The 72,089-nt window shown below is 40.4% G+C and overlaps 2 protein-coding genes across 5 annotated transcripts; both read right to left on the bottom strand.

The window, feature by feature from the left end:
* Nucleotides 1-12,663: 12,663 nt before the first annotated feature.
* Nucleotides 12,664-30,487, bottom strand: LOC147637598 (ETO1-like protein 1). 4 transcript variants are annotated; one of them, XM_086799418.1, is made up of 6 exons: nt 29,862-30,487; nt 28,863-29,117; nt 27,027-28,745; nt 26,638-26,929; nt 26,245-26,554; nt 12,664-13,183 (listed from the first exon to the last, which is right to left on the bottom strand). In XM_086799418.1, exons 2-6 carry the CDS (start codon nt 29,006-29,008, stop codon nt 12,963-12,965), a joined length of 2,688 nt encoding a protein of 895 aa, XP_086655544.1. In that variant the 5' UTR covers nt 29,009-29,117; nt 29,862-30,487; the 3' UTR covers nt 12,664-12,962. The 4 variants fall into 4 exon arrangements, with proteins under 4 accessions (XP_086655544.1, XP_086655545.1, XP_086655546.1 ...); XM_086799419.1 differs by having other exon boundaries at nt 28,863-29,111; nt 29,862-30,481; XM_086799420.1 differs by lacking the exon at nt 26,245-26,554.
* Nucleotides 30,488-62,129: 31,642 nt separating this feature from the next.
* LOC147637597 (caffeoylshikimate esterase-like) lies at nt 62,130-65,101 on the bottom strand. The gene is made up of 8 exons (XM_086798913.1): nt 64,845-65,101; nt 64,474-64,567; nt 64,236-64,268; nt 63,954-64,100; nt 63,618-63,748; nt 63,391-63,528; nt 63,211-63,309; nt 62,130-62,886 (listed from the first exon to the last, which is right to left on the bottom strand). The coding sequence occupies exons 1-8, from the start codon at nt 64,872-64,874 to the stop codon at nt 62,647-62,649; spliced, it is 912 nt and encodes a 303-aa protein (XP_086655039.1). The 5' UTR covers nt 64,875-65,101; the 3' UTR covers nt 62,130-62,646.
* Between the last annotated feature and the right edge of the window lie 6,988 nt (nt 65,102-72,089).

The following is a 72,089-nucleotide window of genomic DNA, read 5'->3' as shown; positions in this document are numbered from 1 at the left end:
CGGGGCCTCACCCCCACGGATATCCAGACAAGAGACTAATCCATCGGTTCTTCCAAAACCAAACTCGGAAAAACTTCCCTTGCCCGGAAAGCACGGGCGATTCCTCTAGGATAACTTTTCTCTAACATAGTCAAAAGCCTGAACTAACTGAACTGATCTGACCGAATGCGAAAGTCCCATAGTCAGATCAGGGAAAAGATTGTACTTGGATCATAGAGACCAACACTTTTTTCCTCATTGAGAGGCACAGCCGTTGATTCTTTTCCATAGAACAATTTTTATCCAGGATTTACCTCATCTATCGTACTATACAGAAATTGAGTCTCGATTCACGGATCCATCAGTCCAGCCTAACCCCATCCAGTCCCATGGGTTAGCCAACCGCCCAACCACTATAGTGATGGGATCCAATTAGGAATTTGGTTAGGTTTTGTCCCGGGTACCAAGGAAAAGAGTTCCCAGGCCCCCTAGCCGGATATTCATGCAAACATAAAACTAGTCACACCACTTACACAACCACCAATATGAACTTGCCTTTTTCACAGATTCAACAATCTTTAAAATAATCATTTAATGAAACCATAGTGTTACTGATCATAATCCTCTAATTATCCAGTTGAATCCTAATTTCCAATTCATTCCTTCATCGGTGTACCTATGGCATCATTGGCAACCAGAAGCTCACCACCTGTTCACTCAGGGGCCTTTTCAATAGTTCCTAGCTCATAGTACCCGACAATATAATCACATAAAAATATCCAGATGGAATCTCCGTTGAAGATCAGCGAGATCAACCAACAGATCCATATAAAAAGAGCCATGGACTCATCCGTTGAGGACCAGCAAGGTCAATCAACCAGATCCATGCCCGAATTCAGAAAACAACTCTTACTCCTTGTTCCAATATCTTCCCCGACGTACTTGTGGGTATCTTCGGTGACCCAGAGCTCAAGCACCGTATGGTTAGCAACCTCTAGGATCCTTCGCAGGTCACCTAGTGCTTCACTCATAGGCCGCTTCCTTGGTCCCTCATCCACTGTATCGAAAGTGAAGGTAAAACATCTTTGTTCGGGTCAAGAGTGTGTCATTGGTCCTTGCCTTTGATCCACAAGTGCAAACTTCCCCATGCGGGTGTGCTAGCTCATCCATCATGTCTTCATACTCTGTAGTCACACAAAATGCTCCTTGTCACTGAATTGGGGTGAAGGGAGAACTCTCTTTGCCTAGCTGGAGGCAAATAGAGATGGTCCATCGTGATGGTTCTCTCTCACAAAATGTGGGGGAAGAAGAAGCTAATGGAACAAGAAAACCTATAAGCAAACCTATTCAAGTAAGCATCTATTTAGCATACATGAATCAAATAGCATATAAGCAAACCTATTCAAGTAAGCATCTATCTAGCATACATGAATCAAATAGCATATAAGCAAGAAAGATTAGAGAAGAGAAGAGCTCACAAACATTCTTGCAAGAGAATAGCTCACAAGTACTCTTGCAAGGGAACGGAATGATTATGTATTACTTATTCCTTCACTGGTGCTTAGCCCAAAGATAAAGCGATTTAGTACCCTTTTCATGAATTTTATGGTGTTTTTAACAAAGCCAATTAGTGAATCTAGAGCTCAAACAACCACGACTCTATTAGCCTGGTTAGCCTGGAAGTCCCTGCTATACACATGGGCACTTTTTACCCTGTGCTAGGTGTGGTAGGGGTTTTTTCTCCATGTGAATACACTCTTATGTGTTAGCCACATCAGCCCTAGGACTAGGTCTTCTATTAGTACTCTTGTATTCAACTCATTTTTTATCATCATTATCATCGAGTACTTTTCAGCATTGAGCTTCGTCTCTCGCTCTCAGAGCTTGTCTCTCACTGTGTGTGTGTGTGTGTGTGTGTGCGTGCCTGCGTGTGTGCGTGAGTGTGCAGAGCATCTTATCCCTCATCCAACATTGGTATCAGAGCTAAGGTTTACAACGTGGGTTTCAATGTGTTAGTTTTGGAGCTTGCGTGCATTTGACTCTCGGCACCTGCCATCAACATTCACGCCTCCTCCCGCCTCAACTTCCTACCATTGGCCTTGACTCTCTCCTCGTTGGCATGGCCACTTGTTGGCTTTTTAGAGCTAGTTTCAGAGCTTGGTTGTAGAGCCATTAGCTCCTCACCATTAGTCTCTGAAACGATGAAGCTTTGTGTACATTGCTGGTGTTTTACATATACGTCATTGTACATCCATTCATCTTCGCCGCCCCCACAAGCCTGGGTAAGCTCTTGCACCACTCACTTTCAACAAATCTAGGGTTTCTACCTCCTCTATACATTTGCCAACTTTTCTTTATGCTATCGTACATTTTGGCCAACCCCACACACTAGCACTACACTCATCTCAAGCTTTTGGCATTGGATTTCTGTATCTGTCGAGTTTTGTTGTTTCTGTTGTTGTTACTGCTGTCTAAATACTAGCATTCAACTTTTGGCAGCATTGGACTTCTAAGTCCATCGATTCTGTAGAAGTCCATCAATTCTGCCTAGTCAACCATTTGGCACTCCTTTAGGCATTGGACTTCTATGTTCGTCGATTCTACCTAGTCAACCATTAAGGTGTGTGCACCAAGTTGGCGTGGTCAGTAGATCAACCTTTGGCTTTTCTCTGTCAGCACTTAAACATTCAGCATTCAGCTTTTCAGTTTCAGTTGTATTTGATCATTGATTAGCCATTCAACTACTTCCATCAATTTTTTTTTGTCAGCAATTAAACCTTTGACTTTCAGCTCATAGAATCCAACTTCCACGTCAATCAGCTGTATTAGTCGGGTCTGCCCGGTTAGCCATTCAACATTTGGCTTTCCTCATTCAGCCATTCTACTTCATGCATTCTACATTAAAGCATTCGAGTTTAGCATTCTACATTAAAGCATTCGAGTTTAGCATTCACCTATTCAACTATTTTGGCTTCAACTTTGAGCATTCAACGCTTGGCTTATGGCATTCAGCATTCGGCTCTTCGGTCTCCACAATCAGCCATTCGGCTGCTTTAGCCTTCAACATTCGACGCTCAATTTTTTGCTTTCAACGTTTGGGTAGGCTTTCCACAGTCAGCTTTTAGTGCTTGGCTTCTACATTCAGCTTTCAACCATGAGCGTTCGGCATTTGATTGCAGCATCCATGTGTCAGTAGCTTAGCAATCAGCTTTCAATGCTTGGCGTTCAGCATTCAACTTTCATCCATCAACGTTCAACATTTGATTGCAGCTTCCACATCAGCACAACTTTCAATCCTTCAACTATCAACATTCACAGTGGTTGGCCAGGTTTACTCCATTGGCTGGGTTTACTTTCTTGGCCAGTCTACCCATCAACAGTCACCTTTCTGCTTCGACACTACTTTCGGCATCCAAATTTCAGACTTCTACCTTTGGCATTCGGCATTTGACTTTCAGCTTCCGTCTCACTAATTCAATTAGACGATTCATCAACATTTGACTTTCAACTTTTGTCAACTGGTTTAGTCAACCGATCTAGATTCTATCAGTTAGCTGCTTCAGTGTCTGTCCATCAGCTCGTTCTACATCCATCACTCAACTGATTCTGACCTGACAACTCCGCTTTTAGCTTTGGACTTGCTGATTCCAAGTCAACTTCTGATCTCTTGACCTGCTGCTGCTGATGACTGCTGCCACATCAACTTTCGACCTGCTGACCTACTAATGCAATGTGTCAACTTTCGACCTTCTGGTCAACCTGTTGATGCCATGTTAGCTTCCAACCTACTGACCTGTGATTCCATGTCACTTTTCGACCTTTTGACGCCATGTCAACTACTGACCTGCTGACTCCATGTCAGCAGATTCTGACCTAAAGATTCTGTGACTTCCAATTCCACCTGCAACTTCTGACTTGCAGATTGTTGATTTGGTTATGCATCGCTCATTTTGGTCACCCTAAATTCACCTCTCTTATAAAGTTGCAGCGTCAGTTTATGGTTCAGGAGCTGCCACCTATGCAACTTGTTGAAATATACAAGTGAATAGGGTGTGTGCAGGAACAAGCCCTTGGTTAGAGGCTGTAAAAGAGAATGTGTAAATGTGAGAGAACCTGTGAAAAGGTGAGAAGATTGTTGATTTGGTTATGCATCGCTCATTTTGGTCACCCTAAATTCACCTCTCTTATAAAGTTGCAGCGTCAGTTTATGGTTCAGGAGCTGCCACCTATGCAACTTGTTGAAATATACAAGTGAATAGGGTGTGCGGGAACAAGCCCTTGGTTAGAGGCTGTAAAAGAGAATGTGTAAATGTGAGAGAACCTGTGAAAAGGTGAGAAGAATCTACTGGGAGAGAATAAAGGGTAGCATGAGAAGATTTAGGAAGTGTGGAGATATTCTGGGAGAGGTGGAGAGAATCAAGCAAAAGAGGTGGAGTGAATCAAGGAGAAATCAGTGGGATTTGATGCTTGGATGTAAACTCTATAAATTGAGGCATTGGCCTAATGAGAATTTGCTGGTTTTTTATTATCCATGCCTACATTAAGCTATTTGTTAATTACTCACTAATCACATCTTAATTATTTGTTAATTACTCACTAATCACATCTTAATTATTTGCTAATCACTTTGTTAATGATGTTGATTCTAGCATTTGATCCACCATAGCTCATCACATTGCTGTAATTTTAACATGGTATCAGAGCCAAGCCTAGAATCCATCAAGTTTATGAGCCCATTATCTAGTTAATTAAGATTAGTAGATAATTAGAAAATAATCAATTTGTTAGTTATTTTCAAGAAGCTTTCTGTACCCCCATCCAGTGGAGGAGCTCCCTCTCCTTGTAGGCTCAATCATTGCCCAAACCCTTCTAGCCCAACATAGCCAACTCATTTGTGCTCCAGCCAGTCCAATCAAGAGTGCAAACCGCCAACGCAAGGTGAAGAAAATCGCGAATGAAGAGGCGCCATTTTTCTGAGGTGAATTTGACATTGCTGCTGCTCCAGATCAAATGGGTCTAATTCCTCTTAGCCTCGGGGGTTTTCAAGCATGCTCTACAAGCTGGTGAAGTCAGAATTTGATTTGATCAAGTCTACAGTGAGATCTAAGCTCTTCATCAAATCTGCAGGTGACTTTGGTAAAACAGAGATTAAGCAATCAATGTTTGGTCAAATCTTATGTTTCTTGGCTTAATCCTCTACTAGACTAATTGCTATTGATGGCCTTGAAAGGATTTGAGCTCATTTGAACTCTAAGGCCTCAGATCTGGGCTCCCCGCATACTCTGTTTTTTGCACACAAAACAGAAAGATTAATTTGCTAATCAGTGCTAATCACTATATTTTGGTGCAATTGAGGGTTCAAATTAATTTCAATTCGGAGTTGGTTTGATACTCCAACCATTCCGTACAAATTGGTTACCCTTGATTTAATGTAATTTCTGGTGATTTTATGCTGATAAATTTGTTGTAATCATCTCTTAAACACCAGATTGAGTTGTAAAAGGGTAGACACTGCCCTTGAATCTTGAAATTGGATCAAGAGGTAAGACCCCCTTCACATCATCATGAGTACATCACAAGAGATAGCCAAATTTAATGGGGAGCAGTTTTACACATGGCAGACAAAAACCATGTATCTGCTCATGAGGAAAAATCTGTGGGGGCTAGTTGAGGGAAGAGATGAATGTCTAGAGGTGAGAGGGGAAAATGAGTGGAAGAGCAGGAATGAAAAAGCATTGGGACTTATTGCACTCAGTTTAAATGATGAAATCATTCATCACATCACAGGGATACAATGGGCAAAAGATGCATGGGATGAACTCAATAAATTATTTGGCACACAAGCTAAAAATTCAAAGATAAATCTGTTAATGCAATTCTTCAAATTGGATATGAAGGAAAGTGAACCTTTAATCACACACTTGAACAGATATAAAAGCATTAAGCAACTGGCAGCTATTGGCAAAAAGGTAGAAGATGATGAGGCACTAGCAGTGCTTCTGAAGAGTGTGGACAAAGGTGAATATGAAAACATTGTAGCAACACTAAAGAATGTACCTGAATTGAAGCTACACGAGATAGAAGGAGCTCTACTACAGCAAGAGCGCAGAGGCAAAGAGAAGAAATGGCTCGACTCAATAGCAGGAGAAGAAAAAGCATTCTTCACCCGAGGAGGATTCTCTCGAGGATGAGGACGAGGAAGAAGCAGAGTAGGAGGAAGGACCTTCACTTGCCACAACTGTGGAAAGCCAGGACACATGGCAAGAGACTGCTACAGCAAACCCAGTGGAGAAGGAATGACATCGGCAAACTTCATGGAGGCTCCAAAGGAAGTGGAGTCGGATCATCTTTTCTGAGAGAGAGAGAGAGAGAGAGAGAGAAACCCCACAACCCAATGTAACCTGCCCCAACAAAGTAAAACCACCTCTGAGCCACAGATGATGTAGGCCACGTGGTAGATGTATGTGTGAGCACTTTAGTCAAGGTCGCGGGCACTTGTAGTAGCCTTGGACACATAGAGAGAGAGAGTGTGTCAAGGACTATGAGTTTAGGGACTTGAGGCACTGGTCGCGGACTATCTCGCGGACTATCAAGTAAGAGAGAAACTTGGTATAGGGTCCAGGTGTGCTAAGTTCACTTGAGGGGAGGTGTGCTAGGCACTAGTCGTCGCGGACTATCAAGTAAGAGGAAAACTTGGTATAGGGTCCAGGTGTGCTAGGAGTATTCACTTGAGGGGAGGTGTTGAAATATACAAGTGAATAGGGTGTGTGCGGGAACAAGCCCTTGGTTAGAGGCTGTAAAAGAGAATGTGTAAATGTGAGAGAACCTGTGAAAAGGTGAGAAGAATCTACTGGGAGAGAATAAAGGGTAGCATGAGAAGATTTAGGAAGTGTGGAGATATTCTGGGAGAGGTGGAGAGAATCAAGCAAAAGAGGTGGAGTGAATCAAGGAGAAATCAGTGGGATTTGATGCTTGTAAACTCTATAAATTGAGGCATTGGCCTAATGAGAATTTGCTAGTTTTTGATTTTCCATGCCTACATTAAGCTATTTGTTAATTACTCACTAATCACATCTTAATTATTTGCTAATCACTTTGTTAATGATGTTGATTCTAGCATTTGATCCACCATAGCTCATCACATTGCTGTAATTTTAACACAACTTCCACACAAGCACATGATATTGCGGGCCAATCGAAGGGGAGAATACTTGTCACATGCAGGATTGTCAATTGTTGGTTCATCTGATACACAGAATTACATGATGCTACTATGCTTGATATTGATCCTGGAGATGATTCGGGATTGTCAATTGGTGCTATGCCTGACATTGATCCATGTGATGATCTGTCCTCAATTGTGATTATGCTTTATAGCATTTGTCAGTAGAATTGTGTCTATGGCTTTTGCATTTAAGGGGGGACACATGATGTGTATTGTTGATGGCTATGTATGTGGGGTCACTTATGCATTTTCCCCTCAGTTGTGCTATATCTTGGAGGCATAGCTGTATGTTGTAATATTTTACTTTGCTAAGACATATTACTTATGTTGAACCAGCTCCTTGTTTAAGTTGCCTCACCTTTGCAGCTCATTGACATGGATGCTAATGGAGTCAGATTGTTACATTGTCTTTAGCTTGGTTTCCTTGTCACTATGTATAATTCAGGGCTTCTTTACATCAATCTATGTGGGATTACATATTCGTTTTTTTACATGGCCATGTTGAGAGGTTGCCTTATACTCTCATGGTTTGGTTGGATGTATGCCTTGCTACCCCCATTTGTTATGTCAGATTTTTCATAAATATTAGCATTCAATGGACCTACACAATTTATCTCTTGCTATTGTTCACAATGCTCACATTATCTATTTCTTGATGACTCAACTCAGCTTGTTTTAGCTCTGAATCAGTCCTTTGTCATGATGCTGCCATTTAGTCAGATTCAATAGCCCAACTTTCTCAAATTTCTCTAATGCCATGGGTGATGCATTCATTAAAGAGGATGCAACCATTGTGATATCCTACCATCGACAGCACGCCTTTGGTCATGCATCTTCTTTTACTAATTCTGCCCTTGTTGCTTCCGCATTACATGAGGAGTCATCTTCTCTTCTTGATGCATCAAAAGCTTATCATTGGGTTACAATCATGCATTAAGCCCGCCTAACATTCAATAGATTCAGCAAAAATTGGTCATAATAATTTTCTCGTGACATTACAGCATGCATTTGATATTATAGACATTGGGCCTTTGCATAATTTAAGTATCCAATTCACAACAATCGAGGGGGGCGTCTTGCTACCTCCAATCAAGCTTTTTATGCTACCCCTTATTAGCAAACTGTCAGATGCCTTATTAACTATGGACTACCCATCTTGTGTTCAATATGGAGTGTCATAGTTCAGCAGATTTCAGCATTGCCCCAGCTTCAGCATTGGCAAGTAGTGAAGTAGAAATGCATTTTCTTTATGCTTGTCACCTACACTGATAGCTATTGGGAATGATGTTCTAACACAAGTGTTCAAAAGAAGTAATTGTTTCCAACAGTAGCCACTTTAGATTGTGAAGATGAGTATAGCACAGCATTCACAACTATTGTGGAATATGTATGGCTCCGCCGTCTCGACAGATCTTGGTATTGGACACATGTCTTCTACCACCATTTGTTCATGATAGTCAAAGCACACATGCAATCGCGCGGACACAGCACATTCAGTTGCATTATCATTATGTCAAGAAAGGCTCCATGCAGGAGAGATTGCCTTGACCAATGTGCCTACATAGGCCAATGTAGCAGATGGGCTTACCAAAACTCTTTCAAGGGTAGTCTGCTACACCCTATACATGTTCACACCATTCATTTCAAGGGGGTTTGTTAGCCTGGAAGTCCCTGGTGTGAACAACACTACACACGCGCACTTTTTACCCTGTGCTGGCATGGTTTTTTTCAATTATTAGACCTATGATAGGGTGGTGCAATTATTAGATAATTGAACTTTAATGTTCTAATAATTACAAAGGATAAGATTTTCCTTGAAAACTATAGATGGTACAGATTGTACGACAAGAAAATCCTTAAAGGATATGAGTAGGTATGTCCTTTTACAAGTCCTTTAGCAATAATGAATAGTTGGTATAATATTAGGTATACTTACCTCTAGACTCCCGTCTAGTTGACTCGTATATCTGTTGCCTCATATCTCAAGACTCGGCTCATGTCTTCAACTCACGGCTCACGTCTCTAGGCTCACAGCTCACGTGTTTTTTCGTGGAACTGTGAGTTCAAGTCTCCCAACCAAAGACCTCATTTAGCTTGGTTTTAGAGTTTTTTGAGGTTTTTAAGACTTAATAAAGAGTTATTAAGAATCCTAATCCTAGCTAATAGTTGTTAAATAAGAAATTAAGTATTTTTATTATTTTTTTGGATTTTCATGCTTTTAAGCCACCAATTCAAACAGTGCATGAAAAAATATAAGATGCATGAACAAAAATCAACTCTCTCGCTCTAATCCACACCTAATAGAGCTTAATGCTTATGTTGTCAAAGTGGATTTCACTCTTAATCACAATTTAAGCTATTCCTTGGCTCAATGCAACAATATCAAAGCCTTTTGGCTCCAAAATCATGCAAATTCACTAAGAAACCAAAGTTTTTCCTTCAAAGATATGAAAATAGAGTGAAAAAAAACTTCAAAATAAAATCAAAAGAAATAAAACTAACACAACCAAGGCTCTAAAACTATAATGAACCGATTTAAGCCCTAGGCTAGTCCCGCACCAAATATATATGTTCAAGTCAAGAGCTTACCTTACCCTTGTCAAAGCATGTGTTGTTAGGCCTTGCCTTCAAGCCACAAATGCAACTTCCCAATGTGGGTGTACTAGTTCATCCATCGGTCCTCTCACTCTGTTGTCATACCCGAATGCTCCTCGCCGCCGATGGAGTGAAGGATGAGCTCTCTTCACCTAGATAGAGACAAATAGAGATGGTTCTTCGCGATGGTTCTCTCTCACAAAAGGTGGGGTAAAGACGAAGCTAATGGAAGAGAGAAACCTACAAGAAAACATATTCAAGCAAGTATCCATCTACCATGCATGAATCTAATAGCATACAAGCAAAGCTAATGGAAGAGGGAAACCTACATGCAAACATATTCAAGCAAGTATCCATCTAGCATGCATGAATCCAATAGCATACAAGCAAAGCAAGAGTAGAGAAGAGAAGAGCTCACAAGTATTCTATTGCAAGGAAATGATTGTGTATTGCTTATTGTTAAAAATTACTTATGTACATATGGACTAGTTTTCATGCTAGGCCGGCCAAGCTTAAGAATATTATGGTCTCTTTTACTAGTCTTAAGCAAATATATATATGAAGTCCTTAGACTTTTCCTATTTGACATTAAGCACAAGGTAAGGCCACTTTATATATTCCAACGTCCTCTTGCAAAAGATAAGTGCTTGTTTAAGTGGGTAAGATGGCAAGGCACCTTACGACGATAGGTCAAGCTAGTGAAAGCTTGTTAACCTACGAAATAGTTAACAAGCTTAAAAATTACTTATGTACATATGGACTAGTTTTCATGCTAGGCCTCATGCTAGGCCGGCCAAGCTTAAAAATATTATAGTCTCTTTTACTAGTCTTAAGCAAATATATATATGAAGTCCTTAGACTTTTTCTATTTGACATTAAGCACAAGGTAAGGCCACTTTATATATTCCAAGTCCTCTTGCAAAAGATAAGTGCTTGTTTAAGTGGATAAGATGGCAAGGCACCTTACGACGATAGGTCAGGCTAGTGAAAGCTTGTTAACCTACGAAATAGTTAACAAGCTTGAAAAAGTTGTGAAAGAAAGCTTCTTTACAGTATGGTCTACTATGACACAAGTATAAGCCTTAGCATTGGTGACCCAAGGTGTAAGTAAATCTTTTTATCCTAAATGTCCTTAAAGATCGTCTTTTATAGCACTATTTAAAGAAGTCCCTTCTAGCATATGAGAGCACTTAGAGATGGTCATTGATATTACCAATTGTATAGGGCTTCATGAAAAAAAAAAGTGCTTACAAGAATCTTATTATAACTAAGGAGTGATGCACAAGAACCTTACAATAGATGAGGAAGACATTGTTTTTGTGGATATTAATTCATCATGTGTTTTAACTAAAGTACATGTAACTAAGGAGTGATGCACAAGAACCTTACAATAGTTGAGGAAAGCATTGCTTTTGTTAATATTAATTCATCATGTGTTTTAACCAAAGCACATAAAATAATGGAATGACTACATTTTAGGCTCCTTGCCATTTCTTAAAAACTCACTATCCTTCAACTAGCATCTATAGTTATTCTTTAAATTCCTAATAATTATTATGTGTGCAACAATGAAATGAATGATATGTTCCATTAATAGAGGAAAATTTAGAAATTAAACTAACCCTTGAAAAGGCAGAAGTTCTTGATATTGTAAGTAAGGCTATGAAAAGAAAAAAACATGTACTAATACAAAAGAAAAGCTTCAGTAAGGTATACCCTTAGCAATTAATTGACATGCCCCACTAGCTAATGAATTGAGTAAAAAAGGGACCGTTTCTTCAAGCAATACCATTAAGCAAATACTCTCTTTTTTTTAAGTGGTAGTGACGTTTTGGCTTATTTCTTCCACCTTAACTTGCCACAAGACTATGTAACAACCTTGTGACAATCATCTTTATTTCTCTACAAGACTATGTAATCACTTTGAGGATTGAGCAATTTAATTCATAAGGCCTTTAAAAAGAAAAAAATTGTCGATCTCTTTACTTTTTGAGAATGATTTAGAAGGTCATGCAATCCTATCGTAACACTTTTAGACGTGGAGTTGTCTTTAGCACGTGTAAAAAGTGTTCTGGTCCCACCAATGGAAGGGCACTAATCTCCAAGGTGTTATCACTTTACCCTCAGCAATACCACTGATTTGTGTAATAATCCTCTTAGTCTAATGAAATAATAAATCCTAGGAGCTAGGGTCCTAACCATACTATATTCAATCTAGTGATTTAGTATATTGAAGACATTATTAAGTGCACCACCTTAGTTTTAATAATACTACTACTTAGCGTACTCTCCCTAGATGAAATTTGCCCACTTTGAGCTCTATACATAAGGTTGTGAATCTCAATCTTCATAGTAAACATTTAATCAACAAATCACAAAACTTAGAGCCTTAAAACTTTCAAGGTTTCTATTGAGAGTTTGGAAATTTTTGAGCTGAAATGCTACTAAAATGCCTAGAATTTTTAAAATTGAGAAGATAAAATACATATATACCTAGATGAACCCAGGAACATGCCCAAATTCACATTTTAGGAGATAAAATACAGCTAGAGCTGAAATGCTACTAAAATGCCTAGAATTTTTAAAATTGAGAAGATAAAATACATATATACCTAGATGAATCAAGGAACATGCCCAAATTCACCTTTTAGGAGAGAAAATACAGCTAGAGCTGAAATGTTACTAAAATGCCTAGAAATTTTAAAATTGAGAAGATAAAATACATATATACCTAGATGAATCCAGGAACATGCCCAAATTCACCTTTCAGGAGATAAAATACAGCTCAGAATGAAAATGTTGCAGGTCCATTCTATATTGTGTTGTGTGATATCATGAGAATCAAGAGCACTACAAACCTAACCTTAGCAAAACGAGTAAATGAAATTTAAAAGCAGTAGAAAGGTTTGACAACATTGGTTGCTTGCATGCCCTTCAGATATCACAATTGTGAAGCTCTTCTGTCATTCCTCTCTAACTAAGAAAAAAAAGGGGGTGGGGGGGGCATGGTGCTGTGGTGTCCACTTAGCATATACAAATGATGGCAACACCATAATATACTCAAAAATGGACCAATGGTGGTCCTTCCTCAGAGCTAGAGAAGGGTTGACAAAGGACCACAGTTAGTCCTCCTTGAATGCAATCAGAAAAGCTAACTACCTGATCAAGGCTCTCTGCTATGAACGCGACCATGGAGCTCCATCGTTTCCACATGACTCGGATCAACCGACAGCGCTGCCCTGCAATCACGCAACGCACTCCTGCCATCTCCAATGCACTCGTGAAACGCTGCCCTCAAATGAAGCAAGTGCAAGTCGGCTTTGAAGGCTACAGCTTTGGAAAGCTCATCAATGGCTTCCTTCTCTCTCCGACTGTCCATCAGAACTTCATTGACAGAAAGCATCAACACAAGAGGGATTATGATAAAGCTCTCTCTCTCTCTCTCTCTCTCTCTCTCTCTCTCTCACACACACACACAAAACAGCAGTCGCCTGCCTCTATAAGGAGATCGAAAGAAGGGATGCCACACCATGCGAGGTTGCCCACGCTCACTATTCTGTTTAGGCTAACTGATGCATGTCTTGGATAAATTATTCTAGAAGTGTAGAAGAGTTTCAATCAATGTATACTAATTGCCGGACAAGATTTGCTTGATTCATGCGTTTTCTATAAGATCTTGGAAGCTTTGCAAAGATTCACCATTTCTTGCTTTCTCCTTGCATAAACCCTAGAGAGAGAGAGAGGGGGGGGAGAAGTACTTGCACGTATATTCACGCAATCATATAGTAAGGACAAGTACAAGTGATAATAATAAACCTAGTCTAGGTGTCCTTTCACACCAAATGTTCAGGGGGAAAACCCCGTAGGACAAAAGTGCCCCTGGAGTTGGATGCAGCACTAAATATAAGCATATGCCCTCAAATTCCCCCTATAGTGGTAATATGAACATGACCAAGGATGCAGATCACTCTCTATAGGAGGGTAAGCCTAAAACTTTGCAAAAAGCTTCAAACTTCTCTGGAGGCAATGCCTTGGCAAACAAATCTGCAATGATATCCGGTGTAGAGCAATAGGTTAAACTGATCTCCTCTGCATAAAGCCTTCCCTGACATAGAGATAATGTATCTCTCTGTATTTTGTACATGCATGGAAAACTGGATTCAATGCCACCACCATAGCACTCTGGCTGTAGCAGGGAGTATGGTAGTGAATCCTCCGCAGCCATACACAATCTACTGTGCCAATGAAGGTTGCCCTGTACTCAGCCTCACAGGTAGATGTGGCAACACTGGATTGTTTCCTACTCAACCAAGATATGCATTAGTTGCCAAGAAAAAAACAATTTCTACTGGTTGATTGTCGGGTGTCGTAGTCTCAGCCAAGTTTGAATCACTATAAGCATATAATTGCAAGCTGTAGTAGGATTATATATATGTGGTAGTGACCGTGTGACTGGGGGCTTACCATGGGCACTTTTTTCCTCTACACATTATAGAGGTCTTTTCTCCCTTGCCATTTGGTGTGTCCGGACACCTATACTTTTACATTTCGCGTTTGTACTTAGGGTTCTTGTGGTTGTACACATCTTATCACTTCATTCTGGTATAACCACACTTCCAAGCTCTCTATTGCTCCCTACTTTGTGCTCTTGCTGTTTTTTGCGTATCTCTGCTGAACATTAGGGTTTGTCAAATCCCAATAGTGGTATTAGAGCTCTAGGTCGATTCTTCCCCGAATTAGCGCCCCGCACAGTGGCCCAAACTTTTTTGCCATCCCTACAGCCGTGTGCCTGGTACCTGACCGTACACCCTTGTGCCACCTCGTACATGTCCATACGCCTGCATGAGCCCGTGCATCCTCGTGTTGTCGCAAACCTGTTCGCATATCCTCATGCAACACCCATACATTCGCCATACTTGCAGTCCATACTGTTCGTACCGTCAATACCTGCTTGCATTTGTACATGCAACACCTGCAAATCTTTAAATTTGAGGCCTTCTGCAATTACAGCATTCAACCTTCAAGGTAACATAATTTTCTCATCAATTCTGCTTTCAGTTGTCAATTTCTCTCCCTACAGGACTTTTCTACAATTGACTACTACAAGGCCGTTTGCAGTGTGTTGCATTTCCCAAGGGGAAGTTGACAAAAAGCATTTCACAAATTGTGTGCATTGCTGCCCATGCATTTGCAATTAGAAATGGCACAAAATGCTCGAGATGTGTTTGGTGTATTAGCACAAGAAGACAAGCTTGACAGGAGTAATTTCTCCCTATGGAGCTTTATGATCAAAAACTTGCTTGTGGCCAAGTGCCTATGTGTCCTATAGACATTGCGCCTAGTGTTGGAGCTCTATATATGGCTCACTCTACCTAACTTCGTCTCACCTATATATATGTATCTTGTCCTCAATATGAATCAGTCTTTGGGAGCGTACATGATGTGTCTCTTGTCTCGTCTCTTTCTCTCTACATTTCAACATGGTATCAGAGCATCTATAAGGGAAGCATCTATGTCTTCTTGTTAAATTCATGATTATAATTTCATGTCTTACAAGATTGTTCTTTGATTATGTGTTGTCTACATGATTTTATAGCTTAACTTCCAAAACCTATCAAAAAAGTTTGTCAAACGGAGTTGTGAGTCAAAAGTTATGACAGTTCAAGCAAACTGTATCTGTAACAGCAAAACAGGTTCTTTGAATAAGCAAACAGGTTCTTTGTGTGAGCACACAGGTTTCGTCTTCGTCAAGCGTCTTTGTGAGCACACAGGTTTCGTCTTCGTCAAGCGTCTTTTATTATTTTGCTATTTTTAGCAAACCGCCAAATCTAGCTTTTTCGTCAAGCGTCTCTTATTATTTTGCTATTTTTAGCAAAACGACCAATCTAGCTTTTTCATCAAGCGTCTATCAATGAATCTTATGTCCCACGTCTCTCTATTTTGAGGACTCTTTTCTTATTGACGTCTCTTATCTCTTGTGGTCGTCCTTGTCTATGGTGTGCAGATTTTGTGATTTTATCTTATACGTCTTCTCGCAGATAAATATGGCTATGACTGTTCTCGTCAATGGTTTTCCTTCTGGCCAACGTTCTATTCCTTCTTTTCAAGGCCAAGGGTTTCCCGGTTGGAAAGCAAAGATGATGTTAATTCTTGAAGGCGATGAGCTCTCAAATGTTGTTATTCGCGATTCTCTATGTCCGTCTCAGCCTACTATTCCGGATTCTGACAACGTTCTTATCACGGAAGGCCCTGTTTTTGATGCATGGCGTCTTGCTTATATGGATTGGCAGAGGCCTGATAAAGCAGCTCGTCGGTACACATTTTCTGCTCTTAGTGATTCTCTCATGCTTGATGTGTATGACTTTCCTACTTCCCATGACGTATGGGAGTATCTTATAGCAAATTTTCAAAAAAAGTCTGTTACAGAAACACTTTATTTGAGAGGTTTGCTTTCAAAGTTACAGTATGAACTTGGTACTGCTATGACGGGACATATTGATTCTTTCAAATCTATTATTAATCAACTTGCTGCTGCGGGTGATCCTGTTCCACGAAAGCAACTTATTACAATTCTTCTTGATACGATAAAGGATCCGTCTTATGACAACATTGTTACCATTCTTTCTAACAAGGACGGTCTTGATTTTGATCAAAATTCTCCTTTTCAACGAGGCAACCGTAGAGGTGGTCGTCGTGGTGGTAGTTTCTCTCGTCTCAAATTTCCTAACAAGCATTGTTCTTACTGCAATAGGAATGGTCATACTGAAGATGACTGTTGGGCACGTCAATATGATGAAGAACACAATATTACCACAAAACAACCACGTTTATCTAGAGATTCTTCTTCTTGTGATTATTGTGGAAAATCTGATCATCCCTCTTCCATGTGCTTTAAGCGTCAATTTGATATAGATCGAAATCGAGCATATGCAGCCGAGCATCATGATAATGTTGTGCCTGAAACAAGTTGTGTTTTATGTTCAGTTCCCCCAGACAGAATACTTCATGTACGTGATGGTTCACTTTTCATTATTGATTCTGGTGCTACAAGAAATATGACATATGAATCTAAGTGGCTACATAACTATCATTCTTTACCTGTTAAGCGTGTTGTTTATCTTGCTGATGATACAACTTGTCAAGTCAAGGGCATTGGAGATTTATATCTTGGCACCTTATCTTCTTCAACTCGAGTTTTACGAGGGGTTTTACATGTCCCAGAACTTCAACGTAATCTTCTTTCAGTTGCAAGACTTGTTGATCTTGGTTTGTTTGTTGGATTCGACCACACCAAATGCCGCATTGAGAAAGATGGACAGATTATTGCAACTGCTTCTCGTAATGGTAATTTGTTTGAGCTCTCTCTTAATGATGCTGTAGCAAATGTTGTCACTGCTCCAGGTGATCATGATTGCAAGATATGGCATCATCGCTTTGTTCATGCTGATTTCTCAAAGCTTCTTGATCTTCATCGTCAAGGTCTTGTACGTCGCATGGATCTTAAAGCTCATCCTCATATGGGAATCTGTGAGTTTTGTGCTCTTGGCAAACACAATCGTAAACCCTTTCCTCTCTCGAATTCAGTTCATTCTCATGATTTGTTGGATCTTGTTCATACTGACATTTGTGGACCTTTGCCTCCATCGAGAACACAACATCATTATTTCATTACGTTTATTGATGATTACTCACGGTATACAGTTGTTTTCTTGCTTCGACAAAAATCTGAGGCGTTATCTGTTTTTAAGCAATTTCACAAGGCTGCCGAACTTCAAACTGGTCGTCGCCTCAAGAAACTTCGCAACGATAATGGTGGAGAATGTGTCTCGTGAGTTTGAGAGTTATTGTACGGACCATGGTATTCATCATGAACATACTATTCCATATTCACCTCAACAGAACGGTATTGCTGAACGTAAGAATCGCACTATTATCAATGCTATACGATGTATGCTGATTCATTCTGGGTTATCTCGTGTTTTCTGGAGTGAAGCTCTCTTGACAGTAGTCTTTGTTCAGAATCATCTTCCTACTACTGCTCCTTCTGGTAAGATACCCATCACAGCATGGACAGGTGAAATTCCTTCTATATCTCATTTTCGAACCTTTGGATGTATTGCTTATATTCATGTTCCTAAAGAAACACGAGCAAAGCTTGATGCTCCTGGGCTTAAAGTTATTTTTATTGGGTATTCTGACACTTCCAAAGGCTACAAATTCTATGACCCGTCCTCCAAGAAAGTGCTTGTGAATCGTGATGCTATTTTCAATGAACAGCTTATGGGCGGTACATGGTCCATGAATGATTCTGATGATACTAAATCTTTGCTTCAAGCTTTTCCATTCTTGTGTGATGATGAATCTTCTTCTATAGAGTAACTTTCCTCTTCACAACCATCTAAAGAGCAACTTTCCTCTTCACAACCATTGATTCCGAATGCTGTCATTGATGATGTTGACATTTTTATTGATCTGCCTATTGATTTTGAGCATGGTCCTTGTCATGTTTATGATGAAGATTTTGATGCTAATGTTTTCTCTACTTCTGAAGATCTTGTCACGTACAGTGATGCTATATGTTCTCCACAAAAGGATCAATGGCAAGAGGCTATGGAAGCAGAGTACGATTCTCTTATCTCTAAAGGTACATGGATACTCACTGAGCTCCCTCCTGGCCGTACTGCCATTAAGTGAAAGTGGGTATATAAGACAAAATTTAAAGCAGATGGATCCTTTGACAAATTCAAGGCACGTTTAGTTGCCAAAGGTTATTCTCAAGTTGCTGGCGTTGATTATCATGAAACCTTTTCACCAGTTGTTCGCATTACTAGTATTCGGGTTTTATTGGCATTTGCTGTTCAATTTGACTTAGAAATTCATCAGATGGACGTGCGCACAGCTTTCTTGAATGGAGATTTGAATGAAGAAATTTACATGGAGCAGCCAGAAGGATTTGTTATTGCAGGTAAGGAAGATCTTGTTGCTCGCCTTCATAGGGCTTTATATGGTCTTAAACAAGCTTCACGGGCCTGGTACATCAAGTTTGATCTTTTTCTTACCTCCCATGACTTTCTCTCTTGCTCTTCTGATCCCAACTTATTTACCAAACACCAAAATGGTAGTTTTGTAATCCTTGCCCTTTATGTGGATGATACAATCCTTGTTTCCAATGATTTGGGATTTCTACACCAAATTAAGCAGTTGTTATCTTCGGCATTTGATATGGTGGATCTTGGAGAGCTTCACTCGTGTCTTGGCATTCGGATTCAAAGGGATCGCAGCAAAGGTATTTTATTACTTCGACAGTCAAAGTTTATTGAAGATACTATTAAGAAGTTTGGTTTGGAATCTGCACATTCAGCAACTCTTCCTTGTCTTGCGAGTTCCATGAAAAACACTTCTGATGGTGGTAGCCAGCTTGTTACAAATCAACCATATGCTAATTTGGTTGGATGTCTTCAAGTTGTTGGTTTGAACACTCATCCTGACATTTTGTTTATTGCTAGCTATCTCGGGCAACATCTTGCATGTCCTTCTCTTAAGCATTGGTCTTCAGCAAAGCGCGTGTTGAAATACTTGAAAGGCACTGCTGATTATGGTTTGGTTTATCAACGACAATTCACATCTGACTCCATTCCATCTCTTTCTCTTTTGGGTTACACAAATGCAGATTGGGCCAGCTCATGCGATCTACTAGTGGCAATTTCTTCATTAATGGTTGTCTTATTTCTTGGACCAACAAGAAACAACGTTGTGTTGCAGTTTCTACAACCGAATCTGAATATGTTGCGGCATCACTTGCAGCTCGTGAACTCATTTGGCTTCGACAAGTGTTGACAGATATTGGCCATTCTCCTCTTTCTAGTACACCCTTGCGGTGTGATAATCAGAGTGCTATTAGTCTTGCAAAAGACTATGTCCAACATAACAAGTCAAAACATATTGCTGTGCATTACCATTATGTTCGATACGAAGTACGCAAAGGCACTATCATGATTGAACATTGTCCAAGTGACCAGATGATTGCAGATATTCTTACCAAAGGTCTCAATGAGTCACGCTTCATTCTCTTGCGCTCAGAGCTTGGAGTTGCCTCGGGCTCACTCTTTCGAGATTAGGCTCTTTACTCTTATGGTAGCTTTGTACATATATCGTTGTAATCTTCTAGACACCATGCACTTTGCACATTTCACAATTGCACACTATGACCTCTTGGTCCTTTTGTATATTTGTACATAGATGCACAATGCACTTTCACATCATTACTTCTGCTTCATATTTTCACATTTGTATAGGGACTTGGGTTTTTCCCTTGTACTCCCCAAGGGTTTTTTTATCCATAGCTAGAGACCCTTGTTTGAGTGGGGGTGTTGGAGCTCTTTATATGGCTCACTCTACCTAACTTGGTCTCACCTATATATATGTATCTTGTCCTCAATATGAATCAGTCTTTGGGAGCGTACATGATGTGTCTCTTCTCTCGTCTCTCTCTCTCTACATTTCAACACCTAGCACGCCTCAAAGTGGTGATGGGCGAGGTGGTCAGCAGACCCAAACCCAACCTGCAACACCTGCCGTGCCCTCATAGGAGCAAAGAAGATGGGATGCAAAACATGCACACGCCATGTCCTTAATTGCTTTGTCAGTTAAGAGGTCAATTATACCTCATATCCAATCTTGCACGATGTCGAAGCATGCTCGGGATACTTTAAAGGTCGTGTATCAAGTCAAACTTGGGCTTCCACACATCGCTCAGCCTATCTATGGGGGAAAACCCTAACCCCCTCACATTCTAGAAATTGGTGGGGCTTTTGTTGCAAGAACAGCAGACTGTCTTGGGTTGCCTCTATGCAGGGGTTCTTGCCAACACATGAGAAATGCTTGAATGAGGTGTCTAAAATGAGCTCTAGATCTACCCTTTTATAGGGTTTCATTCTGCTGGTGGTCGGATTTAGGTCGGCCAGGCTCCAGCCCTTTTATGGCCCCAAAAAGTCATTGTGTCTCAACTATTGCTCCATGTCCTCAGAACTTCCGAGAACCTATTTGGCTGCCAAAATAGCCCCAAACAAGACAAACTCTACCACACAAAGCATCTCCACGTGGCACTCACATGGGTGATGCACGTGACATCCCTCTGCCTAAACTTGGAGCACTAGGGTAAAATCATGCACCTTCACTCCACTTCTATTCCAATCCATCTGTAGGCTAAGCTCCATATCCATATCTCCACCTCCAAGCTCTCTCGCTCGGTTACTGGATCTTCTACAAGAAATGTGGCCTCATCCTTGGGAGTGATTCTTCGAAATTACTGGATCTTCTACAAGAGATGTGGCCTCATCCTTGGAGTGATTCTTCGAAAGCTCCACAGAAACTAATAGGCTAACCTCATCCTCTTCCTATGGGGATTTGAAGAGATCTACGCCCATGTAAACTGTCAAGCTAACCCCTTTCTCCTCCTTTGGGATTCAGAGAAATCTACTTGATGATTCTTGGATCAGGTCCAGGTTCGAGCGCAACCCAAGCAATGAAACATCTCTTGGAGTCTCCTCATCTATGATAGCGCCATCCAAGAGCTCCTCTTGCCTTGGAAGCTCTTCCTCACTAGGATCGATGCCCTCAATCTTGGGTTGTTCCTCAACCCTGGGTGACTCCACTCTAGTAGTTGCCATTGCGAGTACTTACTTCATCGCGCTATCTGTCGCCATCTTGATTATCTAGGCTTTCCTTTGCTCTTACCGAAGCCATGCTTGACATGCTTATTCAGCTCATCATCATTGATCCAAGGCTTCTCATTCCTCTTGCTGTCGTTTGTACTTGGCTTCAATCTCTTCAACTCTCTACCTGATGAGACAGGCGTTCATCTCTTCGCATTCCCAATTGCACTTTTCCGTCAAGGCTGCAATCCTCTCTGTTAGGGTGAGATTCTTATTGAGGGAGCATCCAAAAGAAGCCATTTCCTACCAACTTACCAAGGTTATACCTAGGCTAAGACTTTTGCAAGTCCTAGACTAAATGCAACCTATGCTACATGCAAAAACGGGCTGAAAGCACAAAATGCAAACCCTAATTTGCTATGCAAAGTGACGCAAGGCTGCTAAAAGGGATGGAAAACATGGAAACTCTAATGCAAAACAGGGAAAGATGCTTGCAAACCCTAATTACATGTGTTGTGGAAGCACATCTCCATTAACACTAATCCTACTATTTAACAAACACAAAGGACAAGAGATGTAGCCCTAATCTACTATATATTCCAAAATAGGAATATGTACAATGGTTCTTGGATCTAGACTTAGATCCGATTCATGCATGCTAACCTATTGTGCATACAAAAGATGTCTTATTGAATCCACAGCTTGGTCATGCTCTCCAGATGCTTGTGTCCTTGCCTAGAGCTGCCTCTATGCGGGGTTCTTGCCAATACCTAAGAGATGCTTGAATGAGGTGTCTAAAATGAACTCTAGATCTACCCTTTTAAAGGGTTTCACACATGGCATAAGAGCGTTTACTTGCTAAATCTTTTGTATACATGTGTCATAGTTACTATAAGGGCCTAAGGCCATCACTTGTATACATGTGTCGTAGTTACTATAAGGGCCTAAGGCCATCACTTGTAATAAAAGGAGGCATTAACAATAATAGAAATCATGCTTTCCCAAATCTTCACAACTCCAGTGTTCCATTACTTTTTGCATCAGATCGCTACAAGACTTTGAAAGAGCTACTTGCAGCTGCTTCTTAGGCAAGGTTAGAGTGAAACATGGTCTGATTTGGGCAATTTCAACAACCCAATAGGCGCCCAAAGGTGCCCAAGCCAAGGTTAGAGCGAAACATGGTCTGATTTGGGCAATTTCAACAACCCAATAGGCGCCCAAAGGTGCCCAAGCCCAATGGTTGGGACACAATATGAACATGTTTTGTGGTAATTTTTTATGTTATTTTATGACCTGGAAATGGATGGCTGACCTGAATACAACTTGCCATCAGATCCCTATGTAAAGGAAATCAAAGGTCATTCGTGGGTATTCAAAGATAGGAAGGAGCAAATGTCATCTAGAGTTTGCAATGCCTGAACCCGTTGGGGCTGTTGGAGTATGCACAGGCAGAAGCGTAGACAAAACAAGAGAGAGAAGAGGGAGTAAAGGAGAGAGAGCTTGTGGACAAGATCACCTTTTATAATAGAATGAAGCTTTGCAATGACAATAGCCAACAAGTAGTGTTGAACAAAGCGGAAGGATTGGATACAACAAGTGAATATGAGGAGCTTCCTTATATAGTGAAGAGAGGGAGCAGGCCAACTCCTCATAGAGTTGGCCGACTGCTCATAGAGTTGGCCGAATGCTGATGACTTCCTAGATAGGAGAAAATAGATAAAATCCCAATAAATAGGGAAAGCCTCATAACACTAAGATGCACAATTTCTAACACCCCCTGTGCAACTCATAGCGTGCAAGAGTCTGAAGAAGATAAGTTGATGAAGATGCAACCATGGACCCTCCAGTACTGCAGATACCAGAATCACCTCGGAGAGAGCACCTGCAAAATTGTTTTCTCGAAACAAAATGCCACCACGAACAACAAGAAACTTTGCTTGGCTCCGAATTCCCACACAAGTGTGTAGTGAACTCTAAGAATAAGATGATGAGCTACTAGATACACCGCACCCACAATCCCTAACAATGGACAGTGAACACATCACGTCCCAAAAGCCTCGAACAACGAACTCGGAACAAATCCAGTCCATAATCTCTGCTACACCAAAGATGACCATGTCCTGCCAGATTTTTAATGCTTAGGACTCCAACTCACGATTCCCATGCACCAGCAAATGGAGCTGCTACCAACCCCTCTCCCACCCACAAGCCTCCTCTGGCTAGAAGCACATGGTGGAAACTACATATATACTAGAGAAGTATGCCATCTTGGTCCCCCCAAGCCAGAAGCGCCCTAGGAGTCCTAGATGTGTTACTAGAAGTATCTATATCACTATCGTCTATCATGTCTTTGCCCTTCTTCTTCTGAGATAAAGACTTGCTCCTAGTCTTGTCCTTCTTCTTGGACAACCAATTTTTGTACAGATATCCTCTCTTCCCACATGAGAAGCAACGACTCCAACCTTTCTTTTGAACTGAAGTAAGAGCTTGATCAGAACTGTTAAGAGACACCTTCATCTTACCCTAAGAAACAAGTACATACTCTTCCTCCAAGAGTAGGAAGCTATGATCATCAAAATCCAACTTGTCATCCTTGTTCGTAGAGGGGGGAGCCATATCCACAGCAACAAAGTACACTGATCTCAGCACTCCAAGACTCCTCTCGAGCACTTTCCAACGAAGCGAGACACCAGGCCCAATCCTTGGACAGATGTCCTCTCTTCCCACATGAGAAGCAACGACTCCGACCTTTCTTTTGAAGTGAAGTAAGAGCCCGATTAGAACTGTTAAGAGACACCTTCATCTTACCTTGAGAAACGAGGACAAACTCTTCCTCCAAGAGTAGGGAGCTAAGATCATCAAAATCCAACTTGTCATCCTTGTTCATGCAGGGGGGAGCCATATCCACAACAACAAAGTACACTGATCTCAGCACTCCAAGACTCCTCTCGAGCACTTTCCAACAAAGCGAGACACCAGGACCAATCAGCCCCCTCTCAAATCTGAAGAGGGAGAGAGGCTGGACAGCAGCAAAACAGTCCACCAAAACTCACCGAAAACACCCAACCAGAGGGAGGGGAGGCCGGGGAAGAAGTAGAGATGTCGGGGCCGCTTGTCAGGATGCACCACACGCGAGAAAACACCGTCCACTGCAGTCCATGCTGTAAAACAGCCTTCAGATCGCACAAGACTGCTGTAAATGCATGTAGAAGCAAAAACCAAGCCAACAGAAGCTTGCAAAAGATGCTTGGTGGCCAAGCACAGGAGCAGGGCAGCCTGAAGAGGAAAAACGCAGATGTGAGAAGCCTCCGGGAGAAGGAAAACACACCTATGATGAGGAAACACAGTCACTGTTTGATCTCCAGAAAATGCAGCCACCGTCCAGAAAAAACGCAGCTACTGTTGTGAAATCCAGGAAACGCAGCAGAGGGGAAGGATCAAACTCACAGATGATGGCAGCCGGGTACCTAAGCGACTGATACCATGTTGGAGTATGCACAGGCGGAAGCGTAGACAAAACAAGAGAGAGGAGGGAGCAAAGGAGAGAGAGCTTGTGGACAAGATCACCTTTTGTATAGCATGAAGCTTTACAATGGCAATAGCCAGCAAGTAGTGTTGAACAAAGTGCAGGGATTGGGTACAACAAGTGAATATGAGGGGCTGCCTTATATAGTGAAGAGAGGGAGCAGGCCAACTGCTCATAGAGCTGGCCAACTGCTCATGACTTCCTAAAATAGGAGAAAATAGATAAAATCCCAATAAATAGGGAAAGCCTCATAACACGGAGATGCACAATTTCTAACAGGGGCTAGGTTGGAGGATGAGCCTATGCCAAGATCACTTCCTTATGCACAGTATCAGGGCAAGTTTCTTTTTGCCACGTGAATATCCCAGCTTAATCCACAGTGATGCATTGACAAGTGTTCACCCTAGAATGAAATCGGTATTGACATGTGTTCACACAAAAAATGAGCAGCAAAGGGCAAGAGGTTGTTTTGACCAATGGTTTCCTCCACAATGCATAAAATTGATCATTGTCCTAGTTGTGCTCTCATCCTGTGGCTCTTACCTTTCTTACCCTTCCATCTAGCTCCTACTCCCTCTCCCCTCCATCCGCCCTGCTTGTCCTCCACTATCAATGCATTGGTATTGCAGCTCTCCTCTACTATTTTATGTTCTCCCCTTCTCCACTCTCCCTAGGCTAGGCAATTCAGGTAGCAAGGGGTCCAGGATGGGCAATAGTTGAGCAGGAAAGGGTGCCCAACTGGGAGGATTTATGACACCAAAAATGGCTTAAATGCAACTGGTATGCCCCATCATCTCTCCAGCATTTTCAGCAGCCCCAGCAGGTGCTTCCTCGTCCACCTGCAGAATGCAGAGAGCAGGTGTTTGGCTACACTTTTTAAATTGTAGTTATAGCATGGCTACTCCCCTTTTCATAGCAACCCCCAACATTAATTACATAGCACACCTGACATAACCCTGGCCATGTCACTGAAACTCTAGGAATAACCAATCTGGAATCTTCCTAAGGTGCACAGGAAAGAGCACATGTCGATCATTAGGCTAGGGAAGCTCTCAACGTACTTGTAACATCGTGTGACCCTGTTGTTATGAAGTAGGGTGTGGTGTGGCTAATCATAAGGAAACTACCCTTTCATTTTCATATTAGGAAGTCAAGCATACAAGGGACATCACATAAAACCTTGTGAACTCATGAACTCAAGTATTGGACAAGGGAAGACTTGTAAGAAGACATGAGAGAGCAGGAGGAGTAAGCCCAGTACTTGCCTGCAGCTCTATATCTGTAGGGATATGTGCGCAGAGGATCCAATTGAGTGACCATGTTCAAATCTGCCATGGACTCAGCACGTTCACAGTATTCCGATCGTTTCTCGTATGCGGAAGCATTACTTTTTGCCTTCTCAATCAGCTTTGTCATCTCTTCGTAGGCAGAAGGTCTATCATTCTTCAGGAAATACACCCGGGCAAGGCCCTGGTGTGCCCTTGTGTGACGAATCTCAAGAGCACTACGGTAGCAATCAGCTGCCAGATCCAGCTTACCACAGTCCACATAAACACTACCTAAATTATTCAAAGCCTGTACACAAGAAAACTATGCCCAGTTACGTATGAACGCTAGAGTTTGCAAAAATGGCCGGAGGTTGAGTAGAAAGAACAGACCTGTCCCTTGCGAAGCCCATCTGATGGGCATTTTAGTGCTTCTTTCAGAAGTTCCACCACCTCTGTAGAGGATTCAAGGTCCCGGCTTGTATCTGCTAGGGCATAAGCCTTCAAGAAGAAGGCCTCAAATGAGCGTTGGAGATCAATGGACTCCTGTGCTTTGAGAATGGCCTCCTTGCGATGCCCTGTATCATAAAGAATCCAACCCTCGTAAACAAGCCGTTCATGTGCCGTGGGGGCGTTCTCCCGAGCAAGTTGAAGGCTCTGCATTGCAGATTTAGGACAATTCAGCCTGCAAAATTATCCCATAATCAAAACCAATTCAAGAAGAAAAAGAATGGCATTTATACAGCTTCATCTCAAGAGTGACAACATGAGTGACAGCACACCGCAAGAGTAGCAAGGATTGTCTGAAGAAAAGGAGAGCCTTCAAAGGATCCGACTCCAGCATTTGATGGACAACCGCAAGTGAGCCAATGTCGTCAACAGAAGACCATCGGTCGTACAGCTGCATCCAGCAGTCTGCAACATTCCACTGCTCAACATGTGGAGACAGCAAATCAAGCAGCTTGGAGGCCCGTACCCGACCTGAATACAGTGTATACTTTGGGTTGAGGGTGAGTAATGCACGAACATCCCTGATGGCCCCAGCATAGTCCTGGCAGGCCAGGCAGAAATAAACCCGCAATTCAAGACAATCGGTGGTGACCTTGAAGCCAAGTATGCGATTGATTTCTAATATAGCCTCATCGACCTTTGACTCGTCCATAAGCCTTGCCGCTCTATACTTATAGGGATATGTTAAAGTTGGATCAAGTTCAGTTGCCTTGTTCAAGTCAGCCATCTTTTCTTCCTCACTGCAATAGAGAGACTTCTCAACATACATCCACCCAGTGGGTTTTTGATTGCATAATTCTGAGCTTATTATAGCAAGGGCTGCATTTCTCTGTCCCAGCTCGTTTTTGGCTCGGGCTAAACCGGCCAGAGAGTACTTGTGACCCTCTTCGACAGCTGCTTCAAACAGTTGATGGGCATCCATAAAGAGCTTCCGTTCCAGCATTGCACAACCTAGTTGATGCAATGTCAGTGCTTTCTGCCTGCCAGAAGCAGCCGATTCTCGCAAGCGCTCGAGAAACATGACACACAGATCAGATCCTGCATCGTCTTCCATTGCTACTTGGCTGAGCAAACTGTAGAGAGCAAATGCCGCATGCATCCTCATCAGGAACATCCTAGTATCAGCTCTGCTGAGCAAAGTTGCAACTTGTGGATTTTGTAAAATACCTAGAAGCCCTTGCAGAAGAACCTCCAAGCATGCCGCAACTAGTGCTGGAGCACTCTCCTCCAAGCCATACTCCATTAGCATGACCGCGTCCTGCCTACTCTGCACTAAGTTTGCCAGTGTGCTGTCACAAGCCCCTTTTATGTGCTCGCAGCAAAACCTGTTTGCAAATGCAAGGACTTCCAAGAGTCCATCAGGCTCCAGATGGGGCAAACTACCTGTCTTACTAAACTCATCCACAGCACGCATTGCTTCCACTGAAAACCCACTTTGTGAGAAATCTATTCGCTTCATTCTAGACTCTGTGAAGCATCCATTGAGCATAGTGTCAAAAGGGACTGAAAGGGATGCAATCCTCTGACGACCACATAGGACTTCTTCGCTACCTATGGAAAATGTGATAATTTCATCCAAAGTGCCTACACTTGAGCAATCCTCCGCCTCCATGCAATCACTATCATCCCTGCTAAACTCAGAGTTGGCAATACACTCATCCCCATCTGAGCAGGCTGCTCCTGCATGCCTATTTACAAAGGAAGAGCCGTTACTTAGATCCTCCCCCTTTTTCTCCAAGTGCAACCAAGCCTTGTACACTAGCTTCTCAGAAGGAGTGCTTGCAAGACTCAGGGCTGCTTCTAGACTTCGTCGTACCTGTTTATTCTCACCGAGCCCTTTGAAAATAAAAGCCTGCAACAAACACAAACTAGCTTTATCCTGTTCTGCTGCATTCTCCAGCTCCTCATGTAATTGTGCAAGCGTTTCCACATAGTCAAGAGGCTTGAAATGCGGTTCAACTGGCGGATCTGCCAGCTTGGAAGCCAAAGAGCTGCACAATCCACGTACACGAGCTCACTAAATGCAACAATCACATGCAGTCAATTGGTCCTCAGCCAAGTGAAACACATTTGCAGCAGAATCATCCATGATAACAAGAATAACTAACCTGCGCGGATATTCTGACATGCCCTCCGACTGCTTTTTGCATTTTCCTCTCTCAACTTGTAGCCAGGATTGTGGCGATTTTTCGACTGGAGAGACTGCATGAACCTGACTACCCTTACATGAATCTGCAAGCCAAAGGCCTCTCATCTGGCTGATGGGTGGACAAGTATACTCTCTCAATGGACACAGAGATTTGTCTACTGATTTGGGCGGCTCCACAACACTTCAACAGCACCTGCTGCCATGATTTCTGCATCTACAATGGGTAGTAAACTTGATATAGGAACTTCTCAGAAAAGTAAGAGATTGTAATATGCATTCATAAGTCATAATCACATGAGAATGCACCATTAAACCACTAGAAAATGTGGGCAATTACTCTCAGGAGAGCTATGAGGGATGGCAAAATGCATATAACACACAGAATGCAGTCAGCCAGTGGCCTTTACACACAGAAGTCTGCAAATTGCCAATGGGCAGGCTATGGACGAGGTCTGGGAAGCACCCCCAACCCCAACACACACACACACAAGAAGCCCAATGTCTTTTGTTGCTGGGCCGATAAGGACCCTATAGAAGAGTAAAAGGACTGCAAACTACATCTACGTGCAGATGAACAAAGTTCTGCAAATAATGAGCTACTGGCCAAACTAGCGATGCCTCCGATCAAGAGTACTGAGATTGCACAATGGTATCATGAGTCATGGCCAGATAATAATGCACACATGCGCCATTGACAAAATGAGTAATAATTCTGTTGTGGGCATTATGGTATAGAGGATATTTATCAATGAGCCATAAAAGGAAATAAGGACAATTGAAGAAGAAGAACACTTTACAAAGAGGGCAATTACTATAGTGTTGCATTATGAAAATGGTTTACTGCAACTGTTACTGGATTCATAATCGTAAAGAACAAAATGAGCAGTTGCCCTTTTGCGTAAATTCTTAAGGCAAGTAAGAGAGAGAGACAGAGAGAGAGAGAGAAGCTTGAGGTTACCTCTGCGTGTAGATTCAAGAAATTGAAGATAACTCATCCTCTGATGCATGGCGCCATGCTCGTTTAATCAACCATGTGTGGACACATTAGGGTTCGATGCAGAACAAGAGGGTTGCTTGTGACTGCAAGAAGCTGTGCAGGAGAAACAGGTGAGCTGGGAAAGGGGATGGAAAACTCTCTCTCTATGATGTGAGCACTTCAGATGCGGAAATGGGTTGTGGGGTACACGCTTTGATGTATGACCTTTAGCTAGCCCAGTTGCTAGTAAAGCTTGGAAGAGGAAGTGGCAATGTGGGCTTGAGCTTGGAAACAAAAAGGTACAACGGTGTAGTTGACAAGGGTAAGGAAGAAGGCAAAATGTCGGGGGGGGAGAAAGAGAGAGAGAGGTGGTTTCTGTGAAAAATTACAGCTGGGTATAGAAACATACAGAAAGATGAGCTTTGAGAGAGAGAGGAGAGAAGGGCGATGGACTTCTTGAACAGAGAGAGAGGAGAGAGAGAGACGTTCTGCAAAATAGGTCTTGGAGAGAGAGAGAGAGAGAGAAGGACAGATGGATCGAAGTCAGTCATGAGTGAGAAGGGGGGAGAGAGAGAAGAGAGAGGAGGGGGTGAGAGACAATGAGACGCGTTTTTTAGAGAGAGAAATGAAAAGCTTCAATGGAGAGTGTGTGCGTGTCTGCACACAAGAGAGAGAGAGAGTGTGTGTGTGTGTGTTTAGAGAGAGAGAGAGAGAGAGGGGGACTATTCGTCTATAGGGGTGTGTGCATAAGCGCGTGCGAAAAAACTTTGGAAAATGGTAGGTCCCCTTAAGCCAGAGCTGCCCACATTTGAAAATTCTATCTCAAAAACATGAAAAATGGAAAATTACTCCCTCAAAATGTTCAAAATATAATTATAATGAATCAAAGTATGAAGAAATTTCTTGGACAAAACTACCATTTCCTCCTCCTCTTCCACCTATAAAAATAAGTTATTTAGTAGAGTCACTGAAAGTATGGAGTGTAAAAATAATGTGAAGTTTTTTAGGTTGTGGGTAAACATTATGTAGCTGTGAATCTATGACTATAGAATAGCTTACTCTATAAATTGCAAGAAATCAGTGGTTGTCGAGTTTAGGCAATGTAGAATTTGAAAATTGGATGTTCTTTAGTCTAGGAGGTAAAAACATGTGGCTATCATAGAGCCTAGTGGATAATATCATGTGGCTATCAACTCCCCCAAGTTGGCACATGAGTAGGAGACTTGGAAGTACATTATTATGGTGACCATGAAAATGTTTTAATGGTGATGCATATGCTTGAAGCTTTGAAGTTGGGAGGCTAACGCATGTGGCTATCAAACAAGTCAATTTGTGACATGAGGAGAGTAGAATGTATGAGAAGAGTGAAATATACATCATAGTGACCTTGACATGCTTAATGGTGGACCGTGGGGTGAATCCTCTTGAGGCCTCAGTGTCCATTGTTATTCCACCTTGCTATACCCTCATTTTGAGCTTCAATATAGACCTACCTACATGCTACAAAATTGCGCATCATCCCCTCTCTCAAACATCAATATTTTGAGTTACAATATAGACCTACATACACAGTACAAAATTGGACATCATCTATTATTCCTCAAATGTCAGTACATGATTTTAGGCAAGATTCTCATCCGTGTGAACTAGTGAATGGAAAAGATTAAGGGGAAACACTAAATGTGTAAGTCATGTTATGAGAGAATGAGGCACAAACTCTTCACATCAAAAAATATCCAACCACCTCCTGAAGAGGCATTTTTTATTTGAATAACTAATTTCAAGTATGGCCACAAAGAGAGGCATTAACTAAGCACATAGGTCAAAACAATTTACTAGTTTGTGCTACTTCCTCTTGAAGAAGATCTTCTTTATGTCACCACGTGGGTGTGGGAAAAACAAGGCATGCACATGTACTAACTTTTGCTTATAAAGAAAGTATAATGTTGGCCAAGAGCAAACCACCACATTGAGTAGCTTGTTAATGAACAAATAAGGCTTGGGTTTTGATTGCTAAAAGCCTTCCCAACATTTCTTAAAGCAACAATTACCCATAAGATCAAATTTGAATTTTGAATGTTGTAATAAGGCTTGTAATGATGAACAAATAAGGCTTGGGTTTTGATTGCTAAAAGCCTTCCCGAAGTTTCTCAAAAAAGTAACGATTACCCATAAGATCAAATTTGAATTTTGAATGTTGTTGATTACAAAATAGAAATTGAAGACAACCTATCTTGAAAAGGGGGTATTCCTTTGAGCACACTCCATACAAGATTGATTCTCTCTCTCTCTCTCTCTCTCTCTCTCTCTCTCTCACACACACACACACACACACCCGCACACACACACACTCCATACAAGATTGATTCTCTCTCTCTCTCTCTCTCTCTCTCTCTCTCTCTCTCTCACACACACACACACACACACACACACACACACACACCCGCACACACACACACACCCGTACACACACACACACGCACACCCGCACACACACACACACACCCCCTCGCACGCACACACACACACCCGCACACACCACACACCTGCACATACACACACACGCATGCACGTACACATGCATGCACACCTAAGCATGTGCATACATACATACTAACTTTCTAATTAACAAAGAGAGGACATGGGCACCAACCACCATATGTCCTCAATATGTAATGTGACACTTTGTGAGATGCCACTTTTCTCTTTGAAAATGACATTAATGAGTTACAAATTGAGCTTAACAAGAAGCATCAAGTTCTTTCACCTTTGGAAAATCCTTATACACCTCCATGCATAGCGCATATTGAAATAGTGAAAATAGGGATTCTAATTAACATGCTTATGCATCCCAATTCACGTAAGTTCAAAAATTTGTCTAATGAACTTACTACAAGTCAAATATACATTAGTATGGAAAAATACATTTACATTTATTAGTTGCCAATGTATTTAACCTCATTATAGGAGGACTTTTTATAATATGCTTGTTTTTTAAGAATTTAAATGTTAGATAACAACTTTTCCCTGTTGATAGATCCTTTCTAGCTTCACTAACTTGTGCAGTTCAGTAATCCTTTATTTGAGTTATTGGAGTGGTGAGGTCCTTTGCTATCCACAATACCATGCCTCTTGAGCCTTAGATTGATAAAGTAATCATGGCATGCCTTCGATCATGTAAAGCTGGCAACATCTATTGCATCCTATTCCCATGTTAGTTTTAATCTCACTAGCTTTGCAAAGTCCTCTTGGAAGGTTTGACACTATGTCCCCCACTTTGGTAGCCCTCCAATTGTAGACCCATGTTATTGTTAATCTTGCTAGCTCTTCAAAGTCATGTTTGAAGGTTTAACACTATGTCCCACACTTAGGTAGCTTTGGTAGCCCTCCAATTCGCACACTGAATGCTAGCTTTTCCCTTTGTTTTTTAACCCTAGGCTTAAGGTTGACTTACTATGCTAGCTTGTGTGTGTGTGTGTGTGTGTGTGTGTGTGAGAGAGAGAGAGAGAGAGAGAGAGAGAGAGAGAGAAGAGGATTTTACCTTATTTTGTGTAAGGGCAAAGGAGAAGGTGAGGCACTACTTATAAACACAAAGATATAGAGGTTGGAGAAGATTAGTGGAGGTGTATGTGGCAAGTGCTGATAATGGGGTAGGGGCACTCCTTGGCCTAAGGCAATAGTGGTGACAATGTTGCACACATGTAATTTATTACCTATAGAGCTAACAATAAAACCATCTCTAATTCTCTCAAGTGATATTTTACAATGATTTGTTTAACACCTTCGAGCAAAAGCCTAGATTGAAATTTATAAGAATGAGACATCCTCTATACGTCAAGTTAAACAAATATCAAACCTACACTTACTTTTAATTTATAAATTTCATGGTGAAAAATTATTGCATCATTCATCATTCAACTCAAACTAAGTCAACCTTTAAATGGATTTCTTAGTGCAAGTAGGGGCTTCTCAAGTGGATGACGTGAGTGGTGATTAAACTCAAACTAAGTCAAAGCTTTAAATGGGTTTCTTAGTACAAAATGTAGCGTTTCAAATGGATGAACAAGTGATGATTAAAATTTTGTGTTTCCATGTTGGTTTATTACTTGAATGCACAAAGTTATATATTAATGTTTATAACATTGCTCTAGCCCAAAAGCACTTTCACTCTAGACTCCTATTTGTGCATTTATATTTGTTTCAAAAAATTTATCTAGTCTCTATATGATAGGGACCAGTTCAAGTTTCAAGCATCCGCACCATTTCCCAAAATGCTATTAATAAGTCAAAACATCGATTTGATAAGCAAGATAATTCATTTCGTTTTCCCATTTGCATTAACCTCACTAAGAAAACCTTGATAAAAGGACTAATGACCTTAATAAAAGTCTTTGGTCATGTCAAAATATTTATATAAACAAATTTCACCTTGTTTCACAAAAAGCTTAGAATAAGAAACTCTAGTCATCATACTATGACTTCGAAACCAAAATATTTTCTAAGTATTTAATAAAGCATCCAACTGGTACAAGTGACGTAGAATTTTAAATAAGTAAACAAAGTTATCAAATATAGACTGAGATACTAAACATATACACCTAATGATACTCATAATCGCATTCAATGTCTTTAAAAAATAGGGGAAGGCACTTAAACCCTCATTTCTCTCCTTGGTTAAAAGCCCCTTAAAACCTTAATACTCATATGTTTTCTCCAATCACGTGTACCTACAAGACTTATATCTTATCTTTAAAAATAAGCCCTTAAGATCTCACACATTTTTTCTATTGCTGATCATATCACCTAAGCCTGCATCATAACTTATAGCACATTATCTCTACACACTAGCTCTTATCTATATTATGGTTAAGGAAGAGCACCCAAGAATGCCTCACATGAGTGTTGCAGTGGAGATGAGGTAGCAACACACACACAATGCAGAAAGTAATCATAGATACAGAGAAGCACAACACTCAAAGTAAACATTTCATCAATGATGTAATTTAAGAGTAACACATGATAATTCATTAAAAAAATCCCTAGGCTTATCCTTATACTAATGGTGGCCCACTAATAAATTGAAAGATGAAATTCTCTAGAAAATTATCAATGAAACACTAGACATATTGGGAGCAGAAGCTACATTCCACCTTATGGGCTTTTTGAACAAGCATATAAAAAGTGACCCCACGGGAATGACACTCGAATGACACCTTTCTTACTGGTGTATGGAGTGGAAGCTGTGGACAGTAAGTCTCAAAGTTGCAGTGTCAGAAAAACTCAGCCCTAATGAGTGTGTAACAATCACCGCATGTAGTAGACGAACAAAAATTGAATATTCAGTGGGAAACAACAAAGATTATGCAAAAAAGTAGGTAGATATAAACACAAAATTCAAAACTTTTAATGTAGGTACTCCTCTCCAATTTGCAGTTTAATTCATGGATAGGTGCACATCTAGTATATCATCAATACACATGTATAATCTTCAAGACCAAACTGTGTAAGCATTCTCTATATATATACTTTGACTATAACATCACAATACCATTCTCTATATATATACTTTGACTATAACATCACAATACCATCAATACACTGTATAAACTATATACTTAAACAATAATATAACAAGCCCAAATCTGTCATTTCAAAATGACACATGTAATTTGACCTTGAAGGCTAAAATCTTCTCCTCATTAGGACCTATGACACATGTAATTTGGCCTTGAAGGCTAAAATCTTCTCCTCATTAGGACCTATGAGTAGCATGTTATCAACGTATAAAATTATGACTAATAAAAGTTTCATACTTCTCTTTACATAGGGGATACTCTCATTTGGACTACTTACAACCAAGTATGTGTTTATCTTCTCGTTATAATTTTTTTCTTAAATTGCATACTTTAGACTCTTGTCCCTTTTGAAAAAAACCACGAGGCTAAGATAAATAAACATCTGCAAAGGTCTCATCATAATCTATGCCCTTCTTATGATCATAACCCTTTGTAACAACAAGCCTTGCCTTATAGCAATCAACACTACCATTAGCTTTATTCTTAACCTTATAAATCCACTTCGTACCAATAGCCTTTTTACCATAAGGTAAATTTTCCAAATACCAAGTGTCATTTTTGAGGATTGAGTCATATTCAACCTATATGGATTGAGTCATATTTTTGAGGATTGAGTCATATTCAACCTATATGGCTTGCATCCAACAATCATTTTTATGTGCTTCCTCAAAGGAAATAGGTTCCTCTTCATTGCATGATCCACAAAAGAGTAAGATGCATGATGCGAACCTACACATGTCTTGTTAGGCAAAGGAGTAGCTAATTTGTTATCCTGCAACCTCTTCACACCACCCATTTTGGCATAAGGTTGGATGCATGTATGGATGTCCTTTCCTCATCCACTACATCATCCACAATTGCCTCATAAATAGGTTGCTTTGTGGACTGAAACTTGAGCTGATCAATTTTCAACTAGTATGGGCTTATTGGCAGCACCTTGTTGAGCATTCATTGCTCCACATATGGTTGTTCGACATTATATAAAGGTAGGAGTGTAAGATGTCTTGTGAGCATACATTTTGATGTTTTTTGCAAAAAAGCATGGGTTGAATTGAGTTCTCAACAAAGATAACATCTCTACTCACCAAAATCTCCCTTGTGGCTAGATGGTACATATAATACCCTTTGTTTTTTGAGTTGTATCTTAAGCATACAACATGCCATCTCCATGAGAAATTTATTCTTCCTCTCAGCCACACCATTTTGTTAAGGTGTGTAAGGCACCGTGCATTGATGTTTTATGCCTCTTTTAGCCATGTATGCATGAAACTCCTTTGACATATCCTTCATCATAAGCTAAAGTGTGGATGCAAAACCTTGGTATGAATCCGGTAAAGCTGTGGAGAACAGTATACTCTCGATATACCTTATCAATATCGTTAACCACATTTCCAATGGTGGTTAACTGGGCGATTGGCTTAGGCGGGCCCACCAACATATTTTTCAAAGGCTGTCTAAGCAAAGCAAGTGGTCGTCATTCATCAAGTTATTTTAAAAGTGTCACTTATAATTTTTGAACCGCCCGAGTGGATTTTTTAACACTTCATGTAACATTTTTTGGATTTTCCCTGCTCAAATGAGCACATCACGATGTGGATAAGAGGTGTCCAAGCTAAGTGTAATGCCAACATTACATACACATGTACACTAGTAGGTGTAGAGACACATAGCTCTCATTTTCACATAATGGCCACCCAAGTTTGGGTGCCCGGCCACTTATAAGTTTTGTATAAATGACAATGTAAGGAATGAGAACACACACTTCCCTTGTGCAATCTTAGAGCTCTTGTGTGCCTCTTATTCTTTTATCGTCTTGCTAGTGTGTGTGTGTAAGAGAGAGAGAGTGTGGGTGTGTGAGTGTGTCTTGCAAGTTATTCGATTGCACCACCATGGCTATGGAGCTATGAGCAAATATGTCCGAGGAGTCAACATCAAACATCATTGGTGTGACAAATGGTGGAGAGTGCATCCACAACTAGGTACTACAAGTGGTTGGAGAGCCTTCTTGGAGAGCTCTAAACAGGTTAGCCACAAGCATCCCCATGATAAGTATTTTTTCCCTTAATCTTAAGATTAATCTCTTGTTAGTGTGGGCATAGAACTTTTGTGAGCATTTCCTTGATGAGCGAGAGGATAAGTTTAACATTGGTGTCGTTGCCAAGGAAGCACAGTGTTTAGCCTTAGTTGTGTGGCATTCTTTGAGTTGCTCCTTGCATTTTCTTTCAATCTAGTCCATTCTGTGTGGACAACAGAGTGGAATAAGCTAAGGAAAGAGAGAAAAAGAAGGAGATAAGGTTATGGAGATTTGTTAAAAAAAATTACATTTTTATGTTTGATATATTTTTTTAAAGAGTAATAGGAGTGTGTGTTATTGTGTGTGATTTTTGATTTGTGTGAGGATTTTTGTGTCAAATTAGTTTTTGTAAAGAAAAAAATGAAAAAAATGGTTTTCCTTTTTTTCCTTTTTTATGCATTTAAAGTAGCCTTAATTAGTTTGGAATTGAGCTAATTACTCAAAAAATTACTTATTAAACCCTAATATATCAAATAGCCTCTCATTTTCATCAATCTAGATGTATTTAACCTTGCATTTCATGCATTTTTCATAGGATTAGTGCATTTCTTAATCACTCTGTAAGAGTGATTAGTGAAGCTTAATTGCTCACATCTCTCTCATTTGGACTCTTATACAAAATCTAAGCATCGATTTGGAATCAAGGCATTGAGATTGAGCTATTACAAGCCTCAAAACCCTCTTTACTCACACTTGAATTTTCAAGATAACTAATTAGGTGATTATGAATTAATTAATTTTAATCATTAATGAAGGAGTTTGGGACCTTCTTTGGATGGACATGGAGTTTATGATTGCTTACATTTATGTTTTTATCCATTCCAATTATGCATAACAAAACGTAGAAAGAGAGCATCAGGAGCTTCTATCTCCTCAATCGAGCTTCCAACAAAGATTTTAACTTCATATTTGGAATCAAGACATCAAAATCCATAACTCGCTAATCACATTTTAGCCAAATTCCACCATAAAAATTTCATTTAATTTTGGTCACTAAAAATCAAGTGTATGTTATGTCTTTTGCCTTGCTTGCAGCTTAATTAGGAGAGGGTTGTGGGAGTAAGGGAGTTGTGGGATCACTTGCTAGGACTTTTCATAGTTCAAACACCACATTGGTAAGTTTAAGTAAGTGTTCAGCGCTAACCCCCTCAAACACCACTTCTTCGTTGTTGCAACAAAGAGAGTAGACTCTAGGCCGTCTCATCTATCGATGAGCATAGTGGTGCAATCTAGGCAACAAGGGCTCGAATTAAGCACCGAAAAAGACTCGAGATGAAATTCTAGGCATTTGCAAGTGCACGGAGAAATGGTAAGTTTTGGTAATCATCTTGAGCCTCCCTATCACATGTGCCATTTAGCAATATACTCTTTCGAATCATTGTTGCAAGTCCATTGAGTCTCTAGCAACCACATAGTATCGAAATGCTATCGAAATTTTAAACTTTTATCTTAAGGATTAATATTTTGGAAGAGTGGAGACTTGTCAAGGCTTGTAAGTAAGTGGGAAGGAGCGAACAAGCAACACTTGAAGCTTGGAGTTCAAGACAAAACACCCTTCAAGATTGACATTTAGGATGTGCTAAAGAACGTCAAGAGGAGGTCAAACCCCACAAGTAAGATCTAGACCTTCACTTAAGCATGTTTTTTCTTATTTCTATCATCTCTAGGCTTTTATTTATCAAAAGGAATAACTTATTGGAAGGGGGCAGAGATAGGGTCAAGGGACAATTTGTAAAAGCCCTTTAGAAAGTTGCAGTTCCTTGAATTGCAATAAATTTTGACAAAAAAACCAAAATTGCATAGTTGTTCCAAATTTGGATTCCTTGTTTTTTGTAGATAACTTTTGACTACTTGAACACCCTAGTCGAAGTTCGGGAACAAAAGTTATAGTGTGTCAAAGTTTGACCTTGTCCGGGAAGGTGCATGTCTAGGGGGCTTCAAGAGCCTCCACGTTTGGCTCCTACAGACCCACTAGGTATTTAAATTTATTTCTGACTTTTGCTATGTACAATGGATACTTAGGGCTACCGCCCTACCAAGTTTGACCCCATTTGGATAAATTTGGAAAATTGTTATTTCTAGCATACTGGCTGGGGAAGCAGTTCGAGGCTGGTTGTTAATCCCATTTTGGATTAACAAAGATGCTCCTCCAATTGAGGACATTAATAAGTGTTATGTAAAGGCACTATAAAAGTTATACATTTTGAGATATTTGCCACCCAAGGCCTTAGTTAGTAAGTTTTGGGTGCCCAAGTGTAAATAAGGGCCAGATGTATAAAAGGCAATTTCTCATAATGTAAGAACACAATCCTCCTTTGTGCTATGAGAGCTCTTGCTTTGTCTTGTGTGTGTGTGAGAGAGAGTGTACTCTAGTGCATGTGTATTGGAGAGTGAGAGGAAGATTGCCTTGCATTATGGTGTGAGCGACTCCGTGGTGACAGTGTGTGGAGGTGGAGATTGGAGAAGTGGAGCTTCCTAAAGTGAGCTTGGAGAGCCTCAAGGGATGTGAGCTCGAAGAATTGGTAAGTACCCAACGATAGTTGTAGTCTATTGCTTCTTTCGATTGAGAATGGGTAGAGTTCTCTCTTGGGAGATGCAGTAGCCCATAACATTTTTGGTGCCCGCTGCCAAGGAAACACCATTGTTTCTTCCATCCTCTTAGATCTCCAGCTCCCATTATGCAAAAGTCACTATTTCCTTTGCATTTTGAAGGTGCTTTGTGAAAAACTGTGTAGATAAGGTTTGTATGGAAGAGAAGAAATTAGAGTAGTTGTCGAAAATTGTGTGTTTGGAAGTGTGGGTGAGTACTTGGTAGTGCCTAGAGGAAAACTACACCTAGTTTTTCTTTCAATTTTGTTGTTTTTGTCACCAATTTCTAAAGGGTGAGCTAGCAGTTGGGTGATACGCCTTGTTCTGTTTTTTCTAATCATCACAAAAATTTACAAAAACAAAGAGCCATTGGTTGTGTTGGTGACTTGCATTGCACTCCAATTGCTTCGCACAACCTTTATGAATCTTTTGGATGATAGGGAAATCGCACTAAAACCATTATTTTGTTGATACGGCTGTTAACACGTCAACATGCAGGAAACAGTTCATGACGTGAATCCTCATCCACCGTACCGGAAGCTCACCATTTAAATCGAATCGAGGCTGGTCAAGACCTCGGTCGACCTTGCTACGCGAGACGTCCTACGTTGACTCTCTATCAGCTGTTGCAACTTTATCAGCTAGGTCTCCACGACCTCATTCACAAGACGGTCAAAATGCTTCCCCAGCATTCTTGGCATAAAACAGTCATTTAAAAACAGGTCATAAATACAATTTCTATAACGAACTCTTGTCTTTCCACATTAATCAACATTACTTAATCTACCTTCATTTCATATAAATTCCCATTCTCATCCAATCACATCATTTTTCATCTCATCACTTCTTTCCTCAAATATCCTCATCAGATCTCATCCACTCGCATTTACCCATATCCACATCTCATCACATCACATTCATTCACATCTCATCACTTCTTTCCTCAAATATCATCATCAGATCTCATCCACATTTATCCATATCCACATCTCATCACATCACATTCATTCACATCACATTCATTCACATCTCATCACTTCTTTCCTCAAATATCCTTATCAGATCTCATCCACTCGCATTTACCCATATCCACATCTCATCCACTCGCATTTACCCATATCCACATCTCATCACATCACATTCATTCACATCTCATCCATTCATACCACATCACATTCACTCACATCACATCTCATTCAGACCACATCACATTCACTCACGTCACATCTCATTCAGACCACATCACATTCACTCACATCACATCTTATTCAGACCACATCACATTCACTCACATCACATCTCATTCAGACCTCATCACATTCATTCACAACACATCTCATTCAGACCACATCACATTCTTTCACAACACATCTCATTCAGACCACATCACATTCACTCACATCGCATCTCATTCAGACCTCATCACATTCATTCACAACACATCTCATTCAAACCACATCACATTCATGCACAACACATCTCATTCAGACCACATCACATTCATTCACATCTATCCCGATTCACATCCCATCACATCCATTCACATCCCATATAATTCATTCACATCTCGATTCACATGACATCACATCCATTCACATCCCATACCATTCATTCTCATCCCGATTCACATGCCATCACATTCATTATCATCTCTTATCATTCATTCACATCCCGATTCACAGGCTATCACTTTCATTCTTATCATTCATTCACATCCTGACTTACATGCCATCACATTCATTCACATCTCATATCATTCATTCACATCCCTTATCATTCATATCTATCCAATTTACATCACATCTCATTGCCTCTATTCTTGTTCATATTCATCACATCTCATTGCCTCTATTCTCGTTCATATTCATCACATTCACATCCACATATATTCTTCCACATACATCCACATCCATACTTATCACAGACACATCTACATCTATCCTTTCACCTACATCTACATCCATCCTTTCACATACATACATCTACATCCATTCTTTCACATACATCCACTTTCATTCTTCACATACATCCACATCCATCCTTTCACATAGATCCACATCCATCCCATATCATTCATTTACATCCTGATTCACATGACATATCACTTCTATTCACATCACATCTATCCATCCATTCATTCACATTTATCTGATTCACATCACATCTATCCATCCATTCATTCACATTTATAAAAATCAACTTCAGTGGGAATAATACTTTTATAAAAATCCTTTTATACATCTATTTATGCATAAATTCAATTTTAAGAAAAATAACACTTTCGAAATAAAAATAAATCCTTTATGCATCTTTCTATGCATAAAATAAAAATTAATGAGAATAACTCTTTTGAAATAAAAAATACATTCCTTTATGCATCTTTCTATGCATAAAATCAAAATTAATGAGAATAACTCTTTTAAAATAAAATAAAATTCCTTTATGCATCTTTCTATGCATAAAATCAAAATTAATGAGAATCACTCTTTTGAAATAAAAATAAATTCCTTTATGCATCTTTTTATGCATAAAATTAAAATTAATGAGAATCACTCTTTTGAAATAAAATAAATTCTTTTATGCATCTTTATATGCATAAAATCAAAATTAAATGAAAATAACACTTTTATAATAAAAAGAATTTCCAATATGCATCTTTCTATGCATAGAAATTAATTCTAATGAAAATAACGCTTTTACAATAAAAATATTTTCAATATGCATCTTTATATGCATAGAAATTAATTCTAATGAAAATAATACTTTTACAATAAAAATATTTTCAATATGCATCTTTCTATGCATAGAAATTAATTCTAATGAAAATAATGCTTTTATAAATAAAAATATTTTTACAAAATTTAAGAAAATTTTGCCATAACCTCCTTTGTATGGCTGACCATTTTTTAATTTTTACACTCTAAATCTACTTAGAATTTACCCCAAGATGAATTTAGCACTCTAATTTAATCAATTTCCATTTTTTTAAAAAGAGAAAACAATACGAAAAGTTTAACTCTATTTATTTGATTACACATCTTGGATAAAGAAGGGCTGAATTCAATGAAGAGAAGGGGGAACCCTTTCCATCAAGGCATAACATCCAATTTCAATTTAAAAGAAGTAAGAAATCATAAAATCATAGAATAGAATTAAAAAAAGTAGAATTTCTAACTTACATGGAGTTTTGTGAGCTATTCTTTGGCTTGAGGGATTGAGGGTTCTACTCTTGCTTGGATCAAGAGTGGCCACCAATTCTTTGTAGAGGAAATAGTCAAAAACAAGTGAATTATCAATGAATTCAATGTTTTTGGCTCTAGGGAGGAGTAGAGTAACAGTGCATAAAACACTATTAGCCTTTACAAAGGGGGAGGCTTCTATTTATAGGAAAAAGTGAGCCTCTAACCAAGCAAACTGATAGAATTTTTCAGATTAATTTTGTCACTTTTTGACCATTTTTAGGTTAGTTTAGTGACCTTGCTGGTCCTCGACGGATGAGTCCATGGCTCTTTTATATGGATCCATTGGTTGATCTTGTTGATCTTCAACAGAGATTCCATTTTGATATGTGAATATATTGTCGGTTACTATGAGCTAGGAACTATCGAAAAGGCCCCTGAGTGGACAGGTGGTGAGCGTTCTGGTTGCCAATGATGCCATAGGTACACCGATGAAGGAATGATTAGAAATAAAGACTTAACCAGAGATTTTGAGGATCATAACCAGTGACACCATGGTTTCATTAAATGATTGTTTTTAAAGATAGCTGATTCTGTGAAAAAGGCAATTTCATATTGGGTGTGTAAGTGGTGTGACTAGTGTAAGTTTACATGAATATCCGGCTAGGGAACCTGGGAACTCTTTTTCCTGGTACTCGGGACAAAATCTAACCAAATTCCTAATTGGATCCCATCACTATAGTGGTTGGGCGGTTGGCTAACCCATGGGACTGGATGGGATTAGGTTGGACTGATAGATCCCTAAAATGAGACTCAATTCTATTATGGTACGATAGATGAAGAAAATCCCGGATAAAAATTGTTCTCTATCGAAAAGAATCAACGGCTGTGCCTCTCAATGAGGAAAAAAGTGTTGGTTTCTATGATCCAAGTGCAATCTTTTCCTTTATCTGACTTTGATACTACAGGTTCGGTCAGATCAGTTCAGTTAGTTAAGGCTTTTGACTACGTAAGAGAAAAGTTATCCTGGAGGAATCGCCCGTGCTTTCCGAGCAAGGGAAGTTTTTCTAGGTTCGGTTTTGGAAGAATCGATGGATTATTCTCTTGTCCGGATATCCGTGGGTGAGGTCCCGAGTGTGGGACCCTGCCCCGTGCAAGAAGTGCTACTTCCACTGCTAGCACCCCTGAATTCATTGCGCGGTGGGGATAGGGATCTTACAGGCAGCTGGTATCAGAGCAATTTGGCTAAAGTGGATCAACTGAGAAGCCAAGAATGTCATAAGTTTATGAAGAAGCAGTAAAAGGTTGGAATTGTGTGATGAAACTCATATAAGTTGATATTCAAAATGAAATTCCTAAATTGATAATTAGGTCTTCAGATGGAAGTACTGCAATTATATGGAATCCCTAACTTGCTTGAGGCCTAGACATGATGGTATTTACCTTACAGTTCCAAGGATCGTGACTACCCGTATATACCGAGGGTATAACTGCAGCTCTTTACTGGAAGTATATACAAATAAATCTAATATCTTGAAATTATAAGATAAAATGCTATCCAGATGATGAATTGGAATGTGGTTGGTATGATTTTAAAATTCTGATTGAGAAGAACTGATGAGTTGAATTGGATTCTGATTGAAAAAAAAAATGATGATTCTTGAATTTTTGGTTGAAAAGCGATAAACTGAGCAAAACCACAATGAGGATGAATGGGACGAGTCCCTGTGTTGATGTTCGTAAAACTGAATGATGATAATGACTTCAGCAAATCACTATGAGATTAGTGGATTGTGTTGACAGATTGCTACTGTTAACTCTTGACCCAGTGGATCAAGTTAAGTGATGGCAAATTAAAAATCTATAAAATTGAAATCCCCCATGGAGTACTTTTGGCTAAAGCCAAGCGAGAGGCAAAGAAGGCAATGGCTATAGGACAGAAGATGACGAGGATGACAAGCTAGCAGGCCCGCTCTCAGTGTCGGACCATTTCAAAACCTATATTTTCTCTCGTTAAAGAGTTCAAGGATTGTTTTGCTTAGAAATACACGAAAATGAAGGGTGCAAACCAAGATGGTTCAACACACCATCTTGGGTGTAACCACCCAAGATGTTTCAACACACCATCCTGATTATGGAAGGATCGAGGTCGTCTAGGCAAAAATCATATTAGATGAATCCAAAATATGTGGCAATTGTAAAGGAGGGAATTGATAAACTCATCGCTGCAGATTTCATCTATGAGATTGAACACACAGATTGGCTTTCACCAATTGTGATTGTGCCAAAGAATAATGGAAAGCTAAGAGTATGTGTTGATCTAAAAAAGGTCAATGCAGCCACCAGGAAAGACCACTACTCATTTCAATACACAGAATATGTGTTAGAACGGGTTGTAGGCGAGGAAGCATATAGCTTCTTAGATGGGTTTTCAGGCTACAATCAGGTGTCCATAACACTAGAGGACCAACCCAAGACGACCTTCAACACAATGTGGGGGACCTATGCTTATAAGGTTATGCCTTTTGGCCTCATTAATGTCCCAGCAGCAACCTTCCAATGACTGATGTGCACAACCTCCAAAGCTACTTGCAAAAGTGACTGGAGGTATTCATTGACGATCCATGTGCACACTCACATTGACCACTTGGCTTGCTTAAGGAAGGTTTTTGAGAGATGTCAATTATATCGTATATCCTTAAATCCTTTAAAGTTTTGATTCTGGGTTAAGCACGGTATACTCTTAGGGCATATTGTGTCTAAGAATGGTATTTTCACTGATGAGAGAGCAAAGTGAAGTTGATCTTGGAATTACCCCCATCAAACTACAAGGGCATACAATGGTTTATGGGACACGTTGGGAATTATCGAGACGACGATTCATCATATTCTATGCTAAAATTTCTAGGCCATTGTATAGACTACTCATCGTCTTTGAATGGATTGAGGAAATTATAAGCTGAAGAAAGCAATGGCTAGTGCACCAATTCGGAGACCACCCAATTGGGATCTTGTATTCCATGTGTTTATCGATACATCAAATTTTGCTGTAAGATGTGTATTGGCGTAACTTGGGGAATTCAAATTGGATTACCCAGTTTGCTTTGCTAGTCGTCAACTGAATGATGCGGAGATAAATTGCACCATAACTAAGCATGAAGGGTTGGCTATAGTTTATGCTATAAAGAAATATTGACATTACTTATTGGCCAATAAGTTTGAATTCTTTGTTGATCACTAGGCCTTATTATATCTAGTGAATAAGCCTTGCACCACGGGGAGAATCACATGCTAGTTTCTTTTACACATGGAATTCAACTTTACGATCATGGTGAGAAAAGGAACACATGTTTTGGTGGACCATATGTCTAGAATGCCAAATGAAGAACTTGCAAACTGGCATTGACGCGATGACCTCCAAGATGCATGTCTTTTCAAAATTGATATGGTGCTTGAGTGGAGTGAGGAAATATTTGAATACCTAGCTCATGGTTTCCCACAAGATCAACCTTTGAATAAAGATAAGATGCATCGGCTTATTAATCTAGCTGCACCATATCAATTAATTGCGAGAGAACTATATAACCTAGTCAAAGACAATATAATTAGGAGATGTGTGCGAGAAGATGAGTTTGTCTCAGTGTTAGAAGAAGCACACTCAAAAATAGCCGGAGGACATTTTGCGGGAGAAGTTACAGCTCGCAAAGTGCTTTAGGCAGGACTCTAGTGGCCTACGTTATTTGGAGACGCCATAAAATTTGTGAAAAGATGCAAGGAATGTCGGTGGTTTACTATTCCACAAAAAAGGGACAAGATGCCACTCACTCTGTAATTGTGAGCCAACCCTTTGGGAAATGGGGTATTGATTTTGTTGGACCTATTAGTCCAACAACGCATTTGTCACACAAGCCCGTTATGTGATCGTGGCCATGTGCTATCTTGACTAAGACTTTAGAGGCCATTCACATGGATTGGGAACACAAGCTGATTGCAGCACTATGGGCCTATCGTACATCGTACAAGGTAGCAATGGGATACACTCCCTTTCATCTACCTTATGGCATCGATGTGGTAATGCCCGAGCCTGTGTATTGCAGTACAAGAAAGGCTCACAGAGAATGTGTTAACCAAGAGGTTGGTTGACCTAGAGAAACTCGATGAAACCTGGCTAATTACATCGCATGGGCTTATGGTCGAAAAACTACGGAGAAAACACTAGTTTGACCATAACCTGAAACACAAAGAACTGGAAACGAGGGACCTCGTCCTAATGTATGGTGTTAGAAGCACCAAGAAAAAGAACTGAAATACAGAGGGTTAAGGCCTTTTAGAGTGTCCGAAATCACCCCCCCTCAAGGGTCAGTCTGAATTGAAACCATTGATATGGGATATATCAATAGAAGTAAACTCAAAAAATATTATGGACCCCTAACCCAGGAAATGCTCACTTGTTATGCTGGCAAGAACCATGGAAGAGGAGATGATTCTTGGACAATGCTGGATTTGTGCCCAGCAACTGTCACATCCAATGGGCAAAATGAGAAGTACAACTCAATGATGGCAAACAAATCATAACCCTTCCATTATGGAGTCCATTGAATAAGGGAAATCAGGCTCTTACATACAACATGGAGTTGCCAATGGCAAGTAAAGCGGATGAATCAATAGAACAGGCATCCACATCAAAACATCATCCCCAGTCAAGAGCACCACAACAAAGGCAGCGAATGTATCCGGTCAGACAACAGTGGGTTCCCAGGTCCCAACTTCAAGCACAAGCATACTATGATAAGGACAAAAACCCATGGGTGTCAAAGTAGGAAAGCAAAGCTATAGGCAAGAGACAAGGGAAACACTCCAAGGAGAGGAAGCAAGTACGCCCGAACACCACTCGACATTAAAAAGCAGTGGGTCAGAAAAGACTTACTAGCGACACATGGCTATTATCAAGGTCATGCAAAGGTATGGGTACCAAAAACCAAAATAAGATCCAATGTGTCATGTACCTCCAAAAGAACAGAAGAAAGCCATAAACACATGCAAACTCAAGTCCTAGCTAAATCAGCTATCAAGGCAGTACCAAAATTGGAGAAAACCGCTCAACCAATCAAACAAAAGAGTGCAACCCCTCCAATATCACCCACAAAAGAGATCAAGTTGAGCCAAGTGGTGGAACAAGGTAATGTAGATGTGCACTCACATGCACATGAAACAAAACAGGTTCACTAGGATTCAATAGACATACCCACAAGATCCAAAGTACAAACTTGGTTCCCAAGGTAGTAAAAGGGAGGAGGACGACACGGAGTATCTTGCTCCAAGAAAAAATTCCAAATGGGTATAAGGTAAACGGGTGTGCCCAATTCATGCCGTGAAACATGTTCATATGTTTCATGTGTTCAAATATACTCCTCTGAATGCATTATGAATGGGCTTGGAATGTTTGAGCATATAGGAATCTATACGGTATCACCATTTTCATGCAAAAGGAACAAGGTAGTTCATGTTGTGAACCACTGCGAGCTGCTTCACGTTGTGAACTGCTTCGAGCTGTTTCACATCGTAAAACATCGTAAAACACTTCAAGCTAGTTCATGTCATGAACCGACTCATGCCAGTTCATGCTGTGTGAAACACTTTAAACTAGTTCACGTCATGAACCGACTCATGCCAGTTCACATCGTGAAACTGATGAAAAACAGGTAGAGGGAGAGGAGACACACACAGGAGTAAACCCTAATGTATATTGCAAACCCTAACCATAGAGGGAAGCCATCTCCCTTCTCACACAATGCATAAAGACATAATCCATAATACACAACTCACACTGTGTTGTGTCCACACACAGCTAACCCTAGCTAATGTCCACACACTATGACCAGCTGGACGCGGTCATTTATGTCTCACACATGCTGCTACCTAACATGCCAGCACATAGCACAGCTAGCACACGCTGACATCAAGCTTGAATCTCAATAGCTCCTCTCAAGCTCATGATGTACTGCCATAGATGAAGATGTAGATGAGCTTGGGCTATCAAAGCTCTCAACACTCCCCCTCAAGCTCATCCCACGTACTCCCAACATAGTACGGAAGTACTCAAACTTCTCCCTGTGCTAAGTGGCTTTGTAAAGATGTCGGCCACCTGCTCTTCAGTCTTCACATACTGCAAATCCACTGTACCATCCAACACTTTCTCTCTGACAAAGTGATAATGGACCTCTATGTGTTTGGTCCGCACATGAAATATTGGATTCTTGGCCAACTGTATGTTGCTCATGTTGTCACAATGAATGACAACCTTGCCATCAATAGGCTCACCCAAATCAGCCAAGAGACTCTTTAACCATACTCCTTCACATGTAGCAATGGCTGCACCTCGTATTCAGCCTCTGTACTAGATAAAGATAAAGCAATAGTAGGTTGCTTCTTGTTACTCCAACTCACCACTGCACTTCCAAATGTAAAGGCATAACCACTAGTGGACCTCCTGTCATACGAGCTACCTGCCCAATTTGCGTCTGTGTAGCCATGTATATCCAAGCCTTTACCATGCTCATAAAGAAGACCATAATGTGCAGTGGTCTTTACATACCACATAATGCGTCTCACTGCATCCAAATGAGGTTTTCTGGGGCTCTGCATAAATTGGCTTACTAGCCCCACAGCATAACTGAGATCCGGGCGTGTGATAGTCATGTAAATAAGGCTTCCAACCATCTTTCTATACATAGATGGATCATCCAACTCCACCAAAATCAGCCCGCAACTTCACATTCTGCTCCAAAGGTGTACTCATTGGCTTACACCCTGTCATCCCATATTTTGCCAACATAGCCAATGCATATTGGCGTTGCACTAACCATGTACCTGCATGGTCTTTGATCACTTCAATTCCAAGAAAATATCTCAATTCACCCAAGTCTTTCATGTCGAACTGCCCACTCAATGCCTTCTTGACATGCATAACATATGTAGCATGATCTCCTGTGACAATCAAGTCATCCACATAGATGACAAGTAGGACAATCCCATGATCTGTTTTCTTCACATAGAGTGAAGAATCTGCTGTAGAAACCTGAAATCCAAGGGATATAAGATATCAGCTCATCTTATCACTCCAAGCACGAGGTGCTTGCTTCAAACCATATAATGCTTTCTTTAATCTGCATACATGAGTGGGATACCTTGGGTGTACATATCCTTCTGGCTGTGCCATATAAACTTCCTCTTGTAGATCACCATTTAGAAATGCATTTTTCACATCCATTTGATGCATTTCCCAACCATTTGCTTTGCAACCATAGCAATGACTGCTCTCACTGTTCCCATCTTTGCCCACTGGACTAAATGTTTCATCATAGTCCAAGCCTTGGGTTTGTGCATAACCCTTAGCTACCAATCTTGCTTTATGGCGTTCAATGGAACCATCTGACTTGCATTTCACCTTGTAAACCCATTTGCAACCAATGACATTTTTGCCTTGTGGTAAGGCAACCAAATCCCATGTTTCATTATGAACCAAAGCGTCCATCTCAACATCCATTGCCTTCTCCCAGACATGTTTCCCAATAGCTTCTGTATAGCATGTAGGTTCCACATGCTTCACAAATGAGGTCATATATGCGTAATGCATAGCAAAATCACGATATGTCAACCTGTCAACTGGATACCTGACCCTTTGGGATCTCGGCAATGCATGCGGATCACTCTGAACACCTATCACTCTAGCATGTGGAGGCACATATCTATCCTGCCTTGCACCAAGTGTGCGTAAAACTGGAATGCCAAGTTCCTCATCCAAACTCTCTGAACTTGACGACTCATAACCTGTAATGCCAATTCCTTCAACCTTCTTCTTCCCTTTATCCATAGCACTACTGCCAGTGCTCACACTCTCATGTCTCAAGCGTCCTGACCATGGACGTATAGTGCTACTCTCAGACTCTGCTGGCCCAGACATAGAAATAGAACTTGCTTGTGGCAAGTTCACATGCACATCAGCATCAAGTGAATCAATGACACCCTCATCCTTTGCTTTGTACCAACTAGCAAGTTCATCAAACACCACATCTCGTGAGATAACCACTTGCCTAGTTTGTGGATTGAAACATTTATATGCCTTGCGATCCTATGCATATCCAACAAACACACACTTCTCTGCCTTAGGATCCAACTTCCTCCTTCTCTCATCGTCGCCAGGCACATGTACATAAGCTATGCAACCAAACACTTTGAGGTGTCCAATGTTTGGCCTAAAACCTGTAAGCCGCATCTCTGGCGTACTTCCATGTATGGCTGCTGTGGGTGTCTTATTAAGTATATACACTGCAGTGGCACATGCTTCTGCCCAATAATAATCTGGCATGCTCTTTTCATTGAGCATTGCCCTAGCCACTTCACAAATGACTCTATTCTTTCTCTCAGCAACACCATTTTGTTGAGGTGTGTACCTGCAAGTTATGCCATGCTTTCTCAACAAATGCTCAAAAGCATGTGAGGTGTATTACCACCTCCATCTGTCCTCAAACATTTTATCTAAGAGCCATATTGCTTCTCTGCAAAAGCTTTGAAATCCATAAACTTTCCCAACACTTCACTTTTCTCTCTGAGAAAGTGAATCCAAGTCATTCTGCTAAAATCATCAATGAATGTCACATAATATAAGCTGCCTTTAATGGATGGGTTTTGTGCAAGACCCCATACATCGCTATGAACTATCTCAAGTGGCCTGCTACTCATGTTGCCTTCTCTAGGAAACGGCAACCTCGCCTGCTTTCCAAACTGATAGGCATCACAAACATGCATATTCCCATCATACTTGAATCTAGGTAGCCCACTAACAATGCCTCTTTCCTGCATGTTCTTTAACCTTTGTATGTTCACATGCCCAATCCTTTTATGCCACATGTCAATGTCCTGTACCACATTTTGGCTTTTAGAGAACATGACTGATTTCAACTCAAGAATCCCAGTATCCAACTTAAATAACCTGCCTTCTTTCTTGCCTTTGGCAATGACTCTACATCCACCATTTTTGAAATCCTCAACGAAGCAACCATGCTCGTTACGAAACGAACCTGTAAACCCTGTTCCACCATTTGACCAACTGAGGCCAAACTTTTTGTAATAGAAGGCACATATAAGACATCTGCCATAGATTTTGTTTCACCATTGTGCATAACCAATGGTACACTTCCAACATGTGTGATAGCATGTTGGGTATCATCTCCTGTCTCCACATAGCCTTTCACATCCATAGGCTTCATATGCTCAAACCATTCGCCATGACAAGTCATATGGTTTGATGCTCCAGAGTCCATATACCAAGTGTCATCATTTTCACCATTCGACATCATAGATCCCACAACATGTTTCATGGCAAACAAGTGCTTTGCACTGCCATCATTACTGATTGATGCATAATTTCCACCATGTTGTGCTCTACCCCCTCTCAAATCATTTTGTTTGCGGAAACAATCACGTGCCATATCACCAAATTTTCCACAATAATGGCATTCCACATTTTGCATAGATATTTGTTGGCCTTGCCAATGTCCTCTACCACGAGGATTACCTCTGCCTCTCTGAGGTGTATATCCACGACCACCTCTAGCACCATATGTAGGCTGAAAATTCTGTTGTGGTGACCTATCCTGCCATCCACGACCATTACCATGGCCACGTGATGCAAATCTCCCCCTGCCTCTAAATCCTCTTTGTGAATAGAAAGCCTGATTTCTGCCATTATCATCATGGCTAGTAGATGCATCATGAAAGGAGTCACTGAGTTTGATTTCCTCAACAAGCAAGAGTGAAACCATCTCATCAAAATCTGGTACACCTGTACTCCGAACTGAGATGGATGTATCAAAAGACTTATACTCCTTGCCAAGACCACGCAAGGTAATGTCTACCAAATCATCATCAAGCATGGGGGCATTGATTGTTGCCAATGCATCTGCATACTTCTTTATCTCTTGTACATAAGCATGGATGCTCCTTCCTTTTCGTTTCACATTATGAATCTGTTGTCGCAAAACTGAGACTTGCGAGCACTAGTGTCTGTATCAAATAGCTTTACCAATGTATCCCATGCATCCTTGGGATTCTCAGCATCATGTATATATATGAGTATAGCATCCGAGATACATATAGACAGATAATGCAAAACTTTGTATGCTCTTTCTGACCATTGCTTATGAGCTATAACCTGTTGCTGTGTAGGTTATCGGGGTAGTTCCGGCTCTGGCTCCGCACACCTGTAATAAGATTCCAAAAACCTTTTTCCTTCAGAAAACTTTTGATCCTGTACTTGTATGCCTGGAAGTTCTTCCTATCCAATTTTTCACCCACAATTTGTACTGGGTTATCTGACAGATTTGCTCAATGCAATTGCACCTTCCGCACACGTCCAAACCTATAAACGAGCCTTCCTTAGCTCACCCACACTCTAATGAGTGTTCCAGATACTCCAAAGTACTCAACAAACTTCACTTTTGATGTAGAAAATCAAACTGATTGCATCCAAAATGAACTGGCATACGCAGTCCAAGGTACCCTGTTTTGGTGCGCTTTCCAAGGCTCCAAATTGCAATGTAGTGGTTCAATCAAGTGTGGATGACTTTCATTGACACGTAAACAAGCTCAATGTTGCATATCAACACCAACCAAGGTGCGTACATACCAATTTTGTCAGACCCCCTTCTAGTAGAATTGCTCTAATTTCTTCAATGCTTGTCCAAATTGGGAGACCAGGCATTCATTAGCTTAGCAATGATGTCCACTAACTCCATGTAAAAGGAATTAGACCAATTGTTTAAGATGAGAGAGTAATTAGTCGATTAATCACACTCTGTTTCACTAATCACAGTAGACAGCCTGTTTAATCAGCTCATTTCCAGCTCCATAATGCATAATTTCTTCAACCAACCATATAGCAACCTCCTGGGGTTTGTGTATTACACAATTGCTAAGCAAAGTTTGGATTTAATCAACCACACAAGTGGAATTTGGCCTCCACTTTATTAAAAGTATGAGAAAATGCTCTATTTCTGCTGTATGATCTGCGCCGCCTGCTCCTGAGGGGATTTGGGCTGATTGTAGTGTTAATTGAGAGTATATATGATTGCCTAACACACCAAGGCATGTGTACAACCCATCAATTGAGTAATTTTTACCAAAAACTAGCTCTAATTTCATCCACCAAGTGACTCTTTTTCTCTGTTTTGTGAGAGCTTCAAAAATAGTAATTTTTAATCATTCAAATGCATCATACTTGCTCCAAATTCACTGTAGGGCTTGCACATGAGTTGCCAATACATTAATCCTTGTCACATACATGTTTCTTTGTCAGATTTGCATCTATTTTCACAATACATCACTGCTTCCAAGCTCCAATGGAAAGCTTGCAAAAACCAGAATTTTGTTTTGGCTTTGGGCAACCCTAATTTGCCTTGTTTGTGCTTGAATCACCTGCAATCTGCTCAAGGGTGTTTAGTAGACCTTACCCGGTAGGCCAAGCTCTCAGATCTGATAGAAATCGGTGTGCTCCAAGCTTCATAGCATCAATGGCAAGCTTCACAGCTTTTCTTCACAGCTTCTTCTCCCTCTTCTCTCACTCACTCTCATAAACCCTAATAGAGAGCACCAGGCTCTGATACCATGATGAAAAACAGGTAGAGGGAGAGGAGACACACACACAGGAGCAAACCCTAATGTATATTGCAAACCCTAACCATAGAGGGAAGCCATCTCCCTTCTCACACAATGCATAAATCCATAATCCATAATACACAACTCACACTATGTGTTGTGTCCACACACAGCTAACCCTAGCTAATGTCCACACACTATGACCAGCTGGACGCGGTCATTTGTCTCACACATGCTGCTACCTAACATGCCAGCACATAGCACAGCTGGCACACGCCGCTGACATCGAGCTTGAATCTCAACAAAACGGTAAAAAATCATGTGCGTATCATATTTTGACACGTTTCATACCCAATCAAGATGGCCGCCGCGCCGGTGCTGACATCTAGATCATAAATACTTCACTTTTCCTTTTTCGTGCATCTTTCATTGCCTTTTTTTTTAGAGTTCTCCTCCGCCATCGCCTGAGTGCTTGCAAGCATCATCGACACTCCATTCGTCCCACACATCACCTTCGTCATCTGCTTGCGTGCGATCATCATTCTCAGGTAGGAGCTCTAAGCATGCCTATGGACGACTTCAATCGTGCTTATCAATCATGGTTATCAACTGTAGTTATGTGCACATATGATCATCATTCTCAGGTAGGAGCTCTAAGCATGCCTATGGACGACTTCAATCATGCTTATCAATCATGTATCAACTGTAGTTATGTGCACATGATCACTGGCCCTAAGGCTTACATCAACTTCTTTTTCTTTTTTAGCTTCCTATTGCATCATTTCCATAATCCCTTCTCACAAAACAACTTGGGGGGCTTATAATGTGAAACATCTGTTGTTTCACGATATCAAACCCGGCCTTGCTACTTCACGGAAAATAAACAAATGTCTTGCCTCCATCCACTAATGATAAATTAATCAAGGAATAGTTCACATCACTAAAACACTTCACAAACGTCTAGTCGTAAATCCCGGTCTGTTAGTTCACGTACTTCCATTTCACGGATCAAGCTAGTTCACGAGTTAACACTTCACGTGTTGACAGTTCACGGCTTGCTATTTCACGAGTTAACACTTCATGTGTTAACAGTTCATAGCAGCTTGCTATTTCACGAGTCAACACTTCACATGTTAACATTTCACGGGTTAAGACCTTTTCATGGGTTATGTCCTTTCACGGGTCAAGCCCTTTCATGGGTCAAGCCCATTCACGGGTCAAGCCATTTCATGGGTTACCATTTCACGGCCTAACACTTCACGAGTAACACTTCAAGTGTTAAGCTACTTCATGGATTAGCCCTTCATGGCTTAGCCAGTTCATGAACTAACATTTCACGATATAACACTTCATGCACTGCCAGTTCATGCATTAACACTTCATGCACTGTTGGTTCACGAACTTCCCCTACTGTTTCTGAAAAACACACTAACATCCATCCATCCCTTGTTGTTGATTGCTCACCACACTAACACACTTTCCATCATCCTCCATCACTTAGAAAATCACACACACACACACACACACACACACACAAAGGAGGGCTAACACATGTGCCACGAGCTCCTATCAATCGACATTGATTGATGCTATTTTTAAAATGTTACAAATGGCATCCTCCGAGGCCTTCGACTCGAAGTGTGAAGGGAACCTAGCCATCGTCACCCAAGCCAACGCAACAGGATCACCGGCCGTCAAAAGGAAGCGAGTGCAAAGGGGAACAAAGTTGACTTATCTAAGGCCATACGCATAGGATTTACAAGGGATAATGCTCCAGACAGTTATCCAGACCAATCAAGGTACAATCATCTTCTAGTACCACAGCCCGGAGTGCCTATGGATTCTCGAAGACATTGATGTGTGCTATAAGTTGGAGAAAGTGGGGCTAGGAAAGATGGCAGACGGTACTTCTCCGGACAATCAACCCATCATTATGTGCAAAATACATCAAGACCTACGACAAGAATAAAAAAAGGGGGACCATCGCAAAGCAGAAGACATACTCAAGAGAGTCTCCTTTAATTCCAATGGGTTTGAGTTTGAGAACATATGAGAGGAACCATATGGATCAAATGACCATGGAAGACATACTCAAGAGAGTCTCCCGTTCAATCACATGTGCACTCAGTGGATCAAATGACCATGGAAGACATACTCAACAGAGTCTCCTTTAATTCCAATGGGGTTGAGTATGAGAACATATGAGAGGAAGCATATGAAAGAGCCTATTGAGCGATGCCAATGCTCATGCAAATGAAACCAATGGACAGGTACAACAGGATTCTTCTCCACAGAATTGCCAAAGTACATGAGGAGAAATTCGATGATTGGGCATGGTACATGCACAAGGAAATGGAGAACTATATCCGGTCTCACCAATCCAAAGTATGTAACCCTACCCTTCTCATGCCATGCAGGTAACATCCCCATACCCGACGACACTCAGGAAGCAGAAATATCACAAGCCAAAGGAGAAAACAAGCCAACGGCAAACATTCCAGAGGAGCTGCAACAAGGACAAGCTGTCCTTAAAGAGACACAGGAGCTTATACAGGGCATTGCCAAGGGGGTCAAAGATAATAAGAAGAAAAGGAAGCCTAAAAAGATGAGGGGTAGCCTACAACAGGTGAAAGAGGAGACAAAGTGCCTGTATAGGAAGAAGTTGCCACTAGAGATTGCCTTGTATTAGGAGGCTCTTGAGGAACACCAACCAACACCAGGGGTAACCACTACAGAATAATTGGGAATGGAGAGCATGAACACAGTCCTTGAGTCAATAATACAAACACCACCTAGCAGCCCTGCCACCCTTGTGTTCAAAAACCTCTCACCATTATAGGATCTTCCCACTTCTGATGAGATAGGTGCCACACAAGCTCACGAGGAACAACCATTGCGACAAACAAATGAGGGTAACATGAATGAAGAGACCACATCCACACATCCAGAGGCTGCTCATCAAGAGAGGAACAAGAAGCAGATAAATTCAAGAGGACATAGGAAAACCCCAGCCCAAGCAAGTGAAGGAGATTAGACTTCCAAGGCATTCTAAGCACCATCTCCTTCCTAGATCGTCTACGTATACCAAAGGATGCAGTTACCTTTCTTTAAGAAACATGGAATGTCTTGAAAATTTTCTCCAACTCCAATTTCATGAAACAGATGGCACGGCCTCTTCGAGCTCCTAAATTTGGTCACAGGAACAAAGAGTGTGGTGATATCACCTTCTCACAACTCATCTATTGGATGACAGGCACAAAGAATTGTGGGAACAACTCAGAGACAAAATAGAGCAAGTGAAATCTCTTCAAAATCAATTAGTTGTCTGCTGCCACACATAAGGAGGTAATCATTTAGGGCTTAAAGGTAGCTGAAGAATAGGAAGCAAGGCTTCAAACATTGGATGGGCACAATCGGCTACTAACCCAGACCATAGTCAGAACAACCAAAGAAAACAATGAGCTTAAAGCGCAAGTTGATCAAGCGAAGGAGCAACTCCAAAAGGAATTTGCACACACCAAGGAAAAAGAAGTACAACACACACAATAGTTAAGGGAAGCCCATGCCATGTTCTAGGGTAAAGAAGAAGGGTACACTCAGAAGATCCAAGAGATCAAGGAAGCACTTGTTGCCTTGCAGCAGAAGGTGGAGAGCCTACAGGCAGAAAGAGAACAAATGAACAAGGCACACACAGAGAAGCTCCGAAACCTCAATGAGGTTATCAGCACCAAGACACAAGAGATGGATCAAATGTTGGTAAGCCACCAACAAGTGCTTGAACATGTGAATCAACAATTCCACAACACCCAAGTCTTGGCACAAGAGTGCTTGCAAGCAGGTCAATGAGGCTCAAGCTCAAACCATAGCCCATAGCATAACCAAAGATGAAGTTGACATACGATATACAGAGAGCTGTGGCTACTCGAGAGGTACGAGAGATAGCCATCTCAACACTCCTTAACGACAATGACTCCAAGATACATGAACTAGAATGAAGGTTTGCACTCCATGACCTCAAAGGGATGATCAATCCGATGAACTATGACAACTCATCAAGCAAGCTTCAGAGATAGGTTCGTTTGCCAGTGACTCCTCAGGCCCCTCCTCAAACTCTCACTTTGTTTTTAACTACACTAACCCTCTCTCTTGTTCAATATGAAATTAACCTAACCAATGACCTTAGTTTAGGAGACCTAACACTTATCCATCAAAATATGAAAAGATATGTAGATCCCACCTTAGTAATGGGAATCCTTAGAGGGGATCCTAGCCCAGCCGACATTTTCTTCTCGCTATTGCACCCAATAGTGCTCAACCTTCGTAGTTGGTGTCAAGTGCTGCAACAATTGGCCATCCTGGATGATAGTGTCGATAAACTCGACCAGTTCCTACCAGATGACATACCTTTAACACCGGCCAACTACGAAGGTGTTGCATGTAGCTACTAATGGGTAGTAAGCCAAGGGTGGATTGAAGTTTATAATACTCATCAACATCTAAATATCTTTGAATCAACATTATATCATCCATATGGTATTATTGAACTATATAAAAACATCCATAAACACCTGGAGATAATGCTCACCACTGTGGTCTATAATTTTGATAAAGAACATATTGAATATGTTCTTTATCAAATATAAACAATATCCCAATATAACCACATAATAAATCCTTGACCTCCAAGAATTTATGAAAACTAACAAGCCCACCCACCAACCTCCACCCGATTCAGGAGAAGGATAAGAAGAAACACTCGGATCCTCAACGTCTAGTACTTACCCTCCGTCTCGTGTATTAGATCCCTTTCATGGTTGACTTAGCCAAGCCCATAACTTCTTTTGGAGGGCAGGGAAGAGATCATGTTGTAATAGCTCAAAGATGATATCCCCCACTATACACACCAAGATTGTTGAGTACTGACACTACATGGGATATTATTGCTAGTATCATGTTGTGGTGTATCTAGAAGACAATATGCTTCGAGGACTTTGAGAATATTTAAGTTTATGACACCCAATGTATTTGTAGTGTATATGGAGTGACATTATTCAGACTGTTTTGGCCACTTTGGCTAAAAAAGTGTGAACGATTTACTTTAAGTTTACGACACCCAGTACTTGCAGTGTATATGGAGTGACATTGTTCACACTCTTTTGGACAAAAGAGTGTGAACGATGTCACTCCGTATACATTGTTCACACTCTTTTGTTGGTCTCTTGGGCCCTTATAACTAGCTTGCAAAGCTGAGCTTTGTAATGGATCTTTAGAAAAAGAGGTCTCAAAAGGTGGTCTACTTTGTATGCCACCTTTTGAGACCTTGTTTTGGGATATTCAAAAAATAGTTTTTTCGATACACAAATCTTTGACAACTTTTGAGGGGACAAAGAACCCAATGTTTTTGGTGAAATGTCTTAGGCTTAATGGGCTCCTTGCAATTCTCAACATCTCCCTAATGAATCTTCTTCCCTTAGTAGGATTACTAAGGATGAGATGTGTATGGAGCAAACACCAGGTTTCATGGTTCTCAATTCCAAAGCAAGGTGTGTAGGCGCTCTCTGCACTGTACCGATGAATTGATACTTATTTTGTGAGTTTTGGTCTATCTCACAATCATTTAGATTCAAACTTATATATCTTTTGTGAGAAAGGCATATATATGGTTTTTTTCCTCAGCACAAAAAGATCATATAAACATAGCAAGTGCTTATACTAAGTTTGAAATGATTCATCTCGGGCTTATGCATTGTTATTTAGGGATTGAGGTATAGGGGGATTGAGGCATATAGGGATTGCTTAGACTAATTTTGAAATGACTCATCTTGGGCTTATGCATTGTCATTTAGGGATTAAGGTATAGAGGGATTGAGGCTCACAGGGATTGAGGTATAGCAAAATCCAAGCAACATTTTCATCTCTTGATAAGAGTATAAAGATGAGATTCATGAAGGCAAATAGTACCCCAATGGAGATTTACCTAAAGTGGTCTATCAAAGATGCTCCGCACATTGTGGATGATATCTTATACAAATGCTGATTGGGATTTTGATATCTTTTTATGTAAAATGAGGCCATACATTGATTTTATTGTTGATTTTTAAAGCAAATTGTCTAAAAATCTAGAAGGCCATTACATGTGTGTTAAAACACATTCAAGATAATCATAAGTACAACATCACCTATGTTGTGAGCAAGATAATCAATGGCTAAGATTGAGCGGGTGATTTGGACACCAAACACTCAGTAAGAAGATAATATTTTTCTCTTGATTTAGAATGTATCCTTGCAATAGTAAAAACTAACCCATAGATAGACTCTCACAAACAAAGCTTGATTAAAAAGCAACTTTCTTTGCATCATGGGAGGAATTATGAGCAAGCACTGATATGAGTGTGGTATAAAAGAAACACACGATGCTATAATGTTAGTTTTGAAGGTCATTTCTTTGAATATTTTTGTTTCATGCTCACATGAAACACATTGAGATTCAATATCACATTGTGCATAAGATAATTATGCTCATGTTGAATTTTCTAATTATGCTTAGAAAGTTCAAGGTAGTCTACTAACCAATGACAAAGAATTATCTTACTGACATCTTCATGAAGGTTCTTGGTAGGAACTAAACGGAGAGGAATCTTCATCAACATGACATTCTACCACAAAGGTAGTTTATCTTCAAGTGTATATTGAGGAGGGGTGTTGAATATCAATGCTCGATGCTCATCTTAAAATATCTCGATGTGCCGACTAGTTCATGCGTGTCCAAACAGTCAAATGGTATAAGGATGGATTTGACAGATTTACCACATTGCCAAGTAGACTACATACTTGCGGTGAACATTACCCCCATAACAATCCACATAGACTTTGCTTATGGACACTTGATCGTGAGATTGTGGAAACCAAATGACAATTTTAGATGGGCTTGGAAGCCATAGCCCTAAAAGAACCTCATGTCATTATTGCTTGTACACCTTCAACCTCATGACATTATTGCTTGTACACCTTGCAGTGCCATCAACACTCTTGGTGAAACATAGGCCTCTAGGTGAATAAATTTGTTAGAATCAAATCATGCATACATAGAGGAGGGCATGAGTGCTTTGTGTGTAGATTCATAAAGCTTGTAAATTCATATAATCTTATTCACAGAGCTTCAAAAGGGGATCAAAAATCTATGTTAAACTTGTAGTGTATAGGATATATTTTAACTAGCTAGACTTGGGGACATGCAAGAGTGCCCCCCATGACTGCAAAATGGACTTGTTTACAAATGGATCTGTTTTACATGGTATTGCCACTTGTAAGTAGGTAATGGGGTGACTGAACTAAATTGAGTTCAATGGTTACAAATTAAAAAAAATTTAAGAAGAGATCAATAACACTCTCTCTGCCTTTCTATAACAAGTAGTTTACAAATACAAAACTCTCTTGCCATTGATCCATTGCCCCATCTTCAACCCCCCTCAATTGATCTCCCACTTTTTAGCTAACATCCCTGTACTCGTGCCCGTTGACCAAACCGACATCAAAGCCCATCTCTCATAAAGCTAGAAACTACTTCACAATACCAAGAAAAAATACAGAAAAACACTTGTTGGAAGCTGGAATAGGGGCAATTAGCTATGAATTTCACACATGTTGCATGATGGATGCCAACTTTTCAGGCCATACAACTTCTTCCCCCTTATCTAAACAATGGTATCCCTCCTCCCATAGGTTAAGCTTCGGTTGTCTAACCAAGTAATGATGTCTCGGAATACCATTTGTATGTTGTCATCTGGCTCACCAGAAGTTAGACCGTGCCACATGCCTGGATACAACTTCATCTCCTTGTCAAAGCTCAATGCTGAGCTATAGAGGGCTTTGCTAATGGAAGGATCTGTCACAATGTCGGCCTCTCCATGCAACACTAAGAAAGGTAATGTCACCTGCATCATAAATCTTCACACTAAGCAACAATGATACTCACTCTCTTTTTTTAAAGGGGGGGGGGGTGATGCTACTTGCATCATTTACTAGATCTTCACATTAAGCAAAGCAATAATGATATTCATTCTCTTTGCATGTGTGTGTGTGTGTGTGTGATGTCACTTGCATCATTTGCTAGATCTTCACACTAACTAAATCAACAATGATATTCATTCTCTCTGTATGCAGGGTGTGTGTGGGTGTGTGTGGGTGGGCGTGTGGGGTTTGGGTGTGTGTGTGTGTGTGTATGAGAGAGAGAGAGAGAGAGAGAGAGAGAGAGTCACCTCATCAAGTCTCTGCTCCAAATCCATGCTGACCTTGAGCATCTCTAGAGCCGTTTTGAGACGAGGTCTATCTTGGTAAATGTAAGGGTTGTGCCTTATCTGCAAAAACACCATTCATATTTTATCAAAAGTGAATGCTAGAGACCAATCTCGCAACTCAATATTTGCACGCATTCCTACCTCTTGTCTCTTCTTGGAATCTTTAAAGGCGGCCTCGATCACATCCTTGGTGGGCACTATCTTCCATGTAGGGAAGGCAGAGGTCAACTTTATCAAAATACTTTCGATAAGCGGATGTATTTTCGACTCCTTAGCTATCTGCCTCAATCAGCACTCTAGCCATTGTTAAACATGTAATTAAGATCAATAATTAATAATTAAGTTTGGCATGATGCCTAATATCTCACCTTGCACATGGGTGCCACAAGAACCGCTCCGTTCCAATTCATGGGTTCCCTTCTGTGGATGAGTAGAGCAACTGCACCTCCCATGGACTCCCCATACAGAAACCTTGGGAGGTTTTTGTACTCCTCCAACTCTATAGCCAAATAAGCTTAAAAATAAATAAATTGTATTTTTACATTTGTATCAATCCATTTTACATCCTCATAGCCCTCAAAGTAAAGCCCAATAATACTAATTTTAACTTGAAAATATAAAAGAAGAAACCTCAAACCAATTCTTTTAACTTTTAAGTCTTAATTGAACTCCCAATTGATGTAACTTCTTCGCATCAAGCTAACCTCTCACAGTTCTGAAGAATGACACACAGTCATTGACCATGTCATTGAAGCTTTTGATGTAGCATCTCTGGCCTTCCGATCTCCCATGGCCCTCATAGTCAATGCCAAACACTGCGTACCCGGCCTCCGCCAGTCTTAATCCAGTGCCTGTGTTGCAGGCAGCAGCATAGAATCACCACCATGGATGCTTACTACGTCTTTTGAAATAATAGTTGAAAAAGAAATGCAAAGATTATTGAGCTAGATTCTGAAAATAACTTAACAGGAGTAGAGATGGATTACCTTTCATGAAGATGCTGCACTCCATTCCATAGCCTGCAATTTCAATGGTCAGAGAAAATTATTTTGCAATTCTGAGTAGATTGCTTTAGATATATCAAATCAGGGAATACATATATATATAGATAGATAGATTAGGTGATTCTCTCTCTCTCTCTCTCTCTCTCTCTCTCTCTCTCTCTCACACACACACACACACACACACACACACACAATCTCACACAAAATCAAAGAAGACTACCATGGCATAGGAAAACAAGAGCTTTGGTTTTGAGCTGCACAGGCAGCCATCTGCAAGTGAAGAGTTTTGACCCTCTAGAGCTTAACACAAACTCCTGCGAATGCAAAAAAGATGAACACGCATTAATCCACACCTCGGACTGCACACCACGAGAATACAAGCCCATTAATCTGCAAAATAATTATAAAAAAAACATAATCCATATCTTAGATCGCCCAGAGGACATACTGAGAAAACCCATTAATTCAAATTGCAAGAAAAATACCCTAGATAACCCATTGATCAACAGAAAAATATAAAAGTAAAAAAATTAGTGCATTTTATGTTATAATGCAGCCTTTTTTTAATTTTAAAAAAAAATCCATACATACCTCATCATATTTGACAGCAGCTTCGCCCATCTACAATGGCGCAGAGAGAGGAGGATTAATTGGAAAACGAAGATAATTAGATGTGAGAAGGGTAGCAGATTAAGCGAGGGGGAGTGTTTATTTGGGTTGAATTAGGGTATAATTACGAGAGGTGATGAATGAAGAGAGACAGGACAAAAGCGTGCTGACAAGAGGGGGAGAAAGAGAGAGAGCAGCGAACTTAAGTTGAGAGAAAGCAGGAGGATTAAAACAGCTGCAAGCCTCCACACGGAAAGACGAAGCGCACGCACCGATCGGAGTTTTTCCAATATATAGATTTCCTAAAAATAAAAATAATAATAAAAAAGTCGGATTCTCATCAGTCTTTATTTTATTATTGTTTTTTCTAATTTTGACAGTTGACCGGCAATTTACTGATGAATTTGTTTGAAAGTCTTTATTTTATTATTGTTTTTTTCTAATTTTGACAGTTGACCGGCAATTTACTGATGATTTTGTTTAAAAGTACAGTACGTTCGATTTAATTAGCATTATCCAATTATCCAATGCATAATTGTCGCGCTTATCCATTAATTTTTTCAATTATCAATAAACTGCTGCTTTGTCACGGGATCTTTGTGCTTTTTCTGGTGACCTTGCAAAGGGGGTTGCTCTAAAATCGGTACATTTCTGTTTTTGGAAAAATTCAAGTCAATACATATTTGTTTGCTTCTTTACCAATGAAAAACCCAAATCTGCTTACGGAAAAAGTCAACCATAACATACCCAGCCTCCTCACTAAATGGCACGGAGTGGTCAAATGGCACGGAGTGGTCCAAGAGGGATCAATGGCTAAAATGAGGCATCGCAATCGGGGATGCATTCGTGTCGTTAGCTGCGTAAGTGAACTAGGAGTGAACTGAGAGTGGACTAAGACACGGTGAACTAAGAGTGAACTATGTGCAACATTTTCCAACAACTTAGTAAATTAGGGATGTCACAAACTTTGAGGAAGATTGCACCACATGAATACTTGATGTAAAAGGAGATTTCATAAAAGTGAACCTAAAAGTTTGCAAATAACTATCTTAGCTCACAAACTATATTTTTGACATATATAAGTGACACCAAAGAGTTAGAGAAGAGTGATCCTTCTCAAAAGTTTACCTTTATGCATCAACTTAACACTTGCACCCAGAGCAATCAACATGCCAAAGAGAGGAAGCATTCAGGAAATACAAGCAAATGTAAGGCTTGGACATGGGAAGAAGCTAGAAGTAGCTACTACATGTAAAGATGAAATTGAGATAGGGTCTTCTCAACCCACCAAGCATGCTTGTGTAACTGGAATATTACGAAGGAAGCATCAACATGATAGGCATTGCATTCGATTATTCGAGGAGAAACCACGGATTTGGTGTCCACATTGTTGCACCAAAAGTTTTATGGTAGACTTTGCTACCACCATCACACCTCTAAGAACAAGGCATGCTCCAATTGGTGTAGAGGGCTTTCTACTCAACAACCATGTCAAAATATGTGATATCCCAAGTACTGTATTATGCAAAATTGTTGCTTGTAAGTATGGGAAATCACCCGATGATGAGAGGTACTTCACATTAATTCAAGAAAATGGTGAAGTACTTTGTAATGTTTTGGCATCTCAATGGAGGCTTGTTCTCTTGTGATAAAGTGCTTGCAATGCTACTCTGAAGAAGGATTGGTTCTCTTTCTTAATCTCTCTCTCTCTCTCTCTCTCTCTCTCACACACACACACACACACACACACATGCATGCATGCACGCACGCACGCACACACACACGCACGCGTGTGCACGCACACACACACGCATGCGTGTGCACGCACATTGACTCAAGAAGGTGGTGAAGTCCTTTGTGGCAATGTTTTGGCATCTCAGTGGAGGCTTGTTGTCTTGTAATAATGTTTTAGCATCTCAGTAGAGGCCCTCTCTCTCTCTCTCTCTCTCTCTCTCTCTCTCTCTCTCTCTCTCTCTCTCTCTCTCTCTCTCTCTCTGTCTCTCTCTCTGTCTGTCTGTCTGTCTGTCTCTCTCTCTCTCTCTCTCTCTCTGTCTCTGTCTCTGTCTCTCTCTCTTTCTTGACCTCGCTCTCTACTAAATTGAATTACATTATGAGGTGTTCATACATGTGAGCATATCTATATATGTTCACTAGAAATTCCCTAGGCCTATCGTAGTTCACTATATATGTTCACTAGAAATTCCCAGGCCTATCCTAGTTCACCCTTAGTTTACACCTAGTCCACCCCTAGTTCCCACCCCTAGTTCAATCTTAGTTTACATCTAGTTTACTCTATATATTCTCGAGCCTACTGTAGTTCACCCTTAGTTCACTCTTAGTTCATGCCTAGTTCACTCTTAGTTCACATATATTTCACTTCTCTGCCTATGTCTATATCTCTACCATAAATTCCTAGGACTATCTAGGTGCACTCTTAGTTCACCCCTAGTTCACTCTTAGTTTACCCCTAGTTCACTCTTAGCCACATATTCCCATGCCTACTCTAGTTCACTTGTATTTCTCTTCTCTGCCTATGTATTTCTCTTCTTTGCCTATGTGTAAATGTATACCAGACATGCCCATGCTTATCCTAGTTCACTCTTAGTTTACTCCTAGTTCACTTTTAGTGTTCTCACAGTTCACTCTTAGTTCATTTCTATTTCACTTCTTTGCCTATGCTACTAGACATTCCCAAGGCTATCGCAGTTCACTTCTAGTTTACTTCTAGTTTACTACATATTCCCAGTCCCACTCTAGTTCACTAGCTCACTTCTACTTCTCTTCTCTGCCTATGTGTAAATGTATACTAGACATTCCCATGCCTATCCTTGTTCACTCTTACTTTACTGCTAGTTCACTTTGAGTTCTTTCTTAGTTCACTTTTAGTTCACTCATAGTTCACTGTTCAATCTCAGGCTTTTCCTAGTAAATCCCTTTCTTTTGCCAAGTTTTGCTAAGTCAGAATAAGAGTAACAAATTTAACCAAAATGCTACATATTGCATACAAAAACATAAACGAGGTCCATGTTACATATTGCATCCATTCAACCAAAAAGGTTTCATGTCCATTCAACCAAAAAGGTTTCATGTCCATTCAACCAAAATGTTATATATTGCATTTAAAATGTTATATATTGCATCCAAAATGCTACATATTGCATCCTAAAAAGGTTGATATATAGGAACTAAATGAAGGCGGATGTCACCTCTTTCCACGTTCATGGCATCCCGAGTCCATTTGAGAAGTTCTTCCTTCAACCTTAGAACATCATCATGCTTAACCAACCATGTCTTTGTTAGCTACATACAAAACAAAAAGCCTTAGGAGACTATATGTAAATAGCATGCTATAAATGTTGCTCCAAAACTTACCCAACTCGTTGATCTTTTCCCATATGAACCTTCACTCAGATGCTTCATATATATCATGGCGTAGTAGCCAGAGTAGATGATTGGTTATGATTGTTTTCATTACCATCAACCATTACTTGGACTCCCCATGATTGACCACCAGCACGGCATTTCTAGGGAAAGAAAACAAGTTTAAGAAAAACAACATGATGAAAAAAGAAGAGGCTACAAACTGGCAAAACATGATGCCTGCTCTGTAAGGACCCAGTGGAAAAAACACCTAGCTTGTTGGACCCAATGGGACAATAACACTGCCTCTTATGCTTACAAGTGAATTAGCAAAGGCATTGTATTCTTAGCTAAGTATAACCTAGATCTCGCAAGTTTAAAGGACCCAAACTAAGGTACTGATTGTTAAGAATTTGCCGACTCCCTGCATTTTTTCAAATGAAATTAGGGCACACCCAATGGAAAAAAAAAAGCACCACTCCCAATGAAATTAGGGCACGCCCAATGGAAAAAAAAAGCACCACTCCCATCAAGGGAAAAAAAAAGAAAAATCTTAAATCCCGTAGAGTGGCGATGGTGATGGAAGAAGGACAACACCCCTATCCATTTTTTTGTAAGCTACCATATGTTTGTGTTTATCAGGCCCATTAGGAATTTTTTGGACCCAAAAGGGCCCCCTAATAAGGATTCCTAATTTTAAGGGATTAGAGTTTAAAAAGCTGGGCTTAAGAGAGACAAAGGCTATGATGACCCCTATTTTTTGCCTTGCCACATCAGCCATACCCCCCTAGTTTCACTTTTTAAAGGGAATATTCTCATACTCTCTCTCTCTTACTTTTTAACTTTTCTCATACTTTTTTAATTTTTTATCTTCACTTCTACAAATTGAATCTTTCTTGTCAGTTTGAAATCTCTTTCCTCATTAACTCCCACCATATCTCCCTTCCACATCAGCAAAACATTCTCGTGTTTAGGTGGGCCCCAAAAAGTGAAAATTTTTAATTTTCCATTTTTATACATTTTGAGGTGGAAAAAACACCACCCAACCAATATGTATGATGAAAATATTTTTCCCCCTCTCCAAAAAGCTTGTAATTCAAGGGTCACATCAAAAGCCTGTCAGGAGCCAGTACATCCATAACTAACTGTTAGGTCCCCACAACCCCATAAACATAACTAACTATCAGGAACCACTACATCCATGAGATCCTGAAGTTGTGGGGACCCTATTTTTTTTATTTTTTCTCATAAATGCAATTTATTGATGAAAAACTCCATGTTAGTATATTTGTATATCAAAAATATCAATTTCTACTCAGAAAAACGGATTTGTGTTAAACCTCACCTCCAACAGCAAAGTTTTAACACACACACACACACACACACTCTCTCTCTCTCTTTGAGGATCTCTCTGCTTTAGCTTCTTCCTTTGCTTAGCTATGGAGCCTTTGCAAGCTGTGTGTGTAGTCCCTTTGTGAAGCTAGAAAACGGAAGGTTGATTTACACATTTGAATTTGTGAAGAGTATGGCAGCTCTAAAAAATATCAATTTTTACTCAGAAAAACGGATTTGTGTTAAACCTCCAACATCAAAGTTTTAACAGTCTCTCTCTCTCTCTCTCTCTCTCTCTCTCTCTCTCTCTCTCTCTCTCTCTCTCTCTCTCTCTCTCTCTCTCTCTCTCTCTCTCTGAGGATCTCTCTGCTTTAGCTTCTTCCTTTGCTTAGCTATGGAGCCTTTGCAAGCTGTGTGTGTAGTCCCTTGTGAAGCTAGAAAACGGAAGGTTGATTTACACATTTGAATTCTTGAAGAGTATGGCAACTCTAAAAAAACCCATCCTACTGATGCACAATCTGTCCAAGCTCATAGGATAGCTAAAGAGAAAAATGTAGATCTTTGGGTTGATGGGTGTCTCTATCCAATTGACCCTCCATTAAGAGCAAACCCTCAGGCTTTTCGATTTATCATCTTTTATGCAATTTGTTGGTGGAGAGCTTGGCTTGTTAGGATACTGCAGAAGATTGACTACAAGTGGAGCTTGGCAAACCCATATTCTCCACTCTCAATTGCAAGCATCACAATTCACCCTTTTACAATGTCAAGAAGGACTTAAAACATCATCAGATAAAATGAAAGAGATCCTCCGCAGAGAATGTGGAGAAGGATGCAAAGATTCAAAGGCTAGAGGAACTTATCAAACGACTCAAAGCAACGCCAAATTGTGCTTGTGAACGTAAAAAGACATTGGCTGGTATAGAATCTCTTGCATTTAAAGGTGGAGCATGGAAGAAAAGGATTTGTACAACAAAGTAAGTAACATAAACTTTCATTATGCACTCAGTGATTTAAACAAAATAGTCATGATTTGTGTTCTGCCAGGAATTTTCTGTAAGAGGTGTGTGGGTCTAACGAAGAGGGATGGAAGGATTTGGTTAAAGCCATTCTGAATACCAAGGATATTCTCTCAATTATTACTAACCCTCATCATCCTAAAATACGCCAAGCTGTTGTCAGCAATGTGGTGAGTGAGATTACCACCTCCATCGATTCTTCATCAATTCAATGTGCTTGTGATGCGGCTGGAATCAGCATGAAAGGGTACCAAGCAATCCGTTAGGTTGTAAAAGATGCATTTCTAAGACAAGGGATCACTGGCACTTTATTTCCTACACTCAAGGTGATTCACAATGTCAAACGTATCAATAATGATGATGTGCAACGAGCTATAGGATAGTTTTATCACGTTGAGTAACATTAGACACAGGGTCGAGCAGAAAGAAAAGCAAGGCAACAAGTACAGAATTTCACTATGATGTTTACAATAACATTAGACACAGGGTCAAGCAGAAAGAAAAGCAAGACAACAAGTACAGAATTTCACTATGATGTTTACAATAACATCTTTGTTCATATTGAGAGACTACAACAAGATATGGTGAAGTTCTATGGTCTTTCACCAGAAGGTGAGAACTCGTAATTGCTACTATTCATGTTTTTCAGTATAAAATGAAGACGATTATTTTGTTTTGAATATTGTAAATTACCGTTTATTTACAGTTTTAGGGAGCACACTTTCATTTGTGCTCAAGCTAGATGAGTGCCAAATTATGAAAGGTCGGAAGCTGGAATGTATGAGCATTACGCTCATGAATGAGGCCATGATATGTGCATGGGAAAAAACTACCAAACCAAGTTTTAGTGTGCAATTTGAGAAATAGATATGGTGGCTTGGTGCATTCGAGGTACCGAAGGAGACACATGAGGTATTGACATGGATGTTTGAAAGGACTCCCTAGATAACAGATGTAATCAAAAAGCAAATTGATGGTCAACTTCTAGATGTAGAAAACATAGGAAAGTTCAAGGTGGATTGGAATCTTGGGGGAGATTTGAAGACAATTAAATGCATGATGGGTTGTGCTCAAGGCGCGACATCAAGATAGCCTTGTCCATACTGCAATTGCTCAGATTGATATTCCTAAGCAAAAAAAGACAAATGGAAAAGGTATGCAGAAGGTTGGTTCTGTTGGGAAGGATGCCTTGAAAGGTACCAAAGGAAGGGAAGAAGCAACATGAAGATGCAGTAGATCCAACCGAGTCAACTGACGAATGAAGATGACGAACAACCAAATGCAAGATGGGTGGAAGGTGTCATGTCTCCTGATATGCTAGGAGAACCAAACACGAATTCAAATTGGAGCCCCATCATTAATTTTCCACTAAAGAATATTCACTTTTGCACACTTCATGCATTCATGAGAATCTTCGATCGATTGCTTAAGTGCCATATCGATTATGTATTCACAATGCCTACATAAGAGAGAAAGTTGAAGCCCTTCGTAAATTAGAGCATATTTTGAATTCTCTGGG

The sequence above is a fragment of the Cibotium barometz genome, chromosome 6 (assembly GCF_041138505.1).
Source record: "Cibotium barometz isolate CiBa-2024 chromosome 6, ASM4113850v1, whole genome shotgun sequence".
In the NCBI taxonomy this organism is placed as follows: domain Eukaryota; kingdom Viridiplantae; phylum Streptophyta; class Polypodiopsida; order Cyatheales; family Cibotiaceae; genus Cibotium; species Cibotium barometz.
The sequence above is the reverse complement of the archived record's forward strand: the minus strand, read 5'-3'. Positions and strand labels throughout refer to the sequence as shown.

Bases quoted from the DNA above. Each gene is read 5' to 3' on its own strand.
- LOC147637598 (XM_086799418.1), bottom strand. From the start codon at position 29,008: ATGAGAGGCCTTTGGCTTGCAGATTCATGTAAGGGTAGTCAGGTTCAT. The intron at 28,746-28,862 runs GTTAGTTATTCT...TGGATTGTGCAG, and splicing joins ATGTCAGAATATCCGCGCAG to CTCTTTGGCTTCCAAGCTGG. The intron at 26,555-26,637 runs GTCTGTTCTTTC...TCTTGTGTACAG, and splicing joins ATGGGCTTCGCAAGGGACAG to GCTTTGAATAATTTAGGTAG.
- LOC147637597 (XM_086798913.1), bottom strand. From the start codon at position 64,874: ATGGGCGAAGCTGCTGTCAAATATGATGAG. The intron at 64,269-64,473 runs GTAGTCTTCTTT...TTGAAATTGCAG, and splicing joins TCTTGTTTTCCTATGCCATG to GCTATGGAATGGAGTGCAGC. The intron at 63,310-63,390 runs GTAGGAATGCGT...GTGTTTTTGCAG, and splicing joins ATTCCAAGAAGAGACAAGAG to ATAAGGCACAACCCTTACAT.